General features: G+C 38.6%; 1 protein-coding gene across 2 annotated transcripts; it reads left to right on the top strand.

Moving 5' to 3' along the window:
• The first annotated feature begins 748 nt into the window (after positions 1-748).
• On the top strand, positions 749-27063 carry mapkap1 (MAPK associated protein 1). 2 transcript variants are annotated; one of them, XM_030150104.1, is made up of 13 exons: positions 749-914; positions 3237-3714; positions 6265-6303; positions 6587-6676; positions 7550-7698; positions 7795-7967; positions 8083-8259; positions 10195-10304; positions 17320-17427; positions 18133-18273; positions 23031-23168; positions 23960-24057; positions 25861-27063. In XM_030150104.1, exons 2-13 carry the CDS (start codon positions 3432-3434, stop codon positions 25981-25983), a joined length of 1629 nt encoding a protein of 542 aa, XP_030005964.1. In that variant the 5' UTR covers positions 749-914; positions 3237-3431; the 3' UTR covers positions 25984-27063. The 2 variants fall into 2 exon arrangements, with proteins under 2 accessions (XP_030005964.1, XP_030005965.1); XM_030150105.1 differs by lacking the exon at positions 6265-6303.
• Positions 27064-57867: the final 30804 nt, after the last annotated feature.

The raw sequence follows: 57867 nt of genomic DNA, 5'->3' as shown, positions 1-57867 counted from the left end.
CACATGAAGTACAACGCCAGCATTTATTAAGTTTACAGCAAGCTCTTTTCAAAGTCTGAGACATGAATAACACACATTCAGGTGAAATTAGTTAACATAACTATCCCCAGCCAGACTAATCAATACCAAGTTGTCAAGTACCAGCTACACAGCTACATGTTTTTACTGTCTGTAGGCAGCAAATTCATGTAATTATGAGTGAAAAAAGTTTTCAAAAAATTAAATAGGTTAAAGAAATACAGCAGCCTACATATATGAGGAAAATCATGAGGGAAACAGGGCAACAAAGCAAAAGTTGAACCAAGCCTAGACATTTTATAAATGTTGGACTAAATAAAAACAAACAAGTCAATCAATCAATAAACGCTAAAATGTGTATAGTGAGGCTAATGTTTATGGTATTTACTTATTTATTTATGTTTTAATTCATTTAGTTAGATATTTATTTTCATCTTATTTTTTTTTATTTTTACTTCTTCTTTTTTTTTTTTTTTTTTTAACCTTTTTGCTGAACTTTATTTGCATACTGTACATACTTGATGTATAAGACTTGTAAATGTGCCTTGTTTTCCTGAACAGGCAAAAATCTTCCTGTTGTTTAGTAGAATGGATATATATTAACAGGTATTTACTATTTGTGTTTATTATAATTTATTTATTTAGTATCATAGACTCCTCGCCGAAACTGGCCATGGATTTTTATACCAATTTTTATTTTGAAGTGATAAAACCGGAAGCGGAAGTGCGCTACTGCTGCTGCTAGCTGAGCTCAGCAGGCAGCAGTTGTATTGTGATTTGGAAACAGTTATGTTCATGTTATTCATGGAGTGGGCTGTTGTCACCGCTGGAAGAATCCTTGGATAAAATGGGGCATTGCAGATATTCGTCTCTGTCATCATATGGGACTTCTCAAGGTGGGGCGCCGTTCTAAACTAACTTCTCTGGAAAGCTAGTACAGCAGCTAACCACAGCTAATGATGCTAGCCTGCACAAGTTTCACTAGCTAACTAGTTATGTGTCATTTTCACTAAAATAGCTTATGTGCTTAAATATTCTATGTATGTTTAAATGCAAAGTATATATATATTGTTACTGCCTTTAGCTTAGTGTTAACGGGTGTTTATGTTATAGGTTTTCCTCAGAATATTTGTGTTGGGAAGCACAGCTAGCTACATCAGCTAACGTCAATGTAGCTACCAGGGAAACATCTGATTCTACCAAAGCTGTTAGCTCAGGGATTATAATTATAAAACTAAGATATTTACACACTTCTTTCAATAAATACACTGGCCATGAAGTTGCCAATTTATAATGATTATCTAAAGTGAAAAAAGCATAAGTTGGATGATTCTGTCATACTATTATGCATGTTAGCAGCCGCACAGTTAGCGTTAGCTGGTAAAGCTCTGTGAGTCAGAACTACCCTTTTTGTTACTTGTGTTTAAAGTTTTCCCACACTGTGATAACGGGTAGATACAGTTGTAATAGTATATGTCTTGCAGTCTGGTGTATGGTGGCTAATGGTAGATGAAAACATTATCATTTATTCTTTATTACATCTTCCTGACATGCTAACTGAGTCATGGTATGAAGGGATTGTTTTGCCCTTTCTTGCAGCTCCCATTACTGTGTTGCAAATATAAACAACTCAATGTTCACAGTGTAAATACTCTGAACACTCAAACTGTTTGTTTATATAAGTCATGCAAGTTTACTGGTCAATGCAAATGAACACTGAATGTGTTTTTCTTGTAATACATGTTCTTAAACGCCCAGTTTATACAGCATTCTAATAGTACAGGGTGGGGAAGCAAAATTTACAATGAACATTTAGTTGTTTTTTCTCAGCAGGCACTACGTCAATTGTTTTGAAACCAAACATATATTGATGTCATAATCATACCTAACACTATTATCCATACCTTTTCAGAAACTTTTGCCCATATGAGTATTCAGGAAAGCAAACGTCAAAGAGTGTGTGATTTGCTGAATGCACTCGTCACACCAAAGGAGATTTCAAAAATAGTTGGAGTGTCCATAAAGACTGTTTATAATGTAAAGAAGAGAATGACTATGAGCAAAACTATTACGAGAAAGTCTGGAAGATACTATTAAAGAAGAATGGGAGAAGTTGTCACCCGAATATTTGAGGAACACTTGCACAAGTTTCAGGAAGCGTGTGAAGGCAGTTATTGAGAAAGAAGGAGGACACATAGAATAAAAACATTTTCTATTCTGTCAATTTTCTTGTGGCAAATAAATTCTCATGACTTTCAATAAACTAATTGGTCATACACTGTCTTTCAATCCCTGCCTCAAAATATTGGAAATTTTGCTTCCCCACCCTGTAAGTAAGTATGTAAATTTTATTTATGTAGACAATCACCATCAACTTAGCTTTAACTGTTAATATTACCATAACAGATGCATGATATGGGCAAAAAGTGTATTGCAGTATATTTTGACTAAATATTGGTTAGCAAATTTATCTTGATATTTTTTCTGAAAGTTGTAAACATTTTAGTTGCAAAAACCATATAAGATGTTAGATATTATTCTTTCTGATCAAAATAAGTGATAAAGTACCTGACAAATATATAGCCACTCAAATAATTTACAGACCAATAGTATCTGAATGTTTATGCCCTCAGTATTGCATTTAGTCTAGAAATTAAGAACATAGGCAAGGCCAAGTTTTCTGCAATTTGAGGCCTATGACACAATATAAGAATGTTTTCAAAATATCACAACATGACCATATTATCACAAGTCTCTCACATGTTCCTAGTTGTTTTAGGAGTCAAATCTTTGAGATAAGGATTCTAACATTGTGGCAATCATTACACTTGAAATAAAAACCCATCAAAAAAGTGTTTTGTTATCACATCATAGATGTAGATGACTGCCATGCCATGATCTTATGTTGTAAGTAGTTATTCCAGTATTATATTGTGTAATTATTACTTAGCATCTGGCCTGGAAGGTGAGAAGTTAGTCTATCTCAACAAACTGCGGTAAGTATTCTTACTTGACCACTACTGTTCATAACTTGAGAACATTCTGAGATGGGCAGTGTTAGAAAAATTCACTTCTAATTAATAAATTAAACTGCAATGTAACAGGATTTATGTTTTGCACAAGCATGGTCTATCTCTTGTAACCTTGATGACATTAAGAATAGTCAGTCACAGATTTGATCCTGTATCATGTGGTGATTCTGATCTCTTCCCAAGCAGGTTCAGTTTCCATCTCCGATCTGAGAAGTTAATTAAAATAAGAAGATGACTGCACTCCACTTGTCATCACCTGCTGTTTTTACAGTGTCACAGAGAGACTGAAGGGGAGAAACGGACTGTCTGGCAGGCAAGAGTCTGAGACAGACAGAGAAAATATACAGAGTTTAAGCCAGGAGAAACCAAGAAGAAGAAGGAATGGCTTTCTTGGACAATCCAACCATTATTTTGGCCCACATCAGACAGTCTCATGTGACCAGTGATGATACAGGAATGTGTGAGATGGTACTAATTGACCAAGATGTGGATCTGGAGAAATGCCAGCTGGCTTTGGTTCCCGGCAGCAGCTGCGGGTCGACAGGGTCGGGCTCCCTCATTGAGGGGGGCAGCAGCGTGACGGACAATCATGCCTGTGACCTCTCACAGTCCATGGACATCACCTCCAGCTGGGACTTTGGCATCCGCCGGCGCTCCAACACAGGTATGCTCATCCCCAGGGTGGGACTGGTTAGCAGGACCAGCTTTCTGTTTGAAAGTTTTTTATTTATCAGATAACATTTCCCTTCACAGTCTTGTAACAACTATGTATTTACCCAGTAAATCTAGATTAAGTTACAGTATATCATTGGGTAGTTACCACTGCATAAATAGGTAGGAAAATGCAGAGAAATTACTGCTGAAACACTGGAAAAATCAACTCTACCAGCCATCAGACTTGGATCGATATAATTGTAACTTGATGGGTAACAGAGGTGTTTCTAAGAATTGGTTGCTTACCTCTGTAGGATGTATTAAATTGTATCTTAGTTATTTCCAATTTACTAAAATTGGTCACAACTACACTTGGCATAGTTGAGTTTTTTCTTTGTACCTCTGCTGTAGTTTCTATATATTTACTTAAATATATGGCAGTCGTAGTAACCTAACTATATACTTTAACATTTTTTACCACGTATTTATTGGGTAAATACTTAGTAATTTAGAGAATGTCAAAGGAATTGTTATAATTTATTGTCACCTGTATTCAAAGCAAACCCACAAAAGGCAGTAAAGGATAATCAGATTCAAAAATGTAACAAAAATGTGAAATTGTCTCTTATAATCCTCAAACCAAGCCTCACAAGGTTGATTATGTTACTCAAAATGTTCACTCATTAGTGTGAGTGTGTAACTGGTTTGGTTGTCATAAAACATAAACATGTGGCATGAAACTATCAGTGAATGATCAGGTTTAGTCTCAACTGGAACTATCTGGCTCTGCCATCACTGCTTTCAGCTACGTGTTAGCAGTGTTGTGTTACTTACATTTTATTTTTGATTTGTCTGATTTGCTTCTTGCTGCCTTCGGTTGAAACAGAATCAGAAAGCACATCCTGCTATTGTTTGAGGGTGGGCTTGTGTGTGTAATCTGGGCCAGTAGTTTAGCGAGATTAGGCTAAATCTGTGTGCCAATAAAAGCAGTTGTTGTTGCTCAGGGGGGAAGCAGATTGGGTTCACATTAATGCTGGTTCATACCCTTAGTGTATGCTACACTTTGGAAATTTATTGTGATTCCTTGTAGTTAACTGAGGGATTCATTGCACATCAATGATGGTTGTGGCACACCTCCAGCTGTAGCTCCCTGGTGTCAGTGCATCCTCCATGTGAAGTGCACTTTGCAAATCACTCCCTGCAGAAATTAATGTGTATTTATCCAATGGGCTTGTGGCTTTTTTTAATGACTATTTCTGTACTATATTTCATCTTTCTTTATCATTTTCACTTGTTGCTGTTTGAGTTTTTTTGTTTTCTGATGCAGCTGACTTTAGATTGGAACTGTGTTGACTTTTGACTTTCACATCAGAGTGAACAAGGTGCCTTTTCCAACTAGTACAAGTGCAGGAACAGTTATGTAGTAATTTGTTTGTAGTTTATAGATAAATCAGGCTGTGCTGTTTACTGTACTGTTTATATCCTCCTGAGACTCATCAATGCATTTTTGTCCTCAGTAGGGAACAAGAGATTCATAACTTTACTTAAAAAAAAAAAAAAAAAAAAGCTATCCACTGCAAGGATATTCCATAAAAAAATAATAAAAAATGTATCTGAAAAACACTGTTGTATCATGGTGTTTCCAATCAAGACAATTATTTAAAGTAAAAAAGCCAAAACTTTCACTTTCTTGGGTCTCAGGAGGATATTAAGCTAAAGGATCATTCCTTACCAGTTCACCTGGATCTCCCAGTTCAAACCAGATAGGTCAGGTAAGAGCTAGTGCAGTACTTTTTTAGGGGGGAATTAATATACGGTATTGTTACCATTCCTGAAAATAACCAGAGCAGGGATTTGATATTTGATGTTTTGGGATCTGTTTGGGTTTCCTGTCCTGGAAAATACTCAGATTTAACAAAATCAAATGCTGACAGCTCTCCCTTTATCTCCCCTCACTCTGGTTTATTTGGACAGATCACCACAGGAATCACTGGGTTATTGTTTGTAATTTGTATATGCACTAAACTTCATTTTAACTGGTTACAGAGACGGGCAGCAGTTCAACATAAAATTATTAAATCAGAACAGGCACAAACAAACTTTTGGCCATTGTTTGGCCGGTGTGTGCTCTGCAAGCTGTTGTTTATGCTTCAAAGATGGGTTGTTACAGTATGACCAAGGCTCATAGCTCTTGTGATTCTCCCATTAGACTTTAGCGCTTTGTCTTGTAATCAGCATCATATTATCAAATCAGTTATCATCTTATATTTGGGTTGGGATGCGGATGTGTAATTTAATTTTAGAATAATGAAGCTGAATCAAATGAAAGAGTGTGAAAGCACATTCAAGTACATATGTGGAGCTTATTTTGATGGTTTTTTGGTGGTAGAGGGGGTCCAAAGGTAGGCATCCAGTCTCCTTTTGGCTCTCTTGAGTACTGTACTGAGTTTGGTGGAGTCCTGGTCGTGGTTTTTGGGGTTCTGGGTAGAAAGCCGCCTTCTTTTAAGACTTTCAGATTGACTGAGAGTTTGAAAACTGACCTGTGGGCCTGTTTCATCAGGAGGTCAACAAGACAGCCGCAACAAACCCAGGGCTGCTGGTAAGATAAAAGGGACCCACAAGAAAATCTCATTTGTTGTTGATTTTTTCCTTGTCCGCTTGTGCATCTGATTATTTCTCAGCGTATCAGGTGAGTTATGTCAGACAGTGTCACAAAATAGAATCACTTTGGCCTTTCAGTGTCACCCTAGGATTTATTCATTATTCCAAACATTGCTCCATGGTAACGTGTTTATCTTTCATTTTCACATGCCCTCGAGGATTTGGAAATACATTTGTCTTATGGATTGACAGTTATGTAAAAGTGTTTTGCTTTTTTTCAGCCCAAAGACTTGAAAGACTAAGGAAAGAACGGCAGAACCAAATCAAGTGTAAAAATATTCAGTGGAAAGAGAGGACGTCGTCCCAGTCAGGTACGGATCTGAAACATGTATTAAATGAATGAATTTCTTCAAGGATTGAACTGATTAACCCATAAAAAGCCAAACATCCACCATCAACCAAAATCCTCTGCTGATCAACAGTGTTTACTAAGTGTGGCTCTACTATCAATCCATGTAAATAATTGGTGTAAAACTCAGTTTGTCATCTTTTCATGGTCATCAGATATGACTCGTTTGGACGTTCAGAGGCTCCGTAGTGAACGGGGAAACATTATCATCTTCTAAAACACTGATTCACCAGTAAAACCCATGTAGTTTGACAAATTAAACACTGGTTTTTATGTTCAGTTAATGACATGTTTTAAAAAAAAGTCACTTTTTCCTCTTTTTTTTTTTTTTTTTTTTTTTAAATTTGAAATAATAACCTTTGAGTTTACACCGAGCTTATTTGAACATCTACATGATCAGTGAATTAAATATAGGAAAATACATGATTTACACTGAAAAATGCAAAATGAGACGGATAATATTGTGATAAATGTTGATAAATCACTTGGGAAAGACAGGAAAATCATTTGGAAGTAATGACAAAAGTAGTTGTGGGTCTTTAAGGGTTAAATTTGGGCAGTCACATGTCAAGGTCACTCGTGTCTGTCCATTATTTCACCTTGATGAAATTTCTGAAGATGTGGCACAAACACTCAAGGATGAATAGATTAGAAATCTGTGGCGGGCAGGCAAGGTTGTTGTGATCAAACAGAACGCACTTTTAGCCGTAATTCAAGAATCCAAACGCTAATGATGTCAAAGTGTGTGAACATCATCATGTAAAAGGTCAAGTTCACTATTATTATGTCACAATGCCCTGTGTTTTTTGCCTTTTCCCTGTTGCTCTCCATTTAGCAGAGGATCTGGGATCTTTATTTGAGAAACGGGACTTTAAGGACCGACCGAAGACCACTGGTACCAAATCCACTCTGTCACTTCGGCTGGAGCAGTGTCCCCAGCAGCTCAACAACCCCTTCAACGAATACTCCAAATTTGACGGCAAGGTGAGTCACGTCATGGTACATTCTGTTCTTGGTTTTACATTAACAATATTTTCTCTGCAGTCTTACTCACTTTGTCACTTCTTCCTCCTCCTCAAGGGCCACATCGGCACAACAGCCACAAAAAAGATAGACGTCTACCTCTCCATGCAGATTGCTCAGGAGAAAGTTCACCCGATGACGGTGGTGACCATCGCCAATGCCCGTGTTCATGACCTCATAGGACTCATCTGCTGGCAGTACACCAGCGAAGGACGGGAACCCAAACTTAAGTGAGAATAGCACTTTCACACAGATACAGAGATATACTTTGAGCTTTTTCTTCCATCACTTTGGCAGAATTTGGCATTTATATTTCACACTCCTGTGTTTCTGTTGCCTCCTCAGTGAGAATGTGAATGCCTACTGCCTACACATCGCGGAGGATGATGGCGAGGTGGACACAGACTTCCCTCCGCTGGACTCCAATGAACCAATCCACAAGTTTGGCTTCAGCACTCTGGCTTTGGTGGAGAAATACTCGTCGCCGGGCCTCGCCTCCAGACAGTCTCTGTTTGTCCGAATGTAAGTCCTGTTACCTTCTTACCATCCACTGTCAATGTCACCAAAAAGAAAATCACGACTCTGGATGCACGGTTTGATTAGATATTTACTGATACAGCACAGACTTCATAAAAAAGATAGATGTAGCTACTATGACATGATCCATGAAGCCTCAAATCTGGTATTTCTCCATCACAATCTTATTTGTAATGAGCAGGCAAGTTGACAGACCAAATATTTGAAACACAGAAGTAATGCTATGCTAACAGCCGTGGTGTCATACCTTAATATTGTTGAGTAAACCTGTAGTCTTGATAACAGAACTTCTTGACCGCTACTATAGACCAGTTTGTCAGAAAAAAAGGTTTTATTCAATAAACAGAACTGAGCAGCTGAGCTAGGTATCGCTCACTCATGTCAAGCATCACCAGCGTGGCAAACATCAAGTAAAAATCTTATTAACAGAGCAAAAATTTATAAAAGGGCTGTAATAGATGGTCCAAGTTCAAAAATGGATAGACCAGAATGAAAATAGTGCACTTTCTAAAAATACGTTTGTGTTTTTCAGTGGTGGGTTTTCAGGTGGGTCAAGATTTTTTTGGAGTCAGCATCTAGTGGCCATAATTGAGATTACACAAAATTTGTTTCAAGTTTTGTTAATAAAACTTTGCAAATTATTTATTTTTGGAAACTAGTGGTGACATTGGTCATTTAAATTAGATGTGTACAGATGCACAGATGTGGTATCTGTACATTAGGCTTCAGTTACATTTAATCAAAACTGTTAATAGTCTCAGGGTTCCCGTGGGGTCTTAAAAAGTCTTGAATTTACAATCTGCATTTAATACCTAAAAAAAGTCTTTAAAAGTTATTAAATTTAATACGGGAGGTCTTACGTTATGTTGCCATAAACTTGTTGGCTGTATTGTGTTCTAATGTGTCTCTTAAATGTCCAAACTGCAAAGAAAGTAATGTTAGTCTACTCGTTTCCACCCATTCAACCTAGAATAGAATAGAATAGAATAGAATAGAATAGAATAGAATAGAATAGAATGCCTTTATTGTCATTATACATATGTATCACGAAATTGTAAGTGACAACTCTCTGGTGATGCGTAGTGCAAAAGTTTAAAGAAGAAAGGAAGTGTAACTATATATACAGTATAAAAACAGACATGTCACCAACCGAGAAACCTGACAATTTATATTGAAATTAGGAACCAATTATTGCTAACTTAGCAGCCCCCTGGTAAGAAATGACTCCGAACGGTAGGAATCAGGGCATTGGTGTGAATAAATACATTTCCCTAAATTCTAGGAGTCACAAATTGAAGTAGCATTAAATTCTGTCTTAGTAGTCTTAAAAAGGTTTTAAAAAGTCTTAAATGTAACTTGTAAAAACCTGTCGGAACCCTGTAGTCTGGTAATTCTTCTTTTAATGAAGAACCTGAAAGATGACAGTCTTGTTTATATTGAGCTCAGTGTGTACTTATTGCCTTCGAAGATGGCAGTGACTTTGGTAATAACTCATGGTATAGTTTGTCTCCCTCATAAATGGCTGGCTCTTGCCTTGTTTTGGGTTTGATTCTTTAATTTCTTGGAAGAAGTTCTTTGGCACTTCTGTAAACATATATTCCATTGCATGCATGGATATTTATGTATGTATGTTAAGTGAATTAAATATTGAAGTCAGGTAATTTTCTTGATGATCAACGTGATCAACTTGTCATTTAGTTGAGTGATTGTTCCAGCTCGGCTTTACATTCGTAAATGTGTAAGGTTCCACGCCAGTTCACCTCTGTGTACCTCCTGTGTTCAGTCAGATGAACAGCCCGCTGTCCTCATCTGTTCTGCAGTTGAGTGTTGTTCACTAGGTGTTGACATCCTCCTGTCTGAGTGATTGAGATAAACTTAGTTTAACCTTTCCCATTTCTGTTTTTTGTTTGTTTCTTGCAGAAATGCTGCTCATGGTTTCTCTTTAATCCCTGTGGACAGTCTGAAGGTAACCATGAAAGAAATCCTCCAGAAAGCACTGAAGAAGAGGAAAGGCTCCCAAAAAGGCTCAGGTAAGAACACCTGAACTACTGCTGGAATTTATAGGACACAGATGACAACAAGAAGATGACACTTACTGACAAATATAAAAAATGAGTCTCCTGAAAACATTTGATTTGTATACATGATCCTGTATGCATTCTCCTGTTTTGTAAATGTATAATTAGGGTAGGTTAACAACATGATTTTGAGAGTAGTGATGTCCCAGATGTCTCTGGATTTTTTTGCTTCCGATCCAATTCATTTTTTCTGGTGGTGATTAGTTTTGCCGATACCAATCCAATACCGATCCAGTATTGACTTTTTACAATCAAATTTTGATTCAAATTTGGAGTCATTATTTATAGGTTAATATACTATTATTTTGCTTGAGATCACAATTGGGCTGCAGGTGGAACGTGAACTAAAACAGGTATGACACCTTTGACTATTAATAACTTTAGTATAATTTTTGCACTTTCCAAATTCATACTGGGGGACAAATTAGAATCTTATATTTTCCGCTGCTACAGTGTGTCCATGGACAGGTCCATATATGGGGGTGCGTTCGGTGCCGTGCGTTAGTGATGTGAAGCGGGTTACTCACAGGTAGGGTTTGGGCGGGTCAAAAGAATGTCAGTTTATTTGCAGGGTGGGTTGGGTCGGGTCAAATAATTCTAAAAAAGCGCTGTAGGTTGAAAAAAACCAGTCGCGCATCACAACCGGACCTCATAATGTGTATGCGCAGAGTGAAAGTGAAACTTATAGATGCTTTACAAAGTCCTCTAAGCCTCCAGCTGTTGTGCAGCTTTTCCCTACCTATGGAATCTTTAATTTGAGGGGGCAGGACATTTGCCCCCCTCCCTTCCCGAACCGGGCGCGGATCAGCCCGATCTCATGACGAAATCCGATCCAATTCGATCTTCTAAAAAATACCAGATTGGCAGCCGATACCAATCTGTAGATTTAATCGGGACATCCCAAATTGAGAGGGGATTGTGCTGAAATGCTTTTGATTCATTTTCACCTGAATATGCACAACCAGGGTCCAACAGTAACACAAAGTGATACATGTAGGTAGTTGTGTGAGTGAACCTCAAAGAATGTGGATCTAAACGTCGTTGGAAAATTAATGTTATGCAAAAATCAGCTAAGCGTCTGTTGTTTTGTTGATTGGTTGTTTAGAGAGAAGTGACACTGACGAGCAAGGCACTGTACCAAAAGTTTAACTGTTATCAACTTGAAAGCACCTTTAGCAACAGAAAGTAACACAAACAGGAAAATAGCAAAATTGTGCTCTTTGACAGCAAATTAGTACATGTGAGCCTATTTGCAAGTGGGGTTATAAGTGAATAATTTGCACATTCATCTGCTGTTTATCACTGTTTTCTATTTACTCTCGGATAAACAGGGTCTGTTGTGATTAGTGCTAAGGTCATTTTCCACATAGTAACCTTACTCACCCAATACTCCTTCAAGAGACGTGTGCACATGCCGCTGCAGTCAACACAGCGCTGTTTTCTCATTTACATTTAGATGAGTATTGATTATGTACTGTATTTACCACGGGCTGCCTCTGGGTTCACACATTCTCTCTGTGTTTATAAGGACAGTCCAAGGTCCTGCTGCGTGGATGATTTGGAATAATGATTTCTGTCTTCTCATTGGCATCGTCTCATGGGATTAACTTACAGAAAGGATCAGTAGGCCTGAGCCATCATTCCCAAGAGCTAATAATTACTGTTTAATACAATACATGAAAGAAAGTCTACAGCCCTGCAGATCAGAGTTCACCTCGTCTCCCTCAAGAGCAGACAGTTTGATGTTGACAGAGCACAAAAATATCATAGTATATTTGTGAATTCTTTTCTTTGAACCGTGAAGAAGGAGTGCTAATTTAGTATGAGGTCGTGGCAGAAGCGGGAATAAAAGGAGCAGACGTGGCTGACTGGAGAAGACTGTGAAATATGATGTGCTGGATGCTGCAGTGGAATATAAAACGCCGCGGCCTGTGCCAGGAGATAAGAGGGTATTGAATGGAGCTCGTGCACATTATCAGGCAAACTGTGGTGACATTTGGGTGGGTGGAGATGATGGGCTGTGTTTGAACTGCAAATGACGTGGTCGATAGTAAAGAGGTGACTGGAGTGTGTACAGTGGAGTTGGACAGGCGATGTGTAAAATAATAGCAAGACGTGAGCTATCATTCAGACTGTAACAGCCAATTTAGGTAAAAAACAAGGGGGGGTTAGAATCTGAGAAAAAACTCAAAACGCTCTGTTTTCCAAGAAAAAAACTCCAGGATTTTCTGATATATCTGTAACCAAAAGAAAATTAGAAATGACACCAACTAGGTACATTAATAATCAGACTGAGACTGAGATTAGAGTCATAAAAAAGCAAGAATTTAATTCAGAATTCAATGATATTTTATTGTCATTAGATGTTCATTAGATGCATATTCATTAGATGCAGAGGACAGAGAACTGAGATATCGATTGTCTCTCAGCTTATTAACCCTTTAATCTCTGATGTGTCTGTGGCGAGTGTTCTGAATATATGATTTAATTTAAATATTCATAAAAATTCAACCTTTTGCTCAATAGGAAAAATTTCAAAACGTGCATGATAGAAAAGACCTTGTACTTTCCATAGACATTTGAGCATGCTCAGTGCACACTCCGCTGCCTGTCTAATTGGAGGCAAAACACAGCAGTGAGTGAGACCGACTCAGTATAAAAATAGATGTTTTGAGCTTCTTCTTTTTTTTTTTTTTTTACACCACTTCCTTGTCGTTTTTGTTTTTACTGTTGTTTGCAGTGTTGTTGTGATTTTCCCTCTTTTTTTTTTTCTTTTTTTTTTTTACCAAGTTTTGACCATGTAACTGCTTTTTGGAATTCAACCAACTGCCAAAAAAGAGCTGGCCTGATTTGGAAAAAAGAGCCCCAAAACAAAAACTACTGAGCCAAAAATTCAAATACTTGTTTTTTTATTTAGTGTGTTCCAGTTCACAGTTCATCGTCAACATCCTAAATCTCTTATTAATGTACATTCTGATTGCCCTGTTTAGTAAAAACCTGTCAAACTTCAATTCATCTCTGTCTCCACCCTGGTTCAATCCTAAAACATACAGTAAAGCAAAACAACAGCAGCTTTTATGACACTTTTACGGATGCAAATTCCGACCAACCCGTTTCATTGAAATATTGTCTCAGGGGTTAAAGGGTTAGATGCCATGCACTTTGAAAAAAAAAAAAAAAGAGGTAAAATTAGAACAAGAATAAACAAGTGGTATAAAGAATAAATTGTAATAGAATATAAAATATATATGTTACTCCCTCAGAGTTAATCAACGCTCAACATAGTTCTTGGGTTTAAACAGCCATTTATTTGGACGATCAAATCTTGCGCTTGCCCAACAGTGATGCCCAAACAATGCTGTCAGAACTAAAGAAATAAAATATTAAAACTTAGATTAACGTACAAAAATATACAGATTTGACACAAAATGACGAAATGAATACCCATTCAATGAAATAAAGCACACATATAAAATAACAGGCTTATCTGGCTTCACTTACAATCCACGACTTATTAACAAAGAAAACTAACTTTACCTCATTGGCCGCATAAACTCCAAAGGAATAAAAACAGAAGGTTTCACCGCGTCTTCTTAAAAGATGTTTTAAATTTCTTTGTTCAGCTCCTTTGAACTGTCCTTTTGCAGGTCTTACAGCAGAACATGTTGTGCATGATAGTCTCATGTGGCTCATGGAGTGCACGACCAATCTTATCCCCTCTGCAACATGAACATGCGGAACAAACATTTTGGTTCCCCTCTTACCTCTGTTTTAAATCAAACAAATAAAATGTATTTTCTATGAATTATTTATTTATTGACTATTTAAATTAATTATTACTGCAAATGTGTTGTGATTTTAAATACTCTTGAAGATTACGAACTGAATATATGAATGATGCCTTGGACAGCAGCTACAATATACGTCAGTCTGTTTACAGTGTCATCAGTAGTGCAATACAGTAGCGGTTATGAGGTGAATAGTGGAACAAAACAGCAGCAGATATGGCAATAGTGCAATGCTTGTAATAAAGAAAATAAACAGAGAAATTCTCACTAGTACAAATTCTAAATGTACCAGAAAATGAACATGAGTTTCCAAAAATACTTTAATGCTCCAATTTTTACTTAATTTGTGGTTATTTTTTTCCCATAATTTGCCATCATACTAAAGAGAGTTACTCATTTTTTTCCTCCAAATTCTATGCTTTGGTTCATCCTGTTTTAGAAAAAATGGCTGCTAAAATGCTAAACCTTAGCCTCATTACAGAAAATGTGATTTCCAACCCTTTTGACACAACATTGCATGGTCGTTTTGTCAGTAACTGAACGGGAGCTGAGTGTTTTTTCGTCACGCTGCCTGGTTGTTTTCATGCCTGCCGTGGGTGATTATGGGAAGAAGCAAACCATGCTCCATTCCAGCCCAGCTCACCCTCTTGTCACCCCATGGATGTACAGTACTTTAAGGTGATATTACAATAGGGTGGCGTAGTTTACGGGGGAACAAAAAGGACTGATCTCACAGAAAGCATCTGACATGTTATTGAGTCAAGGAACTCAATTAAATTAGACTTTCTAGTCAGTCCAGTCTACAGAAGAAAATTTGTTTTACTGGACACATCTGAAACTTAGTGGTCAAGTTTCAATAACAATAGATGATACAAACTCAAAAGCAGTGCTTAGGTTAAAAAGTCCCACACGCAATATTTCGTTGGACCACCTTTAGTTTTGATTACAGGACATATTTACCATATGTCATTTACGCAGTTTATTTCTGTTTAGAGTTGCATTAATTTTGGGCGAGATCCTGTATTGATGATGGAGAGTTGAACCCCTGTGTAAAGTCTTCTCTAGTATATCCCAAACATTCTCAGTGGGGTTCAGGTCTGGACTCTATGGTGGACAATCCATTTGTGAAAATGATGCCTCGTTCCCCCTGACCTTCTCTCTCTTTTTTTTTTATATCACCATGCAAAATCCTGCCTTGCATACACTGCTGCTTGCTCACCTTTCCAGATTCTTTTGTGTTTCATACATTTAGATAAGTGACAACATATCATTGTACCGTTATAGTGGACTAACTGATCAGCAGATGGACAGACAAACAGTCCCTAGTGTCATGCAGCTGGGATGGCTTAAAAAAGTGATGTCTGTAGGGCTGCACGATTTTGGCCAAAAATAAAATCCAGATTTTTTCCTCTAAAAACTCGATTTGCGATTTTTGGGTAAAACTACAAAAGACAGCAGAAGTCAGCATGTCGTTTTCGTGCGCTGCCCGCAATGCAGCGCACTGCTCCCTACCTCAAATCTGTGATGGTATCAAGGAATCACTGAAAATTCTGTGATGGGCCTGCAGAAGTTATACCAATGTAAGTCAGTGACAGACATCAGTCATGCGTGCATGTGTGGACCACGGAAGATGAGTGAGCCCCATGGAGTTATATTTGAACTGGGGGATCCGTGTGTGGACCACGGCTTACATTGGTATCACTGTGGGCTTATCATGGAATTTTCATTGATTCCGTGATGCCATGACAGATTTAAGGTCCGTGGTCATGACACGGAATTCTGTGAAAGACCGCTCTTACAGTTAGGTGGAGTAGCCTATGGTAGCCTGGAGGCATGCACGAGACATGAGATGCCAGAGAGATTAAATCAATTTGACAATTACCCTTTTTTAAAATCGTTCTAACTAAAAAATTTGATTTTGATTTAAAATTGATCAATCGCGCAGCCCTAGTCTGATGGTTCTGGAAGCCCATTTCTTATATTTTACATTAATAGCATGTTTTGTGTTTCTTTGTGAGGACACATAATTATATTACACTGTATGTTTGACACGCAGAGGTCAAACAAAAGTGGGTCCACATTAGAGAAACTCCTCAGGAGAGGAAGAGGAGAAGGCAGGAGGAAGGCTAGAATCTAATAACAGACAGACTGAATACAGGCTTTTGTTGAACTGCCAAAGAGCTTTTGGACTGAAGTGGAGCAGATCTACAGTGACCTCAGTGACATTGAACTTTGATGTGTGTGACAGCCAGAAAGCAGCACTAATCCACAAACATAGTGTAAACCTGTGTTTAGGCTCATCTGACTCCATCTTGACCTGTACTATAAACATGGGCACAACACTGGAAAGATGAGGCTGTTTTACTGGAAAGGTGGGTTTTGTAAGAAATCCACTGTTTGTCGTATATGATCCAGATCTTATCTTATCCTCTGCTGCTTTTTGATTTTTTTTAAAAGCATATCAACAGCTAAACCCAACAGTAACCACAATTTAAAAAAAAAACAAACAAACAAATGACTGGAAATTTTGGGACTGAGGAATGGTGTGAAAGGCCACACTAGAGAAAACACAGTGACATAGGGGCAAAGTTTTAGCTTAATCTAGGATGTGAAGTCCACACAAAAAGATAAGTTTATACCAGTTATTTTAACCTACAACTGTGTCAGTGTTTGGTTGACAAAGAGGTGTACAATTATTGTTAATTACACTGGTATAAAGTCCAAACTATACAAAGTATTGTAGCAGAGAATGGTGTTTTTGCTTCTCAGAGCCAGTCACTGAAAGGGACTATTCTTAATGCAGTGTTTTGTCTGTATTGTATTTCATGCCTTCTTGTTAATGAACACTTTGCCACATAATAGGAGAAAGGCTAATGGTTAAATAAAGTGAACATTAATCATCAAACAACATAAAGGCAGACAAAATGTTGACCATACAGCCTTAATCTACAGCTGGTACAAGCAAATAGATGATCAACAGGGTAATTATCCCATACCGGTGTTGGACTGGTAGAAAAGTGCATTTGTGCAGTTAGAATTATTTTAGCTGTGTATAAACTTTGTCTTTAAGTAGAAATGATGCTCAGATTAGGATCTTATGCTGGTGCAGTCCAGTACAGTGGTTGTTACTGCTTAAACATCTTACCTGTGATGCCGTCTGGATCGGTTCTTACCCACAGGACCTCTGTATCGTCTGGAAAAACAGACGGAGCCGAACGTCGCTGTTGATCTGGACTCCACACTGGAGAACCAGAGCACACTGGAGTTTTGTCTGGTCAGAGAAAACAGTAAGTTGAATCTCAGTCTGTCCTTTTGGTTTTGTTTTCCATCGCAACTATTTAGGTTTCATTCACCTGTACAGTGTTACCACGGGGTCTTAAAAAGTCTTAAAAATCTTGAATTTACAAATCTGCATTTAATACCTTGAAAAAGTCTTTAAAAGGTATTCAGTTTGATATGATAGGACTTAAGTTATGTTGCTATAAACTTGTTTACTGTGTTGTGTTTAAATGTGTCTGGGAAATGTCCAAACGGCAAAGAAAGTAATGTTTCTACTCCCATTCCACCTGTTCCAACCTGACAATTTATATTGAAAATTAGGAACCAATTATCACTAACTTTGCAGACCGTGGTGAGAAATGATCACAGAAGTGAAAGGTAAGCATGGGGAAGTACAAATATAATGATGTCTGGTTGGAGAAAATATCATTCTCCACCTAGTTGACATGAATGGAGGGCAACATTTTTGAAGCTCGCTGCACCTGCAAAAAATCAATTCAGCTTGGAACGATGGGAATCAAGACGTTAGAATAAATAAATACATTTTCCTAAATTCTAGGAGTCACAAAGTTTTGCCAGTATGGCTGTGAAATAAGCTCTGAAATGGCCATTAAATTCTGTTTTAAGTAGTCCTAAAAAGGTCTTAAAAAGACTTACATTTAACTTGTAGAACACTGCTGTAACCTGAGAGGCATTTTTCTGTCTGTGTCCAGGCTCCAGGGGTGAGGAGAGCTCAGAGGAAGACCCTCCCATTGATATCACCACAGTCCAAGACATGCTGAGCAGCCACCACTACAAGTCCTTCAAGATCAGTATGATCCACAAGCTGCGCTTCACCACAGACGTCCAGCTAGGTACAAAAGCTACTATACTATCATCTGTGAATACCTGATCTATCTGCCTCTGACAGGCTGCAGTCCAGTCAAAGTGTCAGACAGTGGATTCACAAATACTCAGGACAGGGAGAAAGAATTACACACTTTTCTTACCCTGACCTTAACAATCACGATATTTACAGTGAAACTATGACTTAATTATCTAGAATGAGTCTATTATTAGTGCACTCAACTACAAATTTTACCTATACATAGTTGTTACTAAAAAAAAAAAAAACAAAAAAAAAAACATGAATGCAATATCAGTTGATTTTAGAAAATAAGCATGTTTTACCACGACAAAAAGTTCTGTAAAAATATATCAGCCATTATTAGAAACATATGCTGTTATGGCCAAAACTTTTGGAAGTGACAAATTTTATTTTTGCATGCTCTAGTACTTCATTTTTTTTGCATTTTTCCCACTTGTTTTTGAAGTACATTGTAGAACAGTTATAAGCATTTTATGTGTTTCAGTGACTTTTCATCACAAAGGAATTTCATTTATGCAAAGAGCCAATATGTGTCACTGACAAAACTAGTTGCCACAACTGGTACTGGTATCAATACACACAGCCTGGCCAAAAAAATGTATTTAGCAAATCCTTCCATTGGACAATTACTGCAGTGACTAATATCAAGTTCTTTAACCTTTAACTGTTGCAGTAGCTTCTCATTTCTTAAACATTCATCAGTTTGATGTAGAGCATAAAAGTTGAACTGTGTTTCAATGGAAAAAGGTCACATGGTCTGCTGAGTCCAGATTGACCACTGTTACAGAGTGATGAGGAGAGGAGGATGAAGTGATTACCCATCATGCCGAGTGCCTGCAGTACAAACCTGTTGGGGCAGTGTTGTGATCTGGGATTTATTATGTCTCCAAAAAATGACAGAAATACGTGCAGTGACATTGCATAAGTGTTTTGAAACACTTCCACGGTAAATGTGTCTAAAGGCAGTTCTAAAGGCAGTTTTTTTTGTGTTTTTTTTTTTTTTTTCGGCCAGGCTGTGTGATTCTGCCAACAGCCTGAGTAATATTTCAGTCTTAAAGTTATTTGTTTATTGTGTGGCATGGCTTCAGTGATGAAAAAGAATATTGTAGTTAGGAAATGCTTTGAAATGCACACGCCTTAGTGGGGTTAAGTTAAAAGTCATGGTGATAAAGTAGATGTTAAATATTTAGAACAGTAATACTGTTATATTTTGCAATGAAACATTTGCAGAAAAATAAATAAAGTCACCAAAAGAGTCTTAAGTACAAACAGGGGGTTTTCCAACCATTTTCTTTTCAGGTAAATATCCAAGATCTTTTACATACCTGATTAATCAAAGTTACTTGTCCAAGATGGAAAATGAAGTCTGTTAAAAAATGGACTAAACTCAAGAGTGATTTGGACAGTTATTATAATTTATGAATGTATGTAAAAACACTAGATGTGAATTTTGGCAAGTACTGCAGATATTTGTCATGCACAGAGAACCACAAGTAAGTGTGAGTTTAAAGCCGTTTCATGTAATGTTTGAGAATACAATCACATATCCTTTAAAGTACTTCTATCAGCAGAGGAAGTAGCAGTTCTGTGGATCCCAGTGGGAAATGGCAGCTTCCATTTGATTGACACTTGGTTTTATCTCACATTCAGCTCTGTGACTGACAGCTGACATACTATCCATACACCAGCACATGTGTGTTTGTGTGGAAAGGAGGCTGTGTGTTCTGTGTTTTGCGTGTATTAAGTCAGTTAGTCTAATAAAGATCATGGAAGTAAACAGAACACAGGGCTGGCCTATAGCCAGCTTCAGACACACACACCATATAATGTGAACACAAAGCTGTCAGCACCAGAGGCTTTGATGAGCATGAGGTGTCCCCATTCTGTCGAGTCCCCGCTTTCAGAGGCCTTCACACGCTGTTTATTACCATTTAAAACAAACACAGAAAACTAAACAGCCACCACTGAATCAAACAGGGATTTCTAAGCAGCATTCATTTATCATTATATATGTATGTGTGTATAACGTATGTTATTATGTATGCATCTGTGACGACTTCAGCTTTATATGTAGATCCAGTTGTGATGGTTTTAGTTAGGGTTAGTCTCCACAAGTAAATAATTCTTCTATGAAGGGAATTCACCCAAACACACATGTATATATGGTATGAATCAGTTCCTTGACCCTTAAAGGGGTCATATTTTGTTAAACCCACTTTTATTAGTCTTTGGTACATTTATTTGTGTATTTGGACCCTAGTAGTTCATAAAGTCTGAATTTAAACCCTCCAGGTGCTGCGAAGCTACGTTTATATTTATTTTGGCAAAAACCGAGTTGATTTCTACAACCTGTTCTAATTCTTTCTTAATTAGTTACCTCTATAACTAGTTACGTCACGACCTTTCCACATAAAAGGCCAAGACTTCAACAAACATTTCTCTGAATACGCGATAATTGTTTGTCAGCAGCAGCGGTTGTAGTCCATACTGAAAATATGTCCAAACTTCAAGCTGTTGGTTGTTGGTTGAACAGGACAGAGCAGCGCGGTCAACAACCTGGAGGGGGTGGGGCCTGAAGTGGCTCATTTGCATTTAAAGGGCCAGCGCTCAAAAGGACCTTTCTGCTGTCATTACTCAGAAATAGGCTCGAAGATGGACCCGTGGTGAATTTAGACCCAAGCATAGCATTTACAGTTTCTGAGGAGCACAGGGAAATGTTTTCAAATGCATAATTCCATTTTTTTTAAAAAAAAAGCAAAATATCACTCCTTTAAAACATCCTCCCAGTGTTTGGGTTCATGTGACGGTGGAGTGGATGTGGTTTCATTTCCATACTATCAGTTCTATCGTTAGTATGAAAAGTAAAAAATATTAAATGTTATATGAAAATGAAATAAACACATCTGAATTTACTTTGTTCAAAAATAGGTTCAGGAAGGACCATGAACAATGAACTTAAAATAGTCTCTCAGTTCTGGATCATCATCTCAGTGAACAATAAATGGATTATATTGGTAGATACTTGCTTATTTATGTATTTATTTGTTTGTTTGTTTTGTTCAGAGTAATACCTATAGCTGCCTTTATTTATGAGGAAATGTTAAAAATATCCTCCTAAGAGTGAAGAATCATCCACTGTGTATAATTTTCAAGTTCAAACATATTGTAGTTTTTAAGTTACAGGTGCAGACGGTCAAACGGACAGAACGATCTGACTAATATTCTTGCAGGGGTGAGGGTAAGAAAAAAAAAAACAGTTTGGTTTAGATTAGCGTTATGGTCAGACTCAGACATTCAGTCGAGATGATTAGGGAATGTATCACATTAACCGATTTGCCTGGTAAAACGTTATAGATTTATAAAATAAAAAGACTGCAGTAAAAATGTCAGAACATCATACTCACACTTTGACCATGAAGTGACTGAATCGACACCCTCAAACCTGCCAAATGCACATGCAACAGGCAGCAAGAGTGATGATGTGTTGAAGTTTTGCCTTTGTGACTAAAAGGAGATGGTAAAATGTTCCCTTGTGGCCTCACTTCTTTTTTTTAATTTCCAATAAAAGTCAACAGATCAACACACAGCCTAATCCTGTTACTAACACAGTAAATAAACCCCTAAGTCACCAATGACCACCGTAATAAATTAAAGTATCTGGTTTGAAGCTTTAGCTGAAAAGGGAGGAATGATAAGAGAGCATGTTCAGTTGTAACATGCTGCTTTATGTGTGATTGTAATGGTTTAATGATGATAAAACACTTAATTTAGTAAGAGCACAAGGACACTTGATTTATTTTATCATACAAGAACATGTGTGTTCAATACTGTGAAGCAGGGGTAACAAACATGCGGCCCATGGGCTAAAACCAGCCCACCAAAGGGTCCAGTCCGGCCTGTGGGATGACTTTGTGAAATGCAAACATTAAATTTAAGATATTAACAATCAAGGGTGTCAAAATCATTTCAGTTCAGGGGCGACATACTGCCCAATTTGACCTCCAGTGGTTCAAATCAGTAAAATAAAGCCTAATAACCTATAAATAATAACAAATCCAAATTTTTCTCCTATTTTTGTGTAAAAAAGTAAAACTGCATGAAAATGTTACAAAAAATGTGAACCTGAACAAATATGAATAACATGAAATATTTTAAGAGAAGTAAGTGCAACTCTGATATTTATACCTGTTACTAAATGTTGTGTATGTGTGTAGATCCACTGTGATCTGTTTGTTGTAATGCAATAATGTAATGTGTAAATGATGATGGTTTTTCATGTGATTCACATTTGTAAAGGATACTTTGTAAATGTTAAAAAAAAAAAACCAAGTCTTAATGTAATTTTACATTTTCACTGTTATAATTTTACTGGTCCGGCCCAGTTGAGATCATATTGGGCTGAATACAGCCCCTGAAATAAAATGAGTTTTGACACCCCTGCTCTAAAGTTTAATATTAAATCAAATAGAACTGTTAAACATTAATAATTAACAACTAAAGATAAGCTAGATAAAGATAAACAACTACCAGTATACTAGATTAAAAAAAACAACCAATAAACAGACAATATTAAAAATAGTCAAAGATACTAGGATTTAATGTAGCTTTGTCACTAACCAGACGTCCAGCAGCGTCATACATTTCAGATCCACTTCCACACAGTCTCTGCTTTTAAGGATGTTGTTGTGTTTGATCTCAACCTGCACCAAAAATGACAAAAGCAAACGCTAATTGTCTTCTCAGGCATTTCAGGAGAGAAAGTGGAGATTGACCCCGTCACCAATCAGAAGGCCAGTACCAAGTTCTGGATCAGGCAGAAACCCATCTCTATAGACTCAGACCACCTGTGTGCCTGCGACCTGGTAGAGGAAAGAAGCCCCAGTAAGTAGACAGGTCTATCGGCAGCATCAACGTGCACTTCCTGTTTTATTGAAGGATATAACGTCATTACTCGGAGTAATGTGGCTCACCAAAACTTTTTACTTCTCTTTACTCTGTGGCATAATTTACTCTGACAGTCTGTGTTAAATTTGTGTGATAGCATCTTGTTGGTGTTGAGTGTTTAACAGGCTCTGTTTTAGGTAATTGGATTAAACGTGATCACGTTAGCGCTGGCAGAGCCAACGAGGGCATGAAAACAGTCACACACTGTAAATATTCACTTTGGCTTTTTTGTCCTCTAAAGATATTTTCATATTAAGCATCATGCCACATTTTTTTTCTTATTATAGCGCCTCCTTCTCACAGGCTAGTCCACGGAATTGAGCTTGCTAAATTAAATTGACATTTGTCTTGATGACTTTGAGAAATGGCTTTTCATTTTCTATGTCTGACAGTCTGGTCTATTTGATTCTCCTCACATTCTGCATCCATCGCTCTGACTGGATGTGACACTTCCACAGTGAGCTCACACAACAACTGAAGGAATGATTGTCATGATCTGCTCATCACTTATCACCCTGTAATTAAAGAACGAGGTGGAAAAATTGCATTGAAAAGAAAATCAGCAAGTTTTTACCAGAGCAGTAGTTTCAAAGCCGACTTATGGATGCATATTTTTAAAATTTCTTTTATCACTAACAGGTCGGAGGAGGAAGAAATTAATTCAATTAGCATCGCTTTGCGTTGTCTGGTAGTGTTTGGTTTCATGTGTCTTCCTTTTCCTTTTACAGGTCATGCAATATTTAAGCTCACATATCTGAGCAACCATGACTACAAGCCTCTGTACTTTGAGTCCGATGCTGCGACAGTCAATGAAATAGTGCTGAAGGTGAGTTCCATCCAGATCCCAATGGTTCAGCTGTCTGTCACCAAACACACGCCTCTGAACCTGAAAAACCAAGCAGAGTAACTTCATGAAACTGGCTCCGAAACTGAGTCCGTCCCCAAAAACCACCGTATTAAATGACGTGCGTAGACAGTTCCTGCAAAAACATGAACCCAAGGATTCTGCATCTATTCTGCACTGATTGGTCTGCTATTTTTTTTTATTTTTTTTATCCTTACTGCTTACTCAGCTCATACAGATCAAGAGCAGAGTGTTAAATTCTGAAAACCATGTCCATCAGGAGGAGCCAATCAGCTTTAATGTGTGAAACCAGGGGCAGTATCAAAAGGCTGACAGCACCGATAAAACACCTGTACGACCCTACAAACCTCACATTTCAGTGTCAAAGGTTATGTCAGCACCAGAGGAGAAAAATATACTGATTAAATTTTGTCAAAGAATCTGTTCTGCTGTAAATATAGACGAGTGGCCTCCATGTGCTTCTTACTACTCACAGAGTAGGCTCACCACATGGAAGACGACAATTAGCTTTGAATTTGTATTTTTATAATTTTATGTATTTTTGACCAAAACATGTGCCAGATGTAAAGGGATGGGTTTGGTAGTGTCTAAAGTAAATGATGATGAGTCTGTAGGAGCTCATGTTCTTCCAGGCTTTGCTGCTTCCGTTTTTGCCCACTTGTTTTTGAAATTATTTCTGGAACTATTATAAGCATTTGCAAACTTTATTGATCTCATAATGGGGGAAATTCACTGTTCAAGACAACAGGATAAAGTGCATGCATAAGGTTGTGAGTTTTACAAGTTTGAGTGACTTTTCATTGCAAATAAATCACATTAATGGAAGGAGTTAATTTGTGACCATAGGCCATGACTACAGCCTCCTGATTTTTTGACCTGCTGTCTCTATGCTTTAGTTTAACTTCCATACAGTCATGCTAGTTCTACACAGAAATGCCCCGACTGGCAGGTTTGAATCCACAACCTCCTTTCTTGGAGCTGTTAATTCTAACCACTGCACCGCCCCGATACTTTAACAACAGTATTGTGCAAGTTACTTCCAAACTGTAATCCATTACAGATTATGTGTTACTGTTATTTAAAAGTAATTCCTCACCTTGCAATATTGCTATCTCAGAATTTTAATGTTTTACATGACTCCTGTATTACTTTTGCGTTACATACAGACTCGCGTCATAAATGGGGCGTACGCAGTAGAACCCAACCCCCCCCCCCCCACCATACAAGAGATAAGAGAGCCTTGGGACGCATACATTTGCGCCATGAAGTACATGTTGATGGATATTATGTTAACTGGCTTCTGTAAAGCAGGGTTAGGGTTAGTAATGAACATACGTGCATGTGGACAATGTACTGTCCTCTGCCATCTTCACCCATTGGCTGAGCACCAACAGGAAATAGAACTTTCCTGACGCATTTTTGAGTCCTTAAGGTCTCATGGTCTTGCTTTTTTTTGTTTTTCATTTGAGCAATTAAATTATGGGCAAAAAGTGTGCTGTAATACAAGCACTATTGAAAATGGATTAGTAATGCCTTAAACTACTGTGTTACAGCAAAAAGTAATCCATTATTGTAATGGATTACTTTTGTCATGTGCTACTTCAGCACTGCTGAACAACACTAAAACACTGTTCTTGATTTCATGAAGGTCTTAAAAGCCCCACAGGTGCTAAATATTTAGTGTGTCTTTGCTATTTGCAGGGTGCACACAGATGATCAAAGCGTTCCTCCTACTTACCCAGACTCCTCTGTGTTTGTGTCCAGGTGAACTACATCCTGGAGTCCAGGGCCAGCACCTCCAGGGCCGACTACTTTGCCCAGAAGCAGCGGAAACTGAGCCGCAGGACCAGCTTCAGTTTCCAGAAGGATAAGAAGACGGGACAGTAGATGAACTGTTACTGCTCAGCCACCGGTCGATCTGTCTGTCTGTCTGCAGACTGAACAGACTGACGGACGAACACACAAGGCCTGACGGTGTCGTACGCAGACGACCTCAGGCAAAGTGGACACTGACGAAGGAAAAGGCAAGTCAGAAGAAAAGGCGACGGTGAAGAATGGACCAGAAATATGTGCGTCTGTGCGTTAATGTGGAGGTCAGAAACCAGAAATGAGTCGTCAAGTAAAAAACAGTCACGTTCTTTGTCTGAAAGAGATGAAAGAAAAGTGAAACTATTGGTGGGTTGATAAAGATGATGGTTGGTCACGTCCTAGTCAGTTTTTTTGTTCTTTCACTGCCTCTAAAAGCTCTGTCCTCTGTGGATGGATTTGTACAGCTTCAAGTTTGCTATATAAACCCAAGAACAAGAATGAAAGCTACATACTAAATCTACGCGTCTGTCCTCGCTCTGTAACAGATTGAATTAAAAGTCAGAAAAAAAAGTTTTTATGTACTGTACAGAAACACTTAGATTCAGAATGGAAACTAATGAACGGTCACTTTCAGCTGTAATGTGAGACATTTTTCAACTGATCAATACCTTCTGCCTCGAATCCAGTCTTTGAAAGTGATCTATTAAAAACATTTCAGCGATTTAGGTTTGGAAGGATGTGATTTTTAGGATTTTAAAAACAAATACATTACGATGTGAACAGGACATGAACAGTTTCAGAGTCTGCTACAGCTAAGGGCGCCTTCACACCTGACTTATTCAGACTTTTTGGGCAGAACCTCTTTGAGAATCATGGACTTGATCAGAAAGCTGAACCTTGACCTGACAAAAAGAGGTGGTTTTGGTCCATATTTAACTCAACGATGTATCGTTTACAGCACGGACAGGATTTTTGGAACATTCAGACTTCCAGACTCATTAGAGTGAGTTACAGCAGGACAAAAAATAACTTCAAGATTAGGAGACAAAGTTCTCAGTACAAATATAAGCACAATCCACTCAGTGGAGACACACCTGATGACATTGAACTACGAAGTAAATACGCTCTTTATTCCTATAGAGGTACAGTTATATATAATGAAAACAAGGTTTACAAGGACTAATGCAGTAAAAGTAAAAAAAAAAACAACAAAAAAAACAGCCTCTGGATTGTTCTCTAAATAGAATAAAATACTAATAAAGAAAAATAAAAAACATTCACTTCAGTGTGCAGACCGGTTGTCAATATCACACTGGAAAAAATCTAAATCTTACCAAGTGTATTTTTCTCATTTCTGGTCAAAATATCTCATCACACTTAAAATAAGACATAATCACCTGAAGAGTAACTTTTCAGTGAGATATAAGAACTTATTTTTAGACAATAGATCTTGAAAATGTAATTTCAAGAAATCTTACCAAGACAATTTTCACTTGTTCCACTGGCAGATTTTTTTGCTTAATTCAATTCAATTTTGCTTAATTCAAGCAAAAAAATCTACCAATGGAACAAGTGAAAATTATCTTGGTAAGATTTCTTGAAATTACATTTTCAAGATCTGTTGTCAAAAAATAAGTTCTTACATCTCACTGAAAAGTTACTCTTTTGGTGATTATGTGTTGTTTTAAGTGTGATGAGATATTTTGATTAGAAATGAGAAAAAAACATTTAAGATTTTGATTTTTTTCCAGTGCAGAAATACAACTTGAAACATTGATGCCTTTTCTCTATCATCCCCTCTCCCTTTATGGTTTCATAGTTGCTTTCTTGTGTCTTGTGTCCTTCTACTGTTGCCATCTGATCGCATCTTTTACCTTGTTTTTCTCTTGTGTGATATTCACCGGTGGATGCACAGAAGGATCGTCTTTTCAGTGTGTTAATGCTCCAGACATTTAACTTGAAATCCGTCTCTGAAGTTGAAAAGGCCCGCAAAGAATTCAGAATAAAAATCAGCAGTAATTCCATTGAAATACATTGTAAGTATATTAAGCATATTTGGAGAATGTATGAAGTAGGAGGTAAAATATAGGAAGTGAGAAGATAAAGAGGCACCGCCTTCACACTGCAGGTTTTAATGCTCAGTTCTGATTTTCTGCTGAAATCAGAGTTGTTGTTTTTTTTTGCATGGTTGTTCACATTATGATTTAAATGCGTTGCCATCAGACTCATGTTTTAACAGTCCACGTTCCTGAAGTAGTTCCAAAAGCAGCACGCACACTGTGTTCATGGAAGTAAATATGGATGTGGCAGGTTCCGCCTCCTCCAGTGCAGAATTATGGCGTCTGTCACATTTCAGTGACGTAAAAGTCACATTACAATACCTCATATAAATATATCTGATTTAGGACTACATACCATCACCTTTCTATAGTATTTTGAAGTAATATTTTAACAAAAGTTACTGTGTTGTCTAAATCAGGGGTGTCAAACTCATTTTCGTTCAGGAGCCACCTTCAGCCTAGTTTGATCTGCAGTGGGCCGGACCAGTAAAATAATAACAGTGAAAAAGTAAAATTCTATAATTATCAGGTTTACATCTACAAAGTTTCCTTAAAAATCTGAATAGCATGAACAACTTGAATTGTCTTAAGAAAAACAATTGCAATTTTAACAATATTCTGCCTCGGTTTATCAGTTTATCACGTGTGCATTACAACCCCACAAAACATTTAGTAACAGGCAGAATGTTGGTGAAATTGCATTTACTTTTCTTAAGACATTTCCGTTTGTTCATATTTGTTCAAGTTATTCACGTTTTTTCTACAAGTATACTTTGGTAATGGAAATATTTTCATGTAATTTTACTTTTTTACAGCATAAAAAAAACAGAGAATTTGGGGTTGTCATTATTTATAGGTTATTATGATAATATTTTACTGGTTCTGACCCACTTCAAATCTAATTGGACTGTATGTGTCTGTATGTGGAACCTGAACTAAAATGATTTTCACACCATTGAGTGTTCATATCTTCAGTGTAATTTTTGCTTTTCATAAATTCATCCCGCGGGCCGGATTTGGCCCCTGGGCCGCATGTTTGACACCTGTGGTCTAAATCATCAAATACTCAATATCTGGTTAAGTTTTTTGTGTTTCCTGAAAAATCTGGAAAAAAATGACTCAGGCAGTTATTTTAGGAAGGTGATGATATGAAAGTGGCCTAGGTTGGACTTGGAAAAAAATGGATTTGTGCTGATCAATCTGTCAAAAGAAAATCAGATATGAGTCACATTTGGGCAAAAAAAAAAAGTCAGTTTGGGCCACTTTTCCCTGCAGTGTGAACGTAACCCAAGTCACAGTTCTTTAGTTCCCACCTCTGGAAGAAAATAAGTTATTCTGCCTTATTCACAAACTCTCCCCCAGATCTATCAAAATAAAACGCATAGAAGGTAACCGGAGCATGAGCTGTGGTTTGGATGAGCAGGTGTGAAGGTGTCCTAAGAGAAGCAGATCTGATCTAATCTGTTCCTGAGTCGGTTTCCCACAGACACTCCCCTTCGTCTCTGCAGCTGCTGGACCTCCACTCTTTACTGTAAACTCAACATTTATATTTGGGCGTCCTGGGGCTGGACGAGCGCCCACAATCCGTGAGGAAGATGCATAGAAACAAACGCCTGTCGGTCAAGTCGAAGAGTACTGGCCTCTTCAGATCCACCAGGTCAGGGTAACGTACACTGTAGGGACAAAAGTATGTGGACACATTGAATTCATGTGTTTCTTTTCTAATGGGGGTCTGGGATACAGAACAAAGACAAATGTCAGAATATAGTTTTATATTGTGATAAATAGCATCACATTGCATTGCAGTTTGGTTTAAATTGTTACCTTTGCTTCCAAAATGCCTCAGAGAGGGTTTTTACTTAGTTTCCCTCAACATTGATTTTGTTTTTTTATTTATGACTATGATTTTAAATGTTCTGCCTCTAATTTTTTTAAAATATTGATGTTTCTAAACTATATGGACAAAAATATTGGGACACATGTCTACAGCTGTAAGATGTCCTGTTCATGCTGATTTGAGATATAAACATAATGTTTCCTTACAGTTTAATGGGCGATTTTTCTTCCTAAGTGCGATGTGATGAACGTAGATCACAGGTGTCAAACATGTGGCCCGGGGGCCAAATTCAGCCCGCCAAAGGGTCCAATCTGGCCCCTGGGATGAATTTGTGAAATGCAAAAAATTACACTTAAGATATTAACACTCAAGGATGTTAAAATCATTTTAGGTCATTTCAATCTAAAAAGGATCAGACCAGTAAAATACTATCACAATAACCTATAAATTATGAAAACTGCAATTTTTTCTCTTTGTTTTAGTGTAAAAAAAAAGTTACATTACAATTACATATTTACATTTACAGACTAGCTTTTTATAGAAAATATGAATATCTGAAATGTCTTAAGAGAAGTACGTGGAATTTTAATAATATTCTCCCTGTTATTAAATGTTTTGTGTATTTGTAGATCCACTGTGATCTCTAAGTTGTGATTCACATGTATAAATGATAAACTAAGGCATAATATTGTTAACATTGCACTTATTTTTGTTAGGAATTTTCAGGTTGTTCATACACTACAAACAAAAAGTTAAGGATATTTTTAATTATTGGGCTATTTTTTTCAGTTGGGATTCTTGCACAGCGCTTCTTACTTTTTTGTGTGTGAATTGAATTGGAACACATTTTTTTTAAATGACCATAGTTTTATTTACAAATGGCAAAAATGACCCAAAAAAATGAAATATCCTTAACTTTTTGTTTGTAGTGTATTTGTTCATGTTATGTTCAAGTACAATTTGTACGTTAACATTTTCATTACGGAATTTTACTTTTTTCACTCCAAAGTTCTTATCCTATTATTTATATTATTTTACTGGTCTGGCCCACTTTAGATCATATCAGGCTGTATGTGGCACCTGAACTAAAATGAGTTTGACAACCCTGAAGTAGATGGTTGGTAGTGGTAGAAGATTATTATTTACAGTCAGAGCACAAAAATATTTTAGAAATTTAGACATAGAACATTCAAAATCAGAGTCATGGATAAAATTAAAAAAAAAAAAAAAAAAAATCAGTGTTGATAGAAATTAAGTAAAAACCATCTCTGAGGCATTTTGGAAGCAAATATATCAATCTAAACCAAACTAACCAATGCAATGATATTTATCCCAATATAAAATTATTTTGTAACGTTTGTCAGTATTGTTTTGGATCCCAGACCCCTGATAGAAACCAAACACCTGAATCCCACATGTCCACATACTTTTGTCCATATAGTGTATTTTGAACTGATGTGTAGGTTGTGTTTCAGCCACTTGCCAAACAGACACCCTTTCAAATGAAGACTAATCCATGTTTAGTTTCACACAGGTCAACGTTCCCGGTTTCTGTCTTTTAAAAGGATGGATGTTAAAACCACCTGTGGCTAGAATTGGTTCGAGCTGGTTCATCCCTGTTCATTCAGTACTCAGGGTTTGAGTCGAGTTGTGTCAGCATGTTTTTCAAGATTCACAGCACAATAAATGACATCCTGCTGGATCCACAGTGTCTGACTCCACATTTGTGAACCAAGAGCCTGAAGGGACACAAAGCATTTTTTTTAACCTTCTGTTTATTGGTTTTTGTTATTTTTTTAACATAAAAAAAGGACAAAGTTCCGACGTATGATACTAAAGTCCAACACACAGACAAAGAACAAGCGGAACAAATCCCCCCTCCCCTGGCACACATCCCCTCCAAATCACAGGAAAGACAAAAACAAACAAACAAATAAACAGTAAAAAAAAATACAAAACAGAAGTACAAAATTCCCACTTTAAATGTTACGAAAAAAAACCCAAACAAACTGTATAGCAAAATACTCAGTCAAGAGAAACATGACAGATTGCACTATTAGCATAGATGAGAAAAGGAGTCCATGTCTTTTCAAAAGTGTTGGAGGCTCCAGCTAACGTCAAACTAATTTTTTCCACTTTGAGAAAATAAAGTACTTCCTTGATCCATTTTGAAAAGGTTGGTGGAGATGAGGATTTCCACTTTAATAATATAAGTCTCCTGGCCAAAAAAGATGTAAATGCAATCATGTCTTTATCAGCAGAGGAAAATTTAAATGGAGCAGGTACAACACCAAAAACAGTAAAAACATTAAGAACAATTTTCTTTGCTGTTACCGTTGATAAAACAAAGATTTCCGACCAGAATTTATTTAAAGATGGCAACCCCAAAACATACAAGTATAATCTGCTGTAGCCTGTTGACATCGATCACATAAAGGAGACACTGTACCATATGTTTTTGCCAGCCGAGCTTTGGTGTAACGAGCACGATGCAGAATCCTACATTGAATGAACCCACAAATCGATGACCTGTGCACCCTTCCTAGGATCTCATCCCACATATCATCTGAAATCATCTCTCCCAAATCTATCTCCCAAATATTTTTAAAGGCACTAGAAGAGCCTGATCGGAGATTATGGATTTTAGAATAGATGACAGAAATTGCTCCTTTCAATGACGACAGAGGCTCCAAAAAGATATCTAAATCTGAAACATAAGGAAAGGCAGGAAAACCTGGGAACAAAGTATGAGCAAAATTATGAGCTTGGAGATATCCAAAAAAAAAAGAAGATCCTTTGGGAGTGAAAATTCAATTTCAATTCAATTCAACTTTATTTGTATAGCCCAATATCACAACAAGGTTATCTCAAAGGGCTTTACAGAGTCAGTTAGAGTAAACAACAGTCAAATGAACAGCAAGAAAATGAGTAGTGTCCAGGGCATCCCCCGTCCTTAGACCCTCCTTCTCGGCAAGGAAAAACTCAAAACCCAGTGGGAAAAGGGAGAAACCTCGGGGAGAACCACAGTGAAGGAGAGATCCACTCCCATGGACGGACAGGCTATAGATGCACCAGGACTGATGGACGTCCATTTGCAGATGTAGTTCTAGTCTACAAGGATGCAGTAGGGTGGACACATGGGGGGTCCATCCCGCTGGATGAGACAGGCAGGGGCGAGGAGGCCCATCCACAGTGGTGAGGCCGAGGACGTCCATCCAGACAGGTGGGGGAGGGGGTCAGGACACAGGACAGGGCAGGACACAGATGGGTCACCGCAGATCCTGCCATCATTGGCTCCCAAGTGGTTACAACTGAAAAAGTAGCCACTCCCCCGGAGGGGAGTGGGGAAAGGGGACATCGGGTGAATAGCACTGCACAAACTAAGTTGGCTAAATATTAAAAATATAAGTGCAGACCAGAATGGTACGTAGAACCAGAAACAGGAGATAGGACTCAGTGCCTGTACTTCCCCCAGCATTCTTGCTCCTAGGGCAGCTTAGACTGAACTGTGGGTTTAGTCTGGTTTGAACTAGCCTGACCATAAGCTTTTTCAAATAGGAATGTTTTTAGCCTGACCTTAAATGTAGAGACTGTGTCGGCCTCTTTAATGTTAACTGGAAGCTGATTCCATAAAACAGGAGCTTGGTAACTAAAGGCTCTAGCTCCTACTGTACTTTTACAGACCCTGGGAACTACCAGTAGACCTGCATTCTGAGAACGAAGGGTTCTGTTGGGATGGTACGGCACCAGAGCATCTCTGAGATAAGAGGGGCCCATACCATTAATGGTCTTGTATGTGAGGAGGAGGATTTTGAATCTAATTCTAAACTCAATTGGAAGCCAGTGAAGGGCTTGGAGCACAGGGGTGATGTGTTCTCTTCTATTTGTTCCTGTTAGTAGTCTCGCTGCCGCGTTCTGAACCAGTTGATAACTTTTTAGAGAGCTTTTAGGACATGCTACGAGAAGGGAGTTGCAGTGATCTAATCTAGATGTAACAAACGCATGAACTAATTTTTCTGCATCATTTTTAGAAAGAATATTTCTAATTTTGGCTATGTTGCGCAGGTGGAAGAAGGCGGTTCTGCAGGCTTGGTTAATATGTGGTTTAAATGATAGATCTGGGTCAAATAGAACTCCTAGGTTTCTAACTGTGGTGCTAGAGGCTACACTCACATTGTCCAGAGTGACTATCTGGTCAGATAGGGAGTCTCTTGCATTTTAGGGCCTATTATAATGACCTCTGTTTTTTCAGGGTTAAGTAAAAGATAATTAGCGCTCATCCAGGTTTTAATGTCACGGACACAGGAACTTAGTTTATCTACTTGTCTGGTCTGATCAGGTTTAATCGATAAATACAGTTGTGTATCATCTGCGTAACAGTGAAACTTAATGCCATGTTTTCTAATAATGTTACCTAAAGGCAGCATGTATAGTGTAAACAAAATGGGCCCGAGGACCGACCCTTGTGGCACGCCGCAACTAACTCTGGAATATGTTGATGATTGTTGGTTTACATTAACAAACTGGTACCTATTAGATAAATAGGATTTAAACCAGCAGAGGGCTGCTCCTCTAATGCCTATGTCCCATTCTAATCTCTGCAGTAAGATACTGTGGTCGATAGTGTCAAAAGCTGCACTCAGGTCCAATAAGACCAGGATCGAGACCAAACCATCGTCAGCAGCTAATAACAAGTCATTGGTTACTTTGACTAATGCGGTTTCAGTGCTATGATGAGCACGAAAGCCAGACTGGAAGTGTTCAAATAAACTATTGTCCTGTAAATGCTGACACAGCTGTTTAACTACCACCCTTTCAAGAACTTTTGAGAGGAAGGGTAAATTAGATATAGGTCTGTAACTGACCAGGAGGTCAGGATCTAGAGTAGGTTTTTTCAGAAGTGGTTTAATAACTGCAAATTTAAAAGATTGTGGCACGTAGCCAGTAACTAGTGAGGTATTAATTATAGTTAGAATTGTGTCAATAGTTAGGGGCAGAGTCTGTTTAAAAAGTTTGGTTGGGATCGGGTCTAAGAGGCAGGTCGATGGTTTGGAGGACATAATGATAGATGCTACATCAGCTCCATCTACAGTAGTGAAATTATCTAACATTGTAGGGGGGTTTAGAAGAGATTCTTGGTTAGTAGCCTGTGCTTTGTCAGACCTAATATTTGGAAGTAGTTCATCTATTTTGTTCCTAATAGTTGAGATTTTATCGTTAAAGAATTGTAGGAAGTCATCACAGCTGAGAGTAAGTGGGATAGAGGGTTCTACTGAACTGTGACTGTTTGTCAGCCTGGCAACAGTGCTGAACAGGAATCTAGGGTTATTCTTGTTTTTCTCGATTAAGGATGAGTAGTAACTAGTTTTAGCCTTACGCAGGGCCTGCTTATAGGCCAATAAGCTGTTTTTCCAGGCACTAAAAGAATGCTCTGAGCTGGAACGGCGCCATAGCCTCTCTAATTTACGTGCTGCTTGTTTAAAGGAACGTGTTTCGGCATTATACCAAGGAGAAGCTGGCCTTGGCTTAACAATCCTCGGCTTGAGGGGGGCAACTACATCCAGAGCAGTCTGTAGTGTGAGCATGGCACTATCAACAAACTCATCACATGCAGCAGGACTAGACATGTTCTCTACATAATCAGACAACAGGGAAGGAAATATTGGCTGAATTATCTCTCTATACCTTGAGACAGAATGATCACATAACGTCCTTTTCATCTGAGCTTTAATCACAGGTGTAGACTTATCCTCAAGCACAAACTGAAAGGTAATTAAAAAGTGGTCTGAGAGTAAGGGGTTATGGGGGAGGACAACAAGGTCACTAATCTCAATACCATATGTTAAGATCAGATCCAGGGTGTGCTTGTGACGGTGAGTTGGTTTATTTACATTTTGAACAAAGCCAATCCCATCTAATAGGCCACTAAAAGCTCCACTAAAAGAGTCATTGTCATTATCAACATGAATGTTAAAGTCCCCAACTATTAAAATCCTATCCCAGTTTAACACTACAGTGGATAAAAAGTCAGAGAATTCTGATAAAAACTGTGAGTAAGGACCAGGAGGGCGATAGACCACTACAAATAGAACTGTTTTTTTGTTTTTCCAATTGGGATCAGTAATTGACAGAAATAAACTTTCAAAGGATTGATAAGTGTGATTAGTTTTAGGGTTCAGACCTAAACTAGAGTGTGAAATTACTGCCACTCCTCCACCTCGACCAGTGCTTCTAGCTGTGTGAAAGTTCACATGACTTGGTGGCGTGGATTCATTTAGTCTCACATATTCGTTTTGCTGAAGCCAGGTTTCTGTCAGAGCCAAAATATCAATTTTATGGTCACCAATTAAGTCATTTAATAACAGAGATTTGGATGAAATAGACCTAATGTTTAGTAATCCACATTTAATATGTTTATTAGATGTCCTTTTAATTTGACTTTTAATTTGACTGCAATCCGGAACTATTTGTATTAAATTATTTGGTCTCACTCCTAAAGTCTCTATAGGGTTAGGTTTTTGAGTCTCTACTACACGAGGAACAGACACAGTCTCTATCTTCTTTCCTAAAACTTTTCAACTCGTTGTTGGAAAGAAGCAAAAACAGAATTTATATATAGATCCTTTAATGATGTGATACCCAAAGCAGCCCAAACAAAAAAGGTACTATCCATTAAAGATGGAAGAAACATATAATTGGCTGCTAGTGGTGCTCTAAAAGAAAAAGCTTGTAAGCCAAAATAGCGTCTGAACTGGACCCAGATTTGAAGACTGGAGGCCACAATCACATTTCCAGTAAATTTGGAGTAAGATGAAATCAGAGGTGAGTACAATAAGGCTTTCAATGCTACCGGATCAGCAGAATTTGCCTCCACCACCAGCCACGAAGGGGGAGCTTCAATGTCCTCAAGGGACACAAAGCATTTTTACATCAAGTCCAGGCTGTAGCTACTGATGTTTCACAGACGTATAAAACATGTACAGTCTGAGGCCTGCAACGTTTACAGACACAGCATTTGTAAAAACATGTTTTGACGGCCATGTCGGCATGTCTCCCATGTTTTTATTGAAGTATGCTGATGCTTACATGGTAAAAAATATTGTTATAAAACAGTCAGTAAAAGCCAATAACGACTACAGTTTAGCAGTGATTTAGAGTCACTGGGTCACATGACATGGAAGGAAGAAAAAACACTGTTATTAAATGAATAACAGTAGAAGATGAGGAAAAAAAGCTATGTATTAAAAAACTAGCACTATGGAGAACTAGTTTTATAAAATCAAAGCCAATGTCTTCACTAAATGTGCATAAAAGGGGAAATATATGATTATAGTTAAAGAAAAAACTAACTGTAATGAAAATAGGGACATTTTTCAGAGGGAAAAATGCTTAATATTGGATAAAACAATGTAGACTGTTAAATGAATTACAGCAGAGGAAATACTGGAATCCATTTCTTAAAAACACAATGTTTTGTGCTGTTTATTCAGTCACATGACAGAAGCTATTAAAAAAAACTCCTTTGCAAATAGGAAATAAATAACTGATGTGTTAGTGTTGATTGTGATGTGTAATTAACATCAACTTTAATACTGCGCTTTTTCTATTTTACGTTATTTTTTGTGCTTGTGCCTGTGGTTATGAAAGTTAAAGTTACTGTCTTTAGAGCTGAACAAATGGGAAAAATATGTTAAGAAACAAGTAAAAAGCTGTTTCTATGAGAAAAAGTCTTAGTGTCATAGTTGGCTAAATTTAGCAGCTGCTGTTTGCATTTCATAAAAATTCTTTCTGCCGAACGAACAGACTTATTACACTTTTTGAGTCTAATTTTTGAACTTATTTCAGATAAAACTGCGATTTTTACCAATGGATTTTATTCATGGATGCAGTTAGGATTAATTAACTGGATCCATCAGCAAATACTCCTTGTGACAGCTATTTTAGTTTCCACCATAAATAAATGATGTTTTTGGGTTTTTTTTTTAACTAAAGTTGGTAACACTAATACTAGTCCTACATAACAGTATTAAGTAAGATTTATTTATATATACCTGTCACAGATAATGGTTATAACATGCTTCACAATAAAACTCGAGCAGTTAAATATGTAATAAAATACATAAAAATATAGTGAGAAAAAGTAAAAAAAAAACAACAAACAAACATTAAAATGGTGACATAACATTGGCATATTGTTTTTAGGTTAAGTTTTTGAGGTAATGTTCAAGGTGACTTTATTGATACCCACAGGCTGATTTGTTCTGCAGTCTGAAGAGGGGATGTCAAAAGTTATACACAAAAAACATTAAAGTCACAGGACACATACAGAGGACAGATTAAAAACATGAACAGGTAGTACCAGCAGCTCACTGATCAGGGTTAAAACAAACTAAAAATAAATTGATAAAAAAAAACAGACAAAAATAAATAAAAGTCATCAGATATCTCTAAAAATGCCAATATAAAGTGTGATAAAAACATAAAAACATGATGATATAGTACAAGGGACAATATATAAATAAAGGATAAATAAGTTAAGACCACGTTCAAACACTGTTTAATACTGTTTTGCTCTTTACAGTTTATTATCCTTTCAGAGCACTTCATATTTGTGTCATAGAATAGAAAGAGAAAATTAACATTAATGGATTCAGGAGTGTGTTTTGCTCATAGAATAAACTTATAAAATGTAAACATAAGATTTATATTCTTTCACTCTTCATACAATGACCATGTGACAAATAAAAATCATGAAAAACATGAACTTTAGCAAAAGAAATATAAAATTTTCTTGGATTTGACATAAAATCACACATAAAACACAATAATCTCATCTGTTTTGTTCTTGGTCTTGTTTGTTAAATATTTAATATACATATATGCATCCCAACATTATAATTATGAGCAAACATTTATTTTTATGGTCAATCTGCCAGTCAAAATACCTGTAGGTTTTTAAAACAAATACTTACACTGCCATCTGGTGGACAGTACAAGACTAACATGGGTTCAGCAGACCCACACAAATATGTCAACAAACACACAGTTTACCCAGTCAAATCTGAATTATAATGTTTAATGTCTCCTTCAATAATTGACAAATTCCCCTGTTATCCACCATTAAAAACATGACCCAGTATATTAGTCCAAACCAAATTATTTCACTCAGGATCCAGGTCTTTTTTTTATTTCACCCATAAAAACAGTTTCTGTCTATTCTCTATTAATACGTGATGTTTCAACCCAAACATTTGTCACTTCTGTCTGGTTGATTTTTGTTTGTTTTATCCATTTTGTAAGTGACTGTATTCAACCTACTTCATCTTTTTAGGTCTGAGGTCGTGTCAGACTCAAAACCATAAATGACAACAAAATACTTCCTTAGAGGTGCCGTTAAAAACATTTAAATACAGAAGGGAAAATAGTGTGTGTCCCTCTAACTTGTATTAATTCCTGAAAATGACAGGAAATTGTGGTGGTCTTTGATAGTCTCATCTTTGGGGTTGGATACTTGAACCACTGGACAGGCCTTTTGCTCTGTTTTTTTCCATGATGTTTACAGATAATAGCAAAAAATAATCACCTATATTGTGTTAAATCCATCCATGTATTAATCCACTTTGGTTTAATACAGAACACGTCAATCCTAAACCTGTTCAACATCAAAATAAAATGATTATTGCTCTATTATGAAGACCTACGTACATGCCGTACATGTACATTTAAGTTTAAAATGTAAATTATTCACATATTTCATCATTCTTATTGCAGAGACTTGTTAACTTAGAATAGAATAGAATAGAATAGAATAGAATAGAATAATTAAACAAAGATATTCTTAAAGTTAATTAAATATATTCTATTGTAAAGAGTGAAATTACAACTACAGTCTGATTTATGATGAGATTTCTGCACGTTCATGTCAATATAATAAAGTACGAGCAAGTCATAAAACACAGTTAAAGGTATCATTGGTCATATTTAGAGATGAAACGATATGAAAATTTCATGTCACGATTACTGTGACCAAAATTATCACAGTTATCATTATTATCACGGTTTTGTTGAAATGTGCTCAAAATGTTCAAAAAGTACTTATACACACACTGATATAATTTAACCAAGCTGTATTTAAAAAATAAATAAATAGATAAAACAATTGGCACAATGTACCTTCTGTTGGGAGAAACATTCAAATATTAACCCTTACTAGTCTGAGCCTATTTTGGTCATTTTTCAGTCCTATTGATTTTACCTTTATATACAATATAAACAAATGTTTACTATACCCATGTTTGGGATCTTTTTTTTCAGCACAACTTCATCTATATCATCTGCCTATTATTTTTTCACTTTAACCTACTATAAAAACATAAAAGACCAGAAAACAAAAAAAAAATAAATAAAATAAAATATATATATATATATATATATATATATATATATAAAATCCAATCTGAAAAATGTATATAATTTATTGCATAAATAACACACAGATGCTTAACAAACCTTTTCGAAGACTTTAAAAGTGAGTATTGGTTCCAAATATTACGTATAGAAAAGTAAAATTGTAATAAATTAAAACTATACTCAAATATTTGACATAAAAGCACAGCTTTACATGGGCGTTTTTTCCCCTAAAAGTGCGGTAATCAAACACGGTTATCATGATAATTTAGAATTTAAATGTTAATACTAACTGTCTGCAATTTTACCGTGGTTAATCGCTATACTGGTAATCATTACATCCCTAGTCATATTTTTACCTTGAAAAATTCCACAATTAACTTAAAAATAGTCAGAGTATGTAGAAATAATGGTTTTAACATCATGTCAAAGATCAAAATGTATTATATTGCAGCAATATCTACAACAGTTAGCCGTTAGCGCGCTAATCAGCTAGCATCCTGTCATTAAACAGTAGAGGGAGTGGTGAGAGTCGAGTCTACATTCAGTTCAACATGAATCGGAGCCACTGTTTGGGTTGGTGTTATGCATGTACGCAGAGATTATACATCTAACTGTACAATTAGCATCTCCCTTTAACACAATCTGTGCGTTTACATGACAACTTTTATTTGTGGTTTAATCTGATTAAAGGTTAGATCCTATTTAAGATGCCCATGTAAACACCTTATTCCAGTTGAAAAAGAAATGTTCGGATTAAATTTAAACCCGATTAAAGTCAGTGGTTTAATCCCCTTTGAATTCCGATCTAAATTATTCCTCGGACATGTAAACCCTTTATTCCGTTTGGACTTTATTCCTGCCATTCTGCACATGCTCGTTGTCTTGTTCTGTCAGGATGACGCACACATTCTGCGCTGGCGGAAGAATATGCAGTGCAGTCTAGTCAACCCAAACCGTTCCAGTGGGCTATTCTGATGGGATCTACCAGCCTGGAAAACCCTGAAGGAATAGTTCACCACTTGTTTTTTTTTTTTTATTAATTCCTTTGTCATGCACTATGAGTTAGATAAGTGGGCAAATCAGTTTGCACTGCAGTGCACCGATTGACTTGTTCTCACAGCCCTTCCGTTAGCTTAGCTTAGCCTAGCTTAGCATAATCGCTTCATTCCTCTGGTCAGACGTAGCCAGGCTTTTATAGCTGTTTTGTAGTATTTTATGAGTGATTTTGTGAAATTCCATTCTCCCTAATCATTACTTTAGTCCGGGGGGGTCAATATGATCACAAATTGAGGCTGAAATCATGGCGATGTGACTTACTGCAGGAATAAAATCTGGGCAAATAAAAACTAATGCAAAGCTAAAACGGTAAAGCAAAGCTAATTTAGCGCATGCATCCCTTCCAACAAAAAGATTTTCCCACTTCCGTCAACACAACAGTCCCAAGATTGTATGAGTGCAGTAAGTCGCGGATCTAAAGAAATAATTAGGGAGAATTGGATTTCAGAAAATCACTTACAAAAGACAACAAATCACCTTTAAAAAAACTGGCTATGTGTGACCATGGAAATCCAGTGACTATGCTAAGCTAAGCTAACAGAAGGGCTGGGAGAACAAGCCCATGTGAGCACTGCAGCACAAACCCTTTTGCTCACTTATCTACCTCATTAATACCTCATGTAAACCTTTATTCAGGTTTAACATTTCCATGTAAAAAGAAGAGAAAATACTTTAGTTCCGAATTAATTTCTTTTGGAAAAATAAATCGGATTTAAAAAACATCATGTAACCGTACCCGGTGTGGTCTTAATTTTCTTATTTTAACCCTCATTCGTGTCCATCTCTGTTGATGTACAACAGGTACAGGTGTGTGTTTATATCATTTTCATTTCTTCGATTTGGTTGTTTTACACATGCACAGATGTAAAAGAATGAAATAAATCAGATAAACAGGTATATATGCATGAAGATATCAGAGTATTGGGGAAAAATCCAGGTGTGTTAATTTGATTTTTCCTAATCAGATTACTACGCTTATCTGATAAACCATATCACATCATGCCGTTTATGTGATCACTTGAATAATCGGCTAAATCCAGAAATCAGATAATGATTGGAGTATTAGTGTGCACGTAAATTGATTTAATTACCAATCCAATCCACTTTATTTATACAGCCCATTTAAAAAACCCAAGGTTGCCAAAGTGCAGTATAATACAAAAGACATTCAAAACAAAAAGACATTAGAAGACACAACCAAGACCACACAATTCTCATGCTGGGTTAAACGCCAAGGAATAGAAGTGACCTTTAACCTTTAAGAGAAGGAGCCATTTTGACATGGGTGGGTATCTCATTCCAAAGTTTAGGTGTCCACACTCAGAAAGTTCGGTCACCTCTAGTTTTTAGCCTTGTTTTCAGCACGACAAAGAGAAGCTGATCTGCAGACCTCAGTATCCTAGATAGAGTATACCGCTCTAAGAGGTCAGAGATGTACTTAAGTATTATCTTGTATGTATGTAGGTACTGAGCCATTAAGGAAGTTAAAAACAACTAGTAACATTTTTTCAATGACTTGACCTTTATTAAGTTTTTCTTTAATAAAGAAATTTAAAAAAGAGGAAAATAATAATAATAATAATAATAATTTTTTTTTTTTTAAAAAAGGAAACAAAATTTAAAAAATTTGGGCCATACATGATATACATTTCCACACCTTAAGCCAGTTATCAATGCAGGTACACTGAGGACATGTGGACAATCTCAGACAAGACAAAACAAAAATAATATTAAAGCCATGAATGAAGCTTCACTACACAGAAGCTACCACTCAGTCAAATGTAGCAAGCTAAGTTACACAAACACAGCAGAAGTAGCTCACTACATGTGAAGCTACTTTAAGTTGCACCAACTTAACATGGCAATAAACATAAGAAACTACATGTTTAAATGACCAAACACATGCAAAGTCAATTCAGTTGGGTTATCAATATGCCAAAGTGACTATAATTACAGACCAAAGACCAAAAATTACTGACCAAATACTGACATCTGCAGACCAGGATGTAGTTAACAATACTCACTACGGTCCAACTGGAGTTCAAAGTCATGTGGAAGTGGAAGGCAGTAAACAGAATACTTTGGATGGCTGTGCAGGCAGGGGACTCACTAAAAACCATGCGTTTCACCCAAGGGTGGGGCTCTACGTCCTGCGTCACACACATCGTGGACATCATGGACAGTGCATTTCTGAGTTTATCTTGTTAATACTGATTTTAATGCTTAATGCTGACCATAAGTTTTCTTTTCCTGGCTCCTCACAACTGTTAGTTTGTCAGACACCTGTGTCCTTCAAAACATGAATGTTTCTCTCAGTCAGCTTCTCAATTCTGCATATTGTAAGCTACTTTATCTCTAAAGATAGCACAATGTACAATTTGACCTTTTAGCCCATAGCAGAGCATGAGCTCTCTCAGTTCTGGAATTCAACAAAGAGTTACTTTCCCAAACTTCCCAGAATGACTCCAAGGTCTTACATTCTGTCCTGTGTCCATCTGACATTCTTTCTTTACTTAGCAACAGTATCATACGTCATATTAACCAATCCCATGTAAGCTTAGTACAGCCTCTATAAGTTAGACTGATTTTCTGTACTAGGTAGAACTGACTCTTGAGAGAGGGCGAAGCTTCGTCTGTCAGTTTTCTCATTTGTGCACAAATAAACGGACTGCCTGATTGAAGCAAATCCATTCTCCATGAAGTCTTTGTTGTTTTCCAACCATCACAATTGGTGTCAGAAGTGGGATTCTGCATCGTTGCCGCCGTCTGAGAATTATGTTGAAGACAAATTCCTTCGATCTCAACCATCGCTGAATCTATGACTGAACTGATTCAATCGATGACGGAGAACTGATTCGTCTGACGGCGACACGACGCAGGAATTCAACGAACAAAGTTAAGTAAATTTTTACTTATTGATTAATGGAAGGCAGACTTCAAAGACGTGGACAATCCCAATAAATTTAATTTACTAAGAAATTCTGATTGGACAGATATCAAACGCTTTTGAAGTTTGATTTAAATAAATAAATAAATAAATAAATAAATAAATAAATAATTGATTTTCTACACATTTATCCAAATTTACTTGTCTTATTGTAAGCTTGATAATTTTTTATCAACTGAAACTCATGACATTGTGAATCTCGTAGTCGGTCAGGGTCGACGCCGGCTGATTAATCTCTTTATCGTGGGGAATTAATCTTTTGTTGTAGTTACACGGCAACGTAACATAAGTTGGGGACGCCCAACGCCTGGTAAAGCACGGTATTTGACGATTACGTCATCTTAGAATTGTTGCGGCCCAGATTGTCGTGTCTGGAAGATTAATGTTCCAAGCGGGACATTAATAAAAGGTTTAGGAAATGCGCGTTTTTTGTGTTATTTAACACAAAATTCAGCTGCGGTAACCGAGACTGAGGTCTCTCCCTGTAAGATGGGACAATCAAATTCTAAAGTCCCGCCACCTGATTGTGACGGGCCGAGATTCAAATGCATGAGTAATAAATATGGATCAGATGTTTTGAAATGGGTCTCTGAATGGATTAAACATGATGGCTTTCCTTCTGAAGGTACTTTGTCTTTAAATAAATTGCTGAAAGTAAAAGAAAGTGTAAATGCCAGAAAACAGAGAAGACTTGAAAAGGGAAGATGGTCTGAAAAGAAAAAAGCAAAACTTAAAGATTTTGAGGACCAATTGAAGGCTTTAGGGAAATGGATAGAAGAAGCAGAGATTAGGGACAGAAAACAATGTTTGAAAACTTTGCCTAAAACTTTGTCTGACTCAGACGCAGACTGTTTTTTGTCACACACAGAAAATGCATCTGTAGCACCGTCAACTTCTGCTCCACCTTCCTACCCCTCCCCTCTCCGCTCCTCTACCTCCTCCTCTCTATACCCCAACCTCACAGCTCTGAAGCAACACCTCCCAGATGACGACACCTGCCTGCGTCGTCCACAGCAAATGGCACACCCACAGCCAGGCCAGCAGCAGCAGGAAGTCACTGTCCATCCCCCCGAGCCTGCAGCCGCTCCTCCTCCTCCACCTCCTACTCCTCCTCCTCCTCTGCATCAACCTCACCAGCCTCATGCCAGAGCAACTGCCAATACCGGCAAGAGACTCAAAGCCAAGGAAAAAAGAAACAGCTGGAGTGAGATTGTGAGTGATTATAATTTGAGAAAAACTGTTAAATCTGATTCCCCATCAGGCACTGAATATGAAGACATCAGCAGCGTCTCATGTCCCATGGTGGAAGTCTCTGGTCCGGACGGCCCAGTTTTGGTTCATCGTCCATGGTCACCAAAAGACATCGAGGCCAATGCTGTTCTACTCCCTGAGCTGAAGGGTAACACAGCACAGTTCTGTGAACATCTCGATGCATTCTGCCGTGAGTACAGACCCACCTTTCGTGAAATCAGACGTATCCTGGCAAAACGTCTCACAGCAGTTGATTTATCCAAGATCCGTGCCGAGCTTGAACCAGATGTACACCTGGTGGCACTAGACTGGACAGATGCTGCAAATAATGAGTATACTAATGCTCTGACTGTATTGCTCACTAGACTGCGTGACCAGTTTCCAACTCACCATGATATTTCCAAGGTGTCTGCCTGCAAACAAAAGTCCGACGAAGATCCAGAGACTTATCTACACCGCCTCATTTTGGTCTTCGATCAACACAGCGGCCTCACTCCAGAGGACCCCTTCGGAGCAGAAGCCTCTCCATACACAGCTCACCTGACAAAGTGGTTCCTTGAGGGACTTTTCCCAGCAATCCTCACAGAGGTAAAAAGACCATTGATTGGCTGGGAAAGAGCTTCTCTTACTGACACCCTCAGGCATGCAGAACATGCAGCCAAACGCCAAGCAGAGGAGAATGCACGTAAGACACAGAAACGTGCTTCTCTACAAGAACAAGCAATGTTAACTCTGTTGCATTCAGCTGGTAACTCACACCACAATCAGCCAATAACCAAAGGTTCTAGATTCCCACAGAATCATACCAGATCCAACGACCAATGTTTCCACTGTGGTCTGTTCGGACACTGGGCATCAGAGTGTTCCTCCTGCCGGCAGGATGGTTTTGGCAGAGGGCGTGGTCGTGGCAGAGGACGGCATTTCAACCGCCGCCCCCAATCTGGAGGATATCAACCCATCTCACCCCACTACCAGCAACAACAGCAACACCTGTCTCCGAGACCGAGGGATGAACAACACCCCAGAGACTGACTGGACAGTGAACCAACTCCCCCTCCCTCTTTTCCCCCTCCCTCTTCTCCTGTTCTTTCTCTCTCCCCAGGAGCAGAAGTCACACACACGCTTACTAACCCAAAACCTGCACCTGCACACCAGCTGTCAGACATACAGACTCACACCTACGCCAAGTACACACTCGAGTGTTTTAAACAGCTGCCAATGATATCTTTAGTTGTTAATGGTAAACAACTTCCTTTCATGGTAGATTCAGGAGCTACAAATTCAGTTTTATCAGGAACAGCGGGTTTCACTCCAACTAAATTATCTGATAAGCCCATTCTTTCTACAGTAGCCAGTGGTGAAACAGTAATAGAGTATTTCACCAAACCAATGTGCTGCTCACTGTCTGATACTTTTTTCACACATTCATTTTTGTTTTCAAAGGCATGCCCCTTCAGTCTCCTGGCCAGAGACCTCATGATTAAGCTGGGATCTCTGTGTCAGCAACAAACGATGGTTTGGTCATTACCACTCCTGAACGCTCAGATTCATTGATGCATCACCAATCACACACGTATGCATATGAGTGGCTTTCACTGAATTCGGCTCTAAATCTCAACTTGACACACATAGCAGAAGTTCTGTCACCAAAAGCCTCTACCTACATGCCACCATCTGCATTACATTGCACCTCACACATTTCGCCTGGCTCAGATCCCGAATACGAGAAGGAATGGTTGACTTTTCAGGATCCAACCTTAACCACCACCTACCTCGTATGGTCTGACACCACCTGTTTCTGTCTCGTTCAACTCACACCTGACCTCCAGCCATTTTTCACTATGACACAATCGACACCTCACATGTCACTTGCGCGTCCTCGCTCACAGCGCTGGCAGGATTTAGGTCCTACAGCACGCCAAGCCCTTTTGGCCACTGACTGGCAACCCTCACAATCGGTTTCCATTCTTCCAAATTCCGATGGGCTCTATTCTCCCTCACTCCATCTCTACCGCGCAGCCTATTCAGTGCCGTTCATCACTAAGACCAAAGTTCAAGTCGTCACAGAAACAAAATGACGCACTCATTATTTTCCTATCCTCGCATCTCACGTGCATGATTCTGACCTCGAAAAGATTCCAGAAACATTTTGGGCTGCACACAAGTACGACGTAGGGTTAATAAAAAACTGCCCTCCTGTCCAAATTACGCCTAAATCTAATTATCGTCCAGTTTGCACTCAGTATCCACTTAAACAAGAAGCCATCGATGGTATTAAACCAGTCTTTGATTCCCTCCTTCGTGCTGGAATCATCGTACCTGCCCCTACCTCACCTGTCTGTTCACCCATTTTTCCTGTAAAGAAAATCAGATAGTGGTCCCGTAGAATGGAGGTTTGTTCAAGACTTGCAAGCAGTAAATGCTGCAGTTATCCCCAGAACACACATAGTTCCTAATCCTCACACCATTCTCACACAGATTCCCTCGTCTGCTACACATTTCACAGTAGTAGATCTGTCCAACGCTTTTTTCAGCGTCCCTGTTCACCCTGACTCCCAGTTTTGGTTTGCTTTTCAATTCCAAGGCCGCATGTACACCTTCACTCGCCTGGCCCAAGGTTACTGTGAGTCTCCAACAATTTACAATGCCTGTCTTAGGGACTCTCTTCAGTCCCTTGTTCTTTCTCCTGGCACTGTTTTGATCCAATATGTAGACGATCTTCTTCTGTGTGCTCCCTCTCTTGACCAGTGTCGTGTAGATTCTGTGTCTCTCCTTCTCCATCTCTCAGCAGAAGGTCACAAAGCCTCTAAGACCAAACTTCAGTGGTGCCAGACATCGGTGTCATTTTTGGGTTATGACATCTCATCCAGTGGTAAATCTCTTTCCCACAAACGCATCCAAGCCATCTGTGCTGTCCCTCGTCCATCCACCAAGAAGCAACTGCTTTCTTTTCTGGGTATGGCTTCTTATTGTAGAGCTTTCATTCCAGATTTTTCCTGCATTGAAAAATCCTTGAGAGCCATTATCCCTTCCAAAGCTCCATCGCACCACATCCTTGAGTGGACTCCAGAGGCCGATGCATTTTTCTCTAAGATGAAATCACTTCTTCTTTCTCCCCCAACTCTTGTCATTCCAGATTCTAGTAAGCCTTTCACTCAGTTCGTGGATGAGCGTGATGGATGCATGACATCAGTCCTTCTCCAACCCCACGGTGATCGACTCCGCCCCTGTGGGTACTTCTCTGCAAAACTTGACCCTGTTGCAGCAGGGTTGCCCCCCTGTCTCCGTGCAGTGGCTGCTGCAGATAGAGCAGTCCTGGCTTCCAGAGATTTCGTCCTCTACTCTCCTCTGACCCTTTATGTTCCACATGCAGTTTCCTTACTTCTTACAGAGGGAAAATCATTTCACATTTCTGCTTCCCACCTACTGAGGTATCGAACATCACTGCTTGATATGCCAAACGTGCATGTCCGACGCTGCTCGGCTCTTAACCCAGCAACACTACTACCTATCACAGACATTTCAGACGAACATGACTGTGTAGCTCTAGTCCAGACCATCACATCACCTAGACCTGACCTTTTAGACACCCCGCTACCCACTCCTGACTTGACTCTCTTTGTTGATGGCTCAGCCTCTGTCGATCCTTCCACTGGTGTTAACCATGTTGGATGGTCAGTGCGTCTCTCTTCAGGTCCTGTTCTCACAGGCAGGCTTCCCAGCCACTTCTCAGCACAGGCTGCGGAGCTTGTTGCACTCACACAGGCCTGTAGGTATGCTGCTGATCAGTCTGTCAACATCTACACAGACTCTCGTTATGCTTTTGGTGTCGTGCATGACTTCGGTACCCTCTGGCGCGAACGTAATTTCCTTACCTCAGCAGGCACTCCTATTAAACATGCCTCTCTGGTAGCTGACCTACTGTCAGCTATCCTTCTGCCCACCTCTGTTGCGGTCTGCAAATGTGCCGCTCATTCTTCCTCCATGGATCCTGTCTCCCTTGGAAATGCTGTGGCGGATAGGGCCGCGAAAGACGCTTCCTTCCTTTCTCTCACACACACACCACTCACACCCCCTCCCCCTTCCCCCTCCCCTCTCGACACTCTCTTGTCTCTCCAAACATTTTCTTCTCCTTCTGACAGGTCAGGTTGGAAAGCTGTTGGTGCTTCCCTCCATGATGATGGTGTCTGGCATTCTCCTGATGGCCTCCCCTGCCTTCCCCGCCATTTCTTTCCCCATTTTGCAAAATTGACCCATGGGCGTGACCATGTGTCACGAGGAGGGATGGTTAAAGCACTAAAACCACATTGGTGCACTGTAGGGTTTAGTAATTTTGCCAACCATTTTTGTCAAAAATGCATGATTTGTGCCACTAACAATGTCCACAAAACTGTCAAACAGGTACAAGCTGCACATCCACTACCAGATGGCCCATTTCATCACATAATGATGGATTTCATTGAACTTTCTCCCTCAGAAGGAAAGAAGTACTGTCTGGTAATGGTTGACATGTGGTCCAAATGGGTAGAAGTGTTTCCGACAAAACATGCTGACAGTTCAGCTGTAGCAAAAGCTCTCCTCCAAGAAATTATTCCTCGATGGGGAATCCCCTCCAAATTGTCTAGTGACAATGGCCCTCATTTTGTGAACAAAACATTGATAGAACTCAGTACCTCCCTGGGCATAGATGTACGCACACACTGTGCTTATCATCCAGCCTCAGGAGGAGCTGTAGAACGAGAAAATGGCACCCTTAAACAAAAACTGGCTAAAATTTGTGAAGAAACAGGTCTCCCATGGACGAAGTGTCTCCCCATTGCTTTGATGTTCATGCGCATGCGAAACCGTGACAGACATAGTCTCAGCCCCTTTGAGATTCTGTTTGCCACACCTCCTCGTTTGGGGCTCTCTCTCCAGAGCTCCAAACCTCTTCCCACTTCTCATTTTGAACATGATATCCTCTCTTATTGTGTTGCTCTGTCTTCAAACGTCAAACAGATTTCCCAACAGATTGCTGCAGCACTCCCCAAACCTGCGGCAGGGCCTCTTCACTCTCTTCAACCTGGTGACTGGGTCATCGTTAAGAACTTCAGGCAGACGTCCTGGAGAGCCAAACCGTGGACGGGTCCATTTCAGATTCTGCTGACCACATACACCGCTGTAAAGATTGCTGAGAGAGCTACGTGGATCCACACCACACACTGTAGGAAGGTCCCCGCCCCTGACGACCATCCACCCGACGCCCAAGCCCAGACTCTCAACTCCTCACCTTCGAATGGTTAGTGGCGTGCCAAGCCACCACCCGACGTTGTAGACCCAGATTTGATGACACAGTGCATTACACCATTACACAGGGACATACTGGTTGATACCTCACGGTGATAACGACCCCAGTGTGATCCCTGACACACACAATCCTTTGCCTGGTCACTGGCGAGTGGCTGAAGACCCCCCCCACATTTACACTGATAAGAAGATGCCAGCCTTCGGGGAAAGACTGTTTGGCCGTGCCTCCAGCCAGCTTCTCCGCTCAGAACTCTCCAAGGAAAAACACTGTCAAATGTTATCCTTTTTGTTCTTTCTTTCCCTTTTCCTCACTGTATTTGTGTGGCTGTTGCAGGGTTATCACGGTGTTACCTTTCTTTCCCCTACCATAGATAACAATCTCACACGCCATCCTCGATCCTCCTCTTCCCTTCCAAATGTTTCAGGTGTTTTCTCTTATGACAACAATGTTTGGTTAGAGTCTGTCAAAATTGTCACTAAGAAGCTTAATCTCTCTAACTGCTATGTCTGTGCCCACATCCTGCATACCACAAAGGATGCCCCCCCCCTTTTTTCCAATGCCGCTAAATGCAACCCCATTCCTTGCCATCTGTGTTGTTCTCTGTTTGTGTTCCTGCTGCCTTGTTCCCCTAATCAGAAAAATGATTTCCTCCATGCTCAATGCCTGTCTCTCAGACTGCGCCCCCTTCTGATTTTGACCCCTCCAATTTCTCTGATTCCGACTGAGACACCGTCTTTTAAGTCACAGCCTGTTTGTAAATACATTGTTTTCCCTTACTCATAAGCTTGCTCATACTGTGTGCCCTATGCACACCAAAAAAAGCGGTTCCATTCTGGACATGCATGTTTTCTACTTCCAGCCCATGACGTCTCATCTTAAACCTGTGAGGGTGTGATGTGATTGATGTTTAATTCTGTGAAGGTCTAACCATATATTATTGTTACTATATCTGATATATATATATATTTTTAAATTATTTTATACTAATGTTGTTATGATAGATGATATTTTGGTGTGTTTTTTCTTTCCCATTTAGTTGATCCTGACGGATCAAAAGGGAGAAATGTTAATACTAATTTTAATGCTTAATGCTGACCATAAGTTTTCTTTTCCTGGCTCCTCACAACTGTTAGTTTGTCAGACACCTGTGTCCTTCAAAACATGAATGTTTCTCTCAGTCAGCTTCTCAATTCTGCATATTGTAAGCTACTTTATCTCTAAAGATAGCACAATGTACAATTTGACCTTTTAGCCCATAGCAGAGCATGAGCTCTCTCAGTTCTGGAATTCAACAAAGAGTTACTTTCCCAAACTTCCCAGAATGACTCCAAGGTCTTACATTCTGTCCTGTGTCCATCTGACATTCTTTCTTTACTTAGCAACAGTATCATACGTCATATTAACCAATCCCATGTAAGCTTAGTACAGCCTCTATAAGTTAGACTGATTTTCTGTATTAGGTAGAACTGACTCTTGAGAGAGGGCGAAGCTTCGTCTGTCAGTTTTCTCATTTGTGCACAAATAAACGGACTGCCTGATTGAAGCAAATCCATTCTCTACGAAGTCTTTGTTATTTTCCAACCATCACAATCTGATAGGTTTTGAAGTGTGGAAGAGAATGATTTATTTAAGGTGAAATATGAACAAGGATGCATTGTCAACTTCAAATTTAAGAATTTTATTTAAAGAAATGTTCAAAAACAACTGCAACCCTATGTTTGCCTCATGTTGAATACATTTACTTTTATGTAGTGTTTGTGTGACCAGTAAAACCTACAAACTGCTCCTGATTAAGTCAGGATCATTTTATAATAGTGAGGAAATACTACTGATGGATTTTTTTTGGTAAACTAAATAGAGTAGTCTGACATGTCACCATTTCTAAAGCATGTGTTTAAAAAAGAAAGAAAGCAAAAATTGAGAGTATACCCACATCTCCAGGGACCACTACACCACTGACAAACTGGTTCCTTTAGTGCAGTGTTTGTCAAACTGGAGGGTGTGAAGTCTTTCAGGGGGGTCATGGGTTCACTCCTGGGTGTTTTTTTGTTCTTCAGGTTAGAACATGTATCAGGTGGAACTAATGTTTGATCATTGGAGCACCGTGGACTCATTTTAGGGACGGCCACCAAACCAATCTACTGCCATGGTGATCTGTCACTAGACTAGACAAAGAGTTTAGGTTTTGGACAATGGACAAGGACTGGACTGGAAAAGACACATGGGACATGTTTGTGTTTTGGACCAGTTTGGACTTTAATGTTCTGAGATGTGCAATGGAAACAGGCTCACTGACCCACTCATACTAGTCACATGTTCATCTGTGGTACCAAACTTTGTTTGTTGTTCTAAAAAAAAGTGACTTTATTGTCATAGTTGTAGATAATTGCACATTTCCTATTCTTATTTGGAAAAAATATTGTCACAGTGAGCAGTCTGGCTGAATCTATTTAGCAAAAATCTCAGTTATTTTTCAGAGGGAATCCGGCTGTAGTGCTCTGTACTGTGGGTTTGGCGGCTCTGAAAAGAGCCTTTGTGCTGATCACCGTCCACATACCTCAGCCAACAGCCAACAGATGTTCTGCACAACACCGGCTCCCTCTGCAGTAAAGTGGACATCTGACAGGTGCTCCAGGTGAGACCAGGTACCGGTGCGGGTCTCACCTCCAACTCCACCATGGAAACTCAGCCCCGCATGATACACCTGGTCTGCTCCATACCCTATCCGCTGTCCGCTCACTGGTACCGCCAGCAACGACGGAGGAGGATGTCTGAGAACAGGAAGTGGGAAAAGCTCCATCACTGCCCAGTGTTTACTAAGCTGTCCACAGGCGCATGCACGGCGCTTCCAAGAATGTGCACGACGACGTTCCAGTAAGACACGCCCACTCCGGCCGGAACATCTGGTTTACAGTGAACCCTGTGCAGACAGTGTGTGTGTGTGTGTGTGTGTGAGTGTGTGTGTATTCTGTGTAATCTGGAGTGCTAGTGTTGTGGATAATATAATTATATTTTCTAGTCTACAGACTGCTTCTCCACTGTGTTAAACCATATAAAAATACCGTCTGTGGTCATTACCGCGACTGGATCAATAAAAGAGTTCAGCTACTGAAACGTTACTTGATTCAGGAAATAGTGACGTTACCGCCAAGCTACTGAAAATTGTACTAAGTTACTAGCTTCGCTACAAGTAGCGACGCTACTGCCCAACACTGGTATTAAGTGGTAGAAGTAAACAAATGTGTCACATGTCCTGGTTTAACCCAGGTACTTCCACCACTACCGGAACCTAACTGCAGAGGGTAGCGCATGCGCACTGCTCTATACATGTCTAACTCGGAGTCGGGCCGAGCACTTGGAATTCTACTGTTTCCATGGTTACGGGACAGAGCATAAATAAGGTGGAAGATTTTTAACATTCTCTTTTCATCATCATCCAGAGACGGATCGCACGCTCTCTTACATGCTCTCCAATATGGACATGGTAAGACCATCAATTTTGTCATTTCATCTAAATAACAGTAAAAGGTGGGGTAGGAGATGTTAGAAAAACAGTTAGAGCAGCTGCAGTTGGAAAATTCAAGCCCAACAATTAGCCCGGCTCCGGTCCGGCTCGCGCTCCGATGCCGGCCCGACTCGCACTCCGCCGGCCCCCGCTCGTGCTCTGACGCCCGGCCCTGGCTCCGGCCCTGCTGGGGCTCCGATACCGGCTCCGGTCCCGGCGCTAAAAATGAGTGGATAGTGTTTTTTTTCAGTCCTGTCCGTTCCACAGGTGACTAATTCCCCATGTGCTAGCATAGAATGCTAGGCACAGGGGACCGTTGTCCGCCATGTTTAGTAGAATTCTTTTTCTGACTTCTACAAACAACTGCACCTGAAAATGTTCTGAACTCGCCCTCGCGGCCAAACCATACATAGGAGGTGAGTGATCTGTTCCAAAAATGTAGCCACGGTTCCTGGGCTTCGTATGAACCCATGTTTGGAGACCTAGCTCTTTTTAAAATGAACTGGCAGGCAGTAGTTCAGGGGTAAATCCCTCCTCGGCTCCTGTACATATTAGTGCTTATGGGATTGGGTTGGGCCTGTCTTCAGTGTATGCAGTTCTCGTTGTCATGGTAACGGCAAATGCGGTCTGTGTGGCACAGGTGCAGACAATAAAGAGAACTAGACTTTCATACATTTCCTGAAGGACATGTAACCTGTGTGCTTGACTCTTTCTGGGTTTGTGGACTTGTGGCTAGGTGCAAAAGCCAAAAACTAGCTCCCATTCACTTCATCTGTGAATGTGTGTGGCAATGTTTGGCAACTGACGTCACCACAGACTTTGTGTAGACCTGTATTCAGATGAGAAGCCCCTCCCACAGTCTGTGTCAGTCCTGTTAAAGCAGTGTTTACATAGGCTCCTTTAACTGAATAGTTCCATGTGTCTGTGTATGTGATCACAGGTGAGCTCATTCATTTCATTTAGAGAATTTATGGGAAGTTTTTGAGCTTCATTATATTTACTTTTATATATATATATATATATATATATATATATATATATATATATATATATATATATATATTTATTTATTTATTTATTTATTTTATTCATTATTCTGTTTTTTTTTTGTTTTTTTGTTTTTTTGTGGAGCCTTAATTAGCTTTATTGTCTGTGCCTTGCATTACATGCAAGCACACAGGCAATTAAGGCTCTACAAAAAAGCCGAAAAAATATAGCTACACTAAAATATAAAATAAATAAATCAAAATAATAAATAATGAGTACAATTAAAGTAAATATAAAAAAAGTAAAGCTCAAAAACTTCCCATAAATTCTCTAAATGAAATGAATGAGCTCACCTGGGATCACAGACACAGACACATGGAACTATTCAGTTAAAGGAGCCTATTTAACCACTGCTTTAACAGGACTGACACAGACTGTGGGAGGGGCTTCTCATCTGAATACAGGTCTACACAAAGTCTGTGGTGACATCAGTCCACAAACACTGACCCACAGATTCCACATATGAAGTGAATGGGACCTATTTCTTGCTTTAACATCGCTCAAGTCTAGCAGTCCGGCAAGAGGCAAGCACACAGGTTACATTTCCTTCGGGAAATGTATGAAAGTCTAGTTGTTTTTTTTTTGTGTTAGAGCATTTAATTAATTGTTTGTAACTGGGGTGTGAAGGGGATTTTAAGCAATGTAGTAAAAAATGCTTCAGGAAAACATCTCCCACCCCACCTTTAAAGTAGGACTAAAAGATGAAAAACTGATGCAAACCATGTCAGGTTATTTAATAGAAATAAAAAAAAATATTGTAGATAAACTGAGTTATATTTGGAAGAATTGGTTAGTTTTACATAACGCTAAGCAAAATTCATCCAACACAACTAATTTCATCTGAATAATAATCAAAAAGCGACTAAAACTGATGAACAAGTGACATTTATTAAATAATCTGGCAAGTTTTAGACAACCCTAAGACTGATATTGAACAGAAACTGAATTAAAACTAGTCAGTTCATCTAAATAATACTAAAAGAGGAGTAAAACTGATGAAAATGTGAGATTTATTCAATAATCTGGCAAGTTTTAGATAAAATTAAATGATATTGAAGAAAAACTGAATTGAAACTAGTCAGTTCATCTAAATAATTAAAATAGGATAAAAAGTGATGAAAACTCTCGCAAACCTTTTCAGATTATTTAGTAAAACTCAAAGTATTAAAGCTAAACTGAAAAATATTTGGTAGAATTTATTAGATGTACATAAAACTCAGATATAAACCAGAGTAAAATCATTCAAAATCACTCCATTCATCCAAATAATACTCAAAAGAGGAATAAAACTGATGAAAGAGTGAGATTTATTAAATAATCTGGCAAGTTTCAGATAAAACTAAGACTGATATTGAAGAGAAACTGAATTAAAACTAGTCAGGTCATCTAAATAACAATTAAAATCAATCAGTCTTTATTTATATAGCACTTTTTATACATTGAGGATGTAGCACAAAGTGCTTTCCATGAATATAACTTTAAAAATCAGTACCCCACCCACCCACACACACCCAAGCACACATACACTTAAAAAGTGACTGAGCACCAGACGACCAGAAAGTAAAAGAGGAGGCGTTGTCCCAGGGAGCCATCCACACCAGGAGGCAGCCGCCGACCCCGGCAACCAGGCGCCAGCGACACTGTGTCGCATCCTGACCACTGAGAGAGGGCCCACTGAGGGACCCCCACCCACCAGAAAGGAGCAGACCCCAGTGAAGGAAGGCGCCACAGCCACCGGAGTCCACAGCTGCCCCCTGGTGTGGAGGGCTCCCTCTGATGAAACACTGGAGAATATAGATAAGAAACATGAAAAAGATAAAAAAAAAAAAAAAAAAAAAAAGCATTGATTAAAAGAATCTAAATGTAAGACATATATATAAATATAATATAAATATTAAACATTAAAATGATAAAACAGAAGCAGTGGTTAAAAGAATCTAAATATAAGACATATATATATATATATATATATATATATATACACACACACACACACACACACACACACAAATATAATGTAACAATAAAACATCAAAAGGATAAAACAGAGGCCTTAGTTAAAAGCCAAATTAAAGAGGTGGGTCTTGAGCCTGGTTTTGAAAATTTCTCCATTCTCTGCGGCCCTGAGGTTCCCTGGCAGGCTGTTCCACAGGCAAGGAGCATCATGCTGAAAAGCTGCTTCGCCATGAGTTTTTGTGTTAGCTTCTGGAACTGTTAAAAGGCCAGTGCCAGAGGACCTCAGGGTCTGCGAGGGTTCATATGGTAAAAGCAGACCTCAAAGATAAGGAGCAAGACCATTAAGACATTTAACAACTATTAAAAGGACCTTAAAATAGGACTAAAAGTGATAAAAAGCTGCTGTGAACCATTTAAGATTACTTCATCAAACTCAAACTACCCACTTATTTACTGAAATCTTTCAAGTATTTGTACTTTGATTCTAGTTAAACAGGTTTTGCTGTAATATTATTTGATTGCTATGGTGCACATGGATAATTATATCTAAAGAAACGTTTGGTGTTTGTTGTCCAGGTTTGCCAGATCTTGTCAGATTATTTGATA

Source organism: Sphaeramia orbicularis, chromosome 12 (assembly GCF_902148855.1).
Source record: "Sphaeramia orbicularis chromosome 12, fSphaOr1.1, whole genome shotgun sequence".
NCBI lineage: Eukaryota > Metazoa > Chordata > Actinopteri > Kurtiformes > Apogonidae > Sphaeramia > Sphaeramia orbicularis.
Note: the sequence above shows the minus strand (reverse complement) of the source record. Positions and strands in the feature narration are given on the sequence as shown.

Coding starts and splice junctions, on each gene's coding strand:
- mapkap1 (XM_030150104.1), top strand. CDS start 3,432: ATGGCTTTCTTGGACAATCCAACCATTATTTTGGCCCACATCAGACAG. Junction 17,428..18,132: donor TTGTCTGGTCAGAGAAAACA/GTAAGTTGAATC, acceptor GTCTGTGTCCAG/GCTCCAGGGGTGAGGAGAGC. Junction 23,169..23,959: donor GGTAGAGGAAAGAAGCCCCA/GTAAGTAGACAG, acceptor TTCCTTTTACAG/GTCATGCAATATTTAAGCTC.